This window comes from Carya illinoinensis, chromosome 4 (assembly GCF_018687715.1).
Source record: "Carya illinoinensis cultivar Pawnee chromosome 4, C.illinoinensisPawnee_v1, whole genome shotgun sequence".
Lineage (NCBI taxonomy): Eukaryota > Viridiplantae > Streptophyta > Magnoliopsida > Fagales > Juglandaceae > Carya > Carya illinoinensis.
The window spans coordinates 6,664,020-6,728,014 of record NC_056755.1 but is presented as its reverse complement, the minus strand read 5'-3'; the positions used below and the strand labels follow the sequence as shown (position 1 = coordinate 6,728,014).

The 63,995-nt window shown below is 34.6% G+C and overlaps 6 protein-coding genes across 13 annotated transcripts; 3 read left to right on the top strand and 3 right to left on the bottom strand.

The window, feature by feature from the left end:
* The first annotated feature begins 3,567 nt into the window (after positions 1 to 3,567).
* Positions 3,568 to 25,649, top strand: LOC122307050 (valine--tRNA ligase, mitochondrial 1). 2 transcript variants are annotated; one of them, XM_043119661.1, is made up of 22 exons: positions 3,568 to 3,784; positions 3,903 to 3,956; positions 4,045 to 4,107; positions 5,727 to 5,783; positions 5,898 to 6,067; positions 6,155 to 6,227; positions 14,707 to 14,772; positions 14,868 to 14,951; positions 15,614 to 15,691; positions 15,830 to 15,913; positions 16,137 to 16,216; positions 17,457 to 17,514; positions 17,623 to 17,925; positions 18,024 to 18,194; positions 18,893 to 19,092; positions 19,733 to 20,135; positions 21,455 to 21,706; positions 21,789 to 22,289; positions 23,277 to 23,368; positions 23,861 to 23,960; positions 24,790 to 24,935; positions 25,294 to 25,649. In XM_043119661.1, the coding sequence occupies exons 1-22, from the start codon at positions 3,650 to 3,652 to the stop codon at positions 25,466 to 25,468; spliced, it is 3,345 nt and encodes a 1,114-aa protein (XP_042975595.1). In that variant the 5' UTR covers positions 3,568 to 3,649; the 3' UTR covers positions 25,469 to 25,649. The 2 variants fall into 2 exon arrangements, with proteins under 2 accessions (XP_042975595.1, XP_042975596.1); XM_043119662.1 differs by lacking the exons at positions 3,568 to 3,784; positions 3,903 to 3,956; positions 4,045 to 4,107; ... (1 more) ...; positions 5,898 to 6,067; positions 6,155 to 6,227 and adding an exon at positions 11,099 to 11,181.
* Positions 25,650 to 26,517: 868 nt separating this feature from the next.
* On the bottom strand, positions 26,518 to 27,499 carry LOC122307701 (dehydration-responsive element-binding protein 1E-like). The gene has a single exon (XM_043120745.1). The coding sequence runs from the start codon at positions 27,299 to 27,301 to the stop codon at positions 26,657 to 26,659; it is 645 nt and encodes a 214-aa protein (XP_042976679.1). The 5' UTR covers positions 27,302 to 27,499; the 3' UTR covers positions 26,518 to 26,656.
* A 2,089-nt stretch (positions 27,500 to 29,588) lies between these two features.
* Positions 29,589 to 30,602, bottom strand: LOC122307723 (dehydration-responsive element-binding protein 1E-like). The gene has a single exon (XM_043120786.1). It carries the CDS (start codon positions 30,395 to 30,397, stop codon positions 29,753 to 29,755), a length of 645 nt encoding a protein of 214 aa, XP_042976720.1. The 5' UTR covers positions 30,398 to 30,602; the 3' UTR covers positions 29,589 to 29,752.
* Positions 30,603 to 36,614: 6,012 nt separating this feature from the next.
* On the bottom strand, positions 36,615 to 37,735 carry LOC122306952 (ethylene-responsive transcription factor ERF027-like). Its single transcript, XM_043119538.1, has one exon. The coding sequence runs from the start codon at positions 37,592 to 37,594 to the stop codon at positions 36,899 to 36,901; it is 696 nt and encodes a 231-aa protein (XP_042975472.1). The 5' UTR covers positions 37,595 to 37,735; the 3' UTR covers positions 36,615 to 36,898.
* Positions 37,736 to 46,976: 9,241 nt separating this feature from the next.
* On the top strand, positions 46,977 to 47,857 carry LOC122308447 (LOB domain-containing protein 24-like). Its single transcript, XM_043121774.1, has 2 exons — positions 46,977 to 47,314; positions 47,430 to 47,857. The coding sequence occupies exons 1-2, from the start codon at positions 47,162 to 47,164 to the stop codon at positions 47,763 to 47,765; spliced, it is 489 nt and encodes a 162-aa protein (XP_042977708.1). The 5' UTR covers positions 46,977 to 47,161; the 3' UTR covers positions 47,766 to 47,857.
* Positions 47,858 to 56,331: 8,474 nt separating this feature from the next.
* LOC122307209 (serine/arginine-rich splicing factor RS40-like) lies at positions 56,332 to 61,111 on the top strand. Of its 7 annotated transcripts, XM_043119930.1 has the most exons (8): positions 56,335 to 56,466; positions 56,661 to 56,719; positions 57,850 to 57,961; positions 58,825 to 59,145; positions 59,355 to 59,467; positions 59,558 to 59,793; positions 60,004 to 60,636; positions 60,737 to 61,111. In XM_043119930.1, exons 5-8 carry the CDS (start codon positions 59,372 to 59,374, stop codon positions 60,759 to 60,761), a joined length of 990 nt encoding a protein of 329 aa, XP_042975864.1. In that variant the 5' UTR covers positions 56,335 to 56,466; positions 56,661 to 56,719; positions 57,850 to 57,961; positions 58,825 to 59,145; positions 59,355 to 59,371; the 3' UTR covers positions 60,762 to 61,111. The 7 variants fall into 7 exon arrangements, with proteins under 7 accessions (XP_042975862.1, XP_042975864.1, XP_042975860.1 ...); XM_043119926.1 differs by lacking the exon at positions 58,825 to 59,145 and having other exon boundaries at positions 59,561 to 59,793; XM_043119927.1 differs by lacking the exon at positions 58,825 to 59,145 and having other exon boundaries at positions 56,336 to 56,466; positions 60,004 to 60,627.
* Positions 61,112 to 63,995: the final 2,884 nt, after the last annotated feature.

The following is a 63,995-nucleotide window of genomic DNA, read 5'->3' as shown; positions in this document are numbered from 1 at the left end:
CTGGAAATGTATGTACTTAGGCCACATCCGTGAACCAACTATTATTTTACAAGTAATTACTTTATATGATATTTGGATATAACATACATTTTTTGGTATGCCCGGTTTATATAACGATATTAATGTGCTAGAAATTTTTTTTATTTTCATGGAACTTGTCCAAGGGCGTGCTCCTCCAATCAATTACACAATAAACAACAATGAGTACACTATGAGGTACTACCTTACAAATGATATTTATCCCAAGTGGACAATATTTGTAAAGACGATATCATAATCCCAAGAAAATAAGAAGAAAAATTTTCAGTATTAGAATTTGTAAGAAAAGATGTCAAGTGTGCATTCAAAGTACTTAAAAAACGATTTGTAATCATTCGTGGACCTTTTTGGATTTTTAAAGTCAATGAGTTTACAAATATAATGAAAGTATGTGTTGTTCTATATAACATGATCATTGAGAATGAGCGTGATAGTGGGGGTCTGAACATTGAGTACAATCAAGTTGATGATCAAATTCCAAAACTGTCACACAATCCAACCTCAAAATTTATGAACTTCATTCAATGCAATTATTAAATTAGAGACAGCTCGGCGTATTATCATTTGCAAGCATATTTAATTGAACATCAATGAGAGATTTATTCCCAATATTAGAAGGGAATTTCCTATTGTTAGATTCTCTATCTTTTCATTAATAGCGGCTATGTATTCTTGTTTCAACATCTATTTAGTTTAACGTGCCTGCACTATCTGTAATATTTCCATTATATGTTTTGTTAAGTCTAAAGGGTCATATAATATCGAAATTAATGATAAGCAACATCTATCCATTTATGCAGTCTCCATTGCATACTTGCTAAACATATAAATTATAAAACAGAACAAGTGCCAAATGTCCCAATGTTAATCATCAACATGGAGTCTCAATATATATCTATTCAACCAGTTATAGAAATAATAAAATTACAAGTTCTACAAATGTCCCTTGTGAAATAGAATAAATTACAAAAAACCCGATAATCATACATCCAAACCAGCTTGTCTCGCCAATATCTCTATATGAAGTTGCTCGAAATATATCCACTGAACGCCAGACAACTTACTCAAATCAAGCAACATTATTCGCTCCTCCCACTCCGATCGGGCGATTTCCACCTTATCTTTTTTCAACTGCAGTCTCTCGTCCTCTTGTCTACTTTTATTTCTCTCTCTCTCTCTCTCTCTCTCTCTCTCTCTCTCTCTCTCTCTCTCTCGATCTCTCTCGATCATATGCCATCTTCTCGGTCTTGAGTCGGAGAAACTCTTTCTCATAATCACGCGACTCCTCCAGGAGAGTAAACTTACGCTTGCTCAGCTCTAAAATTTCATCTAATGACCCTCATTGGGCCTTACGCTTTCATTTCTCATATTCTTGTTCCAATTGGCTTATCCAATTTGATGACATCATTCTCAACAACATTCTCGACCTCTGTGCCACTGGGTAAATTAGTTGCAACTGCTGATGTACGCGAATATGTCGGGGATATCTTCGACCTTCGCTTGATCTCATCCTTTGTGCCATGCTGCATCCATTTCGGTTGGTATTCAACAGCTCCCAACAATGCTCGAACTAAAAGGAAGTTTTCTCAAGCGATTAGTATATAATTTTTGCTTTATCGAACTTCCAATTGAAGCATAAAATAAATTAATTAAGATCAATCAAAGTTAAAGAAAATATAACACATAAATATCATAATAAGAGTAAACAATAATATAAAAGTAGAAGCTTATACTTTGTCTTGCCCAGTCATGCCACTTTGATTCAATTATTCAACTTGGACAAGTCTAACATAAATTTTGTTTGTTGCCTTCTGAATGGCAAGCCATTGATGGGTTAAGAACCCAACAGTCCGCTCATTTATACTTTCTTTGTACTCATTGAAGTATTGAATAATTTTTTTCTCAAAGTTGGAAATCTTTTTGATCAGTTCTCACAATGGCATCAACGCTACTATTTAACCATGCGAAGACGAGTAACTTGTATTCTTCACATGTAAAGTTTATCCCTTAGCTGATTTTCTTTAGGAGGGAGGCGCTACTTGGGTTGGGAGGATAGGTGGAGAGTCATCCAAAGTGATGGGGTGTTGTTCACTTTGACCATCATAAATGTGGTCAAATTCAGGCTCCTGAGTCAAGAGGTTTGTGAAGAACATATTTCAATGGTTGGGTGAATTTATCTGTAAAAAATTGTAGATACAGAAGAATTGGTACACATGTTAGACAATTAAGATCAATAGGTTAACAGGGCACGATCCGACCAATTTCAATCCGTTTATGTAAATGAGTTAAACAAATCTGAAATTAACTTGTTTGACTTGATTAAGTTTAACATAATTTTAATTTAAATGTTAAAATCACAATATCTATAAATATATATATATATACATATAAAACTAACTATAAGTCTAAAATTACAATCCAAATGATAAAAATATCGAAATTAAAATTCAAACAAATTTACTTTTATGTATAAGGGTATAATTATAATTTTAACTTTTCTTAACGGGTTGACTCATTATCAATCCGTTAAGAAATCGAGTCTTAATGGATCAACCAGTTTTAACCCAAACACATTAAGACTAAATACAAAATTGCTAATATCATGTTGTGTTCGTATTAGGTTAACGGGTCATGTCACATATTATCACTCTTAGGTTCTACTTATTAATTGTATAAATTCAATATTAGATTTTTTATTTATCTAATTTATTAATTATTAAATATTATTAAAAAAATAATAAAAAATAAACAATTCAAGCCGAGTTCGAGCTTAATTAGCTCATTTGTGGGACGAGCTTGTACTCAAGTTGGGAGTGTAACTTATTGAGTCGAGCTCAAATAAAGAATAAACAAAAATTTCGAACTCATTTTGAGTTCAGGTGAACTCGACAAGCCAAATACTAGTTCAACTCGATTCGATTATAGCCCTAATATAAGACATCTAAAGCAAACAACTTAACGAAACACTCTTATAATGATAAAAACAAAAACTTAATAAAAATGCTTTTTATTTATTTTATTTTTTTAATGTTAGCATTGGGACACGATTTGAAATTAACATATTACCATAAATTTTCATTTTAAATTTTTTTAAAATTTTTTGTAAATCGATTTGTTATGATAATGGTTACAATTATAAAAATAAAATCAAAAAAGTAATTTTTATAACTTTTAAGTAGATTTTTCTAAAGAGTGGTGCTAAGTGTGCTGCCAGCTTTGACCATCCATTGAGCGTGTCTATTAGTATAAATTATTATTTTTATTTTTTTTACATTTTTTAACATATTTAAATAATTTAAAACAATAAAAAATATATTAATATACTAAAAGTCATTTTATTAATTATTAAATAAAAATGTTTAAAAAATTTAAAATACGTAAATGATAAAAATGAAAGAGATAAATTTAAATACATACTAGCATTTTTCATTTCTAAATTGTTCCTACTTTTTTTTTTTTTGGATAGTAAGAAAAACAAAATGAAAGGAAGCATCCGAAAAACATCATGTTTGTTTGTTCTTTTTAATGGACTGAGCTAAAAAAAAAAGTCGACGTATAAAAAGTCTCGGTGCGAAAGCCGGCGGAAATATAACGCTAGGGTTGGGTTTTTATGCTGGGATTCCATGCCAGGGTTTTGCAAAAGCCGCTACTCTTGTTGAACCTTGCAAACCATATCCGCAGCCTACATAGGTCACCATTTTCACAAGTTTATTCTCTCCGATCTTTCTCAACAACAAACGTAATGGTAAGTTTACTGATTTGCCACTGAGATATTCCTTTTCATTTCTTATTATAGAATCTCTTTTGTTATTTTTCTGCTGGGACCCCATTTTGGTTAATCTGGAAATTCCCTGATTTTTCAGGCGGATTCAGAGAGAAAGCCGGAAATAGATGGTGCTGAGAAGAACGAACGACTGGTGTTTTTGTTTTTTGTCAATTGGTTTACGTTCAGTTTGTTTTCCTTTTAATGCGTGTCTCTGAACGTAATGCGTTCGAATTTCGTAGGGCGATTCGGAGAAAACGCTCAGTATAGAAGACCTCGAGAAGAAAAAGAAAAAAGAAGAGAAGGTTCTTTGTTTTGTACCTTTGTAAAGTCTTTTTTTTTTTTTTTTAAATATAGTCGTAATTTATGGAGGAAAATTTCCGTTTATGTAGTTCTGTGCATGCATGCATGTATTGCGGTATACATATATATCACATTTTTGTATATGTAATACATTTTTTTTTTTTTTTTTTTTTTTTTTTTTTTTTTTTCTCTCGGCGTGAGTTTCTGATTTTGAGGTATTTGATTATTTGCACTTGTATTTTTGGTGCCATTGGTTCAATAAAAAAAATAAACGTTGGTCTTTTTTCCTCCCTTCATGCTTCAGATGTTTAATTTGATTGGTCAGAAAGCGAATTCGATTTGCATTGAGATCCCCTTCAAATCTAATCCAAATTCAAGGGGCTAGATTTTTGGAGAGATATACAGTGTGTGTGGCCCTACAATATTCATCGTTGTCCACGAATTGTGCTCCCCCCCCCCCCCCCCCCCCCTCCCCGCCCAAAAAAAAAGGCCCTAGAAATTCATATAAGGGATCTTGGCCTGTTGTATAGGTGCATGGTGCATTTTCATCCTGATGCTATGCCTATTAATGAAATTGATGCTTGTAACCATTTTCTATCAAAGCCCATTTGAGGAATTGTATATATCGATCCATGATTTAGCATGATTTTTTAAGGAAAATATAGGATGGGTGCTCACTTATACTTTGTTTTCTCCAACTTCTTTTATGAGTATGTTTTTTTCCAAAATTTTCTTTGTTACAAGTAAAAATTGTACCGATATCAATAGAAGATTAGGTGAAGCTTAAGTACACAAGATGTATACAAGTGTCAACACCTAGTTAGAGGTGTTTCTTCAACTTTAAAGAGGAAAAAAGAGTAGGGAGCATTTATGCTTCTATTTCGTGGCATTTGGCTTGTTAATGTGAAGAGAAGAGAAGGAGAAAGTGTGAGGAAAATATGATAGATTTTCCACTTAAGCCCAACATAATTTTCCCCCCAAAGGATAAAAATGCCGACAGTTCGTTTTTGTTTATTTAAAATTTATCTCTGCTCTCTTCATATCTACACTATGGCAACCACCCATTAGGGTGCTGCCTAATAGTCAAAGAATGGACTTGGGATGAGCTGCAGACTCGGATATTTTGGATTTGATTCCACTCAAAGCGTTCCCTTGGATTACCTAATACATGCATGGTTCTGGTGGTCAGGTCATGTATCCAAGGTTAGGGGTGGGTCCAAAGGGCACTGCCTTAGTGACGTTCCTCATCATAAAAGGGAAATAAAATGGAACCATGTAATATCGTTGATTTTTACATTTATGGTATATTGTAGATCTGGGGTGTTCTTTTTGCAGTCTGATATATCTGGCTAATGAAACTATCGTATTTCAGTAATTTATGTTATTCTCATTGCGCTAAATGCTAATTCTTTTTTGGGTTCTCTTCTGGTTGACAGTGATGACTCTCTCTTTATTTATTTGCTTATTTATTATTTTGATTTATTACTTCATATCCTTGTTATATTTCTGTAATTAGTATATTTCTCTTATTTTCTCTTGTGATTCTTCAGGAAGCAGTTACATTTTGTTCCTGGAATTTCTTTGCTTGGTGTGATTCTGATTGAGTATTTGATTTTGGCAGGCGAGGGAGAAAGAATTGAAAAGGCAAAAGGCTTTAGAGAAAGCTGCTAAACTTCAGGTGACTAGAAGAAACTAATTTGGGTATTCAGGATTATATAACTTTATGCCTTGCATTAATCATTTATTGATACTTATGAAAAGTGGTAAAATGTTTAGTTTGTTCCATTTTCAGGCACAACAAGCATCAATTCCTCTGAAAAGAAATGACAAGAAAACAGTAAAGCGTGGTGGGAATGAAGAGAACCCTGAGGAGTTTGTTGATCCAGAAACACCTTTTGGTGAGAAGAAACAAATGTCTCATCAAATGGCAAAGCAGTACAGTCCTAGTGCAGTAGAGAAATCGTGAGTGTGACTTTTTGGTCTTTTCCTGCCCCATATTAGTCATAATTGAAAACTTTTACAATATGTCTTCTATGCTTGCTGATATAGGTGGTATGCATGGTGGGAGAAATCGGGTTTCTTTGTTGCAGATGCAAAAAGCTCCAAGCCCCCGTTTGTTATTGTGAGTTTCTTTTTGGGCATCTTTCTTTTCCTTTTTAGTTGTTTTTTGTTGTAACATCCCCTTCCCTAGGGTTAGAAATATCACGTACATGCATAATTAAAGCCAGGCAAGAGACTTGCATAATTTAATAAAAAACATTGTTCATCCCAAAAGAAAACTTAAGTTAAACCAATGTCTAGAACATAGTCATATCAAAGTTCCCAAACCAACTAAATGAAAAAGAAATCATAAATATAGTCTAAAATTCATTAGTCCACTCCTTCTAAACTTGGCCTAGCTGCTCGTAGTCCTCATTCTCCTCACCTGGATAGTAAAAAAAAATGAAATAAAACTAAAATGAGTCGGAAGACTTAGTAAGAACTCATCACAATGTAAACATAATAAATAAAAGGCTTTCATAAAATTTTCATGTTGAAAGAATAAAATTCTTGTCATAACATGCTGATGCTCATGCTATGCATGACTATCTTAATTTATCTGAATTAACTGATTGATTTGACTGGCCCATACACTTAACCCTGTGTGCAAGGTTGTGCACCGGCCCTACATCCTATTGCAGCAGGGGGAGCCGTTGAGTAGTATTCTGGCATATTACGGTGGACTACGCTTGAGTTTGTGGCTTACACATCCACCTTGAAATTGAATTGAATGACCATCTGATTGACTGATTAAATTAATTGATCTAATCTTATCTCGCACTTGAACTTAAGGTGGCTTATGTATCTTATGCGATGTGAGATGCATGACATACATACTAATATAAATAACATTAAAATGCTGAATCTGAACATGATGCGGAATGACATGGTCATATGTTATACTGATTGACATGCTTGCATATGACATGTGTGGTACATAAAAATGTCTATCAAAGAACTGGCTCTAATAATAATTTATATAAGCTGAACAGTGATGATCCTAATTTATGATCAAATTACTTATCTCTTAGCTCTGCTTCCACAATCTCACTTTGTAGTTCGTTACCTATATGAAGCACTAATCGTCACTAATTTTCTAGAAAAACATGTCATCGCATTCCACTAAATTAACCACATTCTAGGGAAAGCAGTTTAAAATATTTGGTTATGTACTACTAATATCATCAAATTATTGAAACACTAATATCATATTTAATCATCCAATTATACTTAGTAGCATTTTTTTGATAAGCAATTATACTTAGTAGCATAATTTAAACTTAGTACAAATTTCTTAGACAAGTCAGAGAAAACTCACTTAATAACATAGGTTTAATTGCATTCAAAATGATTACGAAATAAAATCAGAGCTCTCATAAAATACTGCTATAATCTGGTTTATAAAAAAATTAATACTAAATGACATAATATAACTCCTAAGTTAAATAGATTAACCCAACTTAAAAATAGTTTTGTGTTTTAACAACTAAATCAACCCAACATCAGAGTGCAGCCCATAAAAAGAAAAAACTACTAAACTTAAGAATAGAATTATCATAGAAGTAGAGCTCACATAATAGAACAACTTAAGCCCATTTTACAAAAACTCTCAAGAAACCTTTACGTGAAACATAACAACATGTGTTTAGGGGCTGAATTGGAATTACACAAAATAAGACTTCTAGAGACTTTCTATGGAAGGTTAAATTGAATTGTCTGAAGGGCAATTTCGTGATAAGCAAAGCATGCAGGGGCTTTATTGTACCAAGCTGAAAAGGTCTGATGCACAATGTACAAAAGAATAAACTTAAGAAACAGAACACTTAAGTGGAGAAGAAAATGTTGTGCGACAGTGAGGAAATCCAACTCTCCGTGAGAGGAAACAGATGTGATAGATCTGATGAAGATCAACAATGGTGCAGCTGAAAGTGGGCTTTGATCATAGTGGAGTTTAGAAAGAGAAAAGGACTTAGTTTTGGTAGTGCTCACTGAAAAAGAACATAGAGAGAGAGAGAGAGAGAGAGAGAGAGAGAGAGAGAGAGAGAGAGAGAGAGAGAGAGAGAGAGAGAGAGAGAGAGAGACGCCCCAATAGAAGGCCCAAACCACATCCTATACTCCAAAAGGACTAATTAATGATATAATTGGAGCTCCATTGGAACCTTGTAAAGAGCAAGAATTTTTCATTCCCAAGTAATCATACACCACCTACCCTCAATCTTATCATATGAGGGTATCACAATCTACCCCTCTAAAATTCCCAACATCCTCGTCGGGCTTGTCCATTGTAGGTGGCACGACTCAAGTCCCACATTTTTTGTTGGGATAGGCTCTGATACAATTTGTAACACCCTAACGGAAGGTCCAAACCATATGGCCTATACTCCAAAAGGACCAGTTAATGATAGAACTGGAGCCCCATTAGAACCTTATAAAAAGCAAGAATTTCTCATTCCCAAACAATGTGGGATCCCATACACTACCTACTCTTCAATCTTATCATATGTGGTATCACAGAGAGAGAGAGAGAGAGAGAGAGAGAGAGAGAGAGAGAGAGAGAGAGAGGCTTATTGCCGGAGAAAAAGGACGCCGAGCATGGACAGACTACAACGATGACAGAGTAAGCAAGACATTTTCTATGGCGCGGTGGAGGAGATCTAAGGGGTTAGAAATTGATTTGTGTTGTTTAAACTAACGGAAACAGAGAAGAGGGAGGAAGTAAGGCCGACATGCTCACCGGTGTAAAAAATATTAATGATAGAAGATGACCCATCAGCAAACTCAGTGGTTGCCCTAGAGTCCCCAACCCCTTGTGGTTGTCGACAATGGTAGAAATAAAATTTACAAAGTATTTGGTTAATTACAAAAGGGAAAGAAAGCAACGAAGATCACTTAAAAAGATATAAGTGCAACAAAAACTCACCGAGAGAAATTACAGAGCTCGGATGATAGATTGAGGGTTACAATGGCAAAATGAAAACTCAACGTATTTTCTTTCTCTATTCCCTCTGCCTACAGGGGTGGCAAATAGAATGGAAAAGATCTTCCGTGATTTCCTTTGGGGAGGTCTAGAAGACACAAAGAAATTCCACTTGGTAAAATGGAACCAAGTATGTACTCCTTTGGCTTGCGGAGGATTGGGCTTAAGAAAACTAAGAACCTTCAACAAGGCACTTCTTGGGAAATGGTTATGGCGCTATATGCATGAGGAAAATGCTCTTTGGAGGAATATTTTGGATGTCAAATATGGAAGCATCTGGGGTGGGTGGTGTACAAAGGAAGTAAGAGGTGCGTATGGAGTGGGAGTTTGGAAATTTATTCGGAATGGTTGGAATGACTTCCTCGGCAACTGCAAATATGAGATGGGAAGGGGCACGCGAATCAGTTTTTGGCATGACATTTGGTGTGGGGATGTAACTCTGAAAAGCGCTTTTCCTTCTCTCTATAGGATTGCGCTTGATCCGGACTCCTCAGTGGCTGAGAATATGTGTAGTACTGCTGAGCCTATTCATTGGTCTGTGAGTTTCACTCGCACTGCTCAGGATTGAGAGGTGGGAGACATCACAGATTTCTACAGCATGCTATATGCACTGAAACACAGGGCAAGAAGGGAGGACAGATTAGTATGGACATGCACCGGGAACAAGAAATTCTCAATTCGCTCATATTACAAGGCCTTGACAACCCACTCCCCTAATACCTTCCCTTGGAAGAGCATCTGGAGGAGCAATGCCCCTCTCAAGGTCGCTTTCTTCGTTTGGTTGGCTTCTCATGGCAAAATACTGACAATAGACAAGTTAAGAAAGCGCGGTCTAATTATAGTGGATTGGTGTTTCATGTGTAAACATGACAGTGAATCAGTGGACCACCTTCTCCTTCATTGTGAAATAGTCAAGGCCTTATGGGATGAAATTCTCTCAAGACTTGGTATCGCATGGGTTATGCCAAAGAGGGTAATAGATTTATTGTACTCCTGGCAAATGATTGGAGGAAATCGACAGATTGCCGCTGTTTGGAAAATGGTGCCGTTATGTCTAATGTGGTGCACTTGGAACGAAAGAAACAACCGCTGTTTTGAGGATAAGGAACACTCCCTGGCTGGTTTTAGGGATTTTTTCTTTCATACTTTGTTATTGTGGGCCTCCTCTATTGTACTAAATGGAAGGAGTTTTAGTGACTTTTATGCTACTATCCGTAGCACGTAGTTTGTAATTAGGCTTTTTCTTGTATACTTCCTGTGTACTCGGGCTTTGCCTTTTTACGTGGATCAATAAAATCTCTTTTATCTATAAAAAAAAAAAGTTGTCAGGGGCAATCATCTGGGAAAACTTGGGTGCTTTCGTATAGCAAATTGTTGATGATATTTACACATTGGCTTTAGGTTATGTGGTTTGATGGTCCCCGTGTACTTGGCTTTGCCTATTATCTATAAAATTTCTTATTTACTGATAAAAAAAAAGGTTATGCGGTGATGAAATCAACATTTATGGTGCATGGGGTATGTAAATTAGGTTGAGATTGTAGTTGGGTGGGTTTCGATGCAGGAGGTTAGACTAGTAGCTAATGTGGAGGGGACAAAGAATAAGTTGGGGTTTACAATCGGGTGTGCAAAATGGTTTATGATAATTTGCTTTCTGCCTATGTAAAATAATTTTAATTGGCAGACAAGCATATCTTTGTAATATTTATGCAATTCAATATCAATTAGATTATTAGGATTTAATTGAATAAATGGTGGCCTTTATAGTTTTTGGTCACAACTGCTTGCTTAACTACTATGCATTGGTAGTACTAGTAAATTATCAACACATGGATAGTAACGGTATGCATGTATTTATCATTTTCATGGTAAAGCACTTGATCTTCCATAGAAAGAATATTGAAGAACTTTAAGCGATTAAAGAATGTGTTATAATATTGACAGTTTTAGGTAATGTGATTAAAGAATATTTGCTGCCACTTGTGAGTTGCCTCGGAGGCCTCTCCAACTTGCAAGGAATTTACCTTTCTTAGAGGGGCTCCAGCTCATCTTATCTATGGTATGAATACAATGCCTCATAGATCTTTGTCATGCTTACGGAATACAATGCGTTATAAAACTCTGTGATAGTCTCCAACTCCCAATCTTGAGCAGACCTAATTAAATCTACATTTCATTGAGGTGAGCCACTACAAAAGACCAAGAGATCGGCTATTGTTGTATCATTTTCTCTTGCGAGCTCAAAAATGGCAGGGAATGTGTCTTGGAGGCCTTGTTCACCCCATCATTTGTCATACCAAAATCTGACTCGAGAGTCGTCGCCCACTACAATATTTTCATGTCTTCGAAATATCTCCCATTGTCTCCTAATGTATTTCCACAAACCCACCCCATATGGGCCATGTACCTCATTCAAGCACCATCCTCCTCAAGCCTTTGCAACCTGTGAATCTATAACGGACTTCCGTAAGGCCCACTTTTTGTTTTGGTACCTCCACAACCATTTACCCAATTGGGCTTGGTTGAAATTTATCAAGTTATGGATCCCCAATCCACCCTTAGAAATTGGATTACATACAAGTGACCCTAATAAAGGTGGCACATACAGGAAAGTAAATTTTCAATAGTTTACTTTGTTTGTAGCACTAAAAAACTCATTTTATGCTCATCAAATTCTATTAAGGAGATAAATCTTAACTGTTAATTGACCACAAAATGTTGCATGCTTACTTAAAAACAAAAAGTAAAACTGCTGCATGAGTCGAGGGCCTACAAGAATGTGATGACTAGGAACAAGGAAAAGATAAACAAATCCTTTCAAGGTCTTATTGTCCAACCTATATATATAGGTGTCTTGTTGCATATAGCAGCCAATTTATAAAATGGCTAGTTGTTAGTAGTGACTATTATGATAGACAGAAAGATAAATGTCAATACGAGTGAGATTGCATATTGAGGATGAATTGATATGGTAAATGAAAATAAATTGTAGTCTTTGTTGGTTGCATGATTATGTTGCAGTTCCTTTTAATTTAATGAAGAATAATCTAGTCTCTTTGGAAACATGTGCTTGCTTAGGACAAAACTTAAGCTAAACCAGAGGAGCATTAGGAAAATAACCCTGCCACATGGCATTACTACCCTTGAACTCTACCTTCAAGCCAATACACGACAAGTCTAGTTGTAGCTTCTCAATAGGGTTGACAACCTTTGTGGGGAGTGGGAGCAAGGACAGAAAATGGGTGGGTAAGTAAGAAAGAATACTTTTAATCGAAGTGAGCCTACCAACTTTAGACAAACACAACCTCTTCCAGGAAGCCAATTTGTGCTCCACCTTTTCAACAATGCCATTTGAAATCCTCTCTGATTTAAAGGGAGCACCCAATAGTAAGCCAAGATACTTCAGGGGTAGAGATGATACCTTACATCCCAAGAAAGAGGCCAAATTCTCCGTGTCTGGGACAACCTCCACCGACACCTATTTAGACTTTGAGAGATTAATTCTCAAACTCGAGACAGCTTTAAAACTAAGAATTAGAGTCTTCAAAGATTGGATATGCCCAAGATTTGCTCCAGAAAAGATGAGAGTATCGTTAGTAAAAAGCAGGCGAGAAATATAAATGGAGGCATAACCACCATTGTCCACCAAAAAACCATAGAGAAAACCACCTTCCACAAGGTCCACAATCATCTTACTGAGAACTTCCATGACGAATAAAGAAAGTAAAAGAGAGAGAGGGTTCCCCTGTCTCAAACCATGGGAGAAGTTGAAGAAATCCACCAATGAGCCATTTACGAAGATAGAGAATCGAATTGTAGAGATGCAAAACATTACCCATATATGCCATTTCTCCCCAAAGCCACATCTTGCAAGTAAATAAAGTAGGAACTTCCAGTTGACGTGATTGTAGGATTTCTTCATGTCTAATTCGCAAAGTAACCCGGGTTCTCTAGATTTGAGTCGTCTGTCCAAAACTTCATTTGCAATTAAGACCGAATCTGGGATTTGTCTGCTTTTGAAAAATGTCTTTTGTGGCTTCAAAATTAACTTTTCCATCACCGTACTCGATCAATTCACTAACATTTTAGAAAGGATCTTGTAAACCCCATTTACAAGGCTACTGGGGCGATAGTCTCTAACATTCACGGACTCCATCTTTTTGGGAATGAGTGTTAGGAAAGTAGCATTAAGACTTTTTTCAAATCTGGCATCAGTATGAAAATCTTGAAAGATCCGCATAAGGTTGCCCTTGATCACTTCCCAACAAGCTTGGAAGAAACCTATGGTAAAACCGCCAGGGCCTAGATCCTTGTCACTAGCCATGCCACGGATCGCTTTACACACTTCATCATCTTCAAATGGCCTCTCTAGCCACCCTTCACATTGTTGATCTAATGCTGAAAACGTTAAACTATCCACTTTTGGTTGCCACGTGTGATGTTCATATTGGAGGTGGTGATAATACTGCGCGATGTGGTTCTTGATGACCAATTGATCCGATGACACTACACCATCTAACCTCAACATATCAATAGTGTTATTCCTCCTACGAGAATTAGCCTCCCTATAGAAGAATTCCGTGCACTTGTCTCCCACCTTGAGCCATAGCGCTTTTTATTTTTGTTGCCAAGAGATCTCCTCCATCAATGTTACTCTTTTAAGTTTTGTGACTACCTGGCTCTTGTAGGTTCTCTCGGATTCAGAGAGAGTTCTTGTCTTCTCACCCTCCAAACCCTGTAGCTCCTCCAAGAGAGAGTGCCTTTGTTGGATTGTCTTGGGTCGTGCCTCTTAGACTAGTGGATTTCATTGCAAGCTGGAGAGGTCTCCGAGGCAACTCATAAGTGGCATCAATCTAGAGAGTTGTTCCTATATGTATACATTAGTGTATTTGGTGGGAGAGAAATGATAGAAGCTTCAAAGACCGCAAAAGAGTAATGGATAAGCTTAAAGTTTTTTTTTTTTAAACATTCTAAGGGTCGAGGCCATTGTTTGTAATGGGCTAAATGTCCACGATTTTCTCCTTTCAATTGTGAAATTTAATTAGGTTATTCTCATATATACTCCCTGTGCACTTGGGTTTTGCCTACTTCTATGAATAAAACTTCTCGATTACCTATAAAAAAACAGTTCTAGGTAAAAGTGCGTAATAAATATATGAAGAATGAAAAGAAATATATAAGGTGAATTGTCACTTTGCATGCCAGTCAAGTGTAAATAGAACCATGTTTAATGGAAACGAAAATCATAATAAATATCATCCTAATTTAATTACATTATCAGGTTATTTACTTGAAATCAGTTTTAAAAAAGAAACCCCTAGGGGTTGGCTTAAGTGGTAAAGGACTTAGTCTTGGTGGTATGCTCCCTCTAAGTCTAAGGTTCAAATTCCTTTGGGTGCAAACAGTTTCTAGGGGCCATCGGACTGGGGTAACTTCCCCTTGAATTATCCAATGTGTACTTGCGGGAAACTCCTTGCTGAGGGCCTGTGCATCCCCAAAATTAGTTTGGACTTTGTTTTTGGACACCCAGTGCTAATAAAAAAAAGGTTTTAAAAAAGAATTAAATTATTCCTTTATTTTGCAGGTCTTGCCACCACCAAATGTAACTGGTGCCCTCCATATAGGTCATGCACTTACTGCTGCTGTAGAGGTACTGTGGTTGCCCAAAATTATGTTTATGCTGTGCATACTCCATCTTCCATATTGTTTGTCCTTTTTTTGTGTGAACCAATATACTGCATGCAGGATACCATTATTCGCTGGCGGAGAATGTCTGGATACAATACCTTGTGGGTCCCTGGGGTGGACCATGCTGGGATTGCCACGCAGGTTCTTCCTCCTTTACCAAGTATTTTGGTTATCTTTTGATTCAATCTGATCTTTTATCTTATTATGCACATCTGTATTACTGAGTGAGATGTAGCTTTGAGAATGCCAGTCGCAATTTTTTTGGGTTTCATTTCTGTTTTTGGTGTTTTTTTTGGGGGGGGGGGGTGGGGCGGCGTGGAGCTCACATTACTCTGGCATGATGCCTTGAAAAGGCTCTCTTTATCAGATGTTTGTCGATCATGTCCCTCATGCATGTGATCATGTTTTAATCGAACGATTTTTCCTCAGTGTGCATCCAAAGACATTGGTGATACTAATTTTTTGCCCGAGCTTTGTAGCCTGTCCAGTGAAAGCTATATGGGGCCTCTGCAATCTGACCCATTATATGGCATAGATCAATCTGATGTGGCCTTGGACTTTGGTCAAGGAGAAGATCAGTTAATGGCTCAATACTGTCAGGCGTCAATTCAATCTGTCATATGCCTTTGCCTAGAAACAACTGTGACTAATGTAGCCCGTGTTTAATGCTTTAATTACCCTTGCAATAAATCCATATTTGTGCTCAAGTTTGGTGGATGAATTTGAATATTCTTTATATTTTTATCCATTTTATTGATTTAATATGTTAGATGCTTTTCTTCTCCTCCTTTTTTTCTCCTCAGGTTGTTGTGGAAAAGAAGATAATGCGTGAAAGCAAATTGACTAGGCATGATATCGGTCGCGAGAAATTTGTATCTGAAGTGAGTTCAACTATCACTAGCCAATATTAGCTCCCTCTGAGCACAAAATAGACCCCTTCATAAATATCATGTTCATATATTACTCGACCTATTCTAACCTTTATATGTTCTGCTGGTTGGACCCTATTGAAATAAAAGGTCTGGAATTGGAAAAATAAGTATGGTGGAACCATTTTGCAACAGTTGCGCCGTTTGGGTGCCTCTTTAGATTGGTCTCGTGAGGTATGCATTTAATTTGTGTAACTAAATTTTACTTGTTCTGGATAAAACATAGCATTCTTGATGAAGTACTTCAGTGTTTTTTTTTTTTTTTTTTTTTCCTTTCCAAATAGATTGACTCATAACTCATAAGTCTCATATTCTCCCTTCCCACCCCCCCCCCCCCCCCCCCCCCCCCCCCCAAACAAACTCAGTATGTGATCTGCTACTTTTTCCTACTTTTCAGTGCTTTACAATGGATGAGAAAAGATCAAAGGCTGTGACTGAGGCTTTTGTTAGGCTTTACAAGGAAGGCCTTATTTATAGGTGAGATTAACATCTGGATAACATTAACATTTTCTTTAGCATGGCGGTCATGCATGAATTTATAAAAATGGCTTTGTCCATAATTTGTGACATATGATCTGCTTCTGAATTTTGTTTTGTTTCATCGCTTCCTTCACATTTCTTCTTCAAACTTTTGACCTCTGTTTTGGTCCCATATAACCTAGTAGAAATTTAAGCATTTGTTGGTCAATGTGATTTAAAAAGCTTCCTACTTGATAAGTAGCCTTTTATTGTATGTGATGTGTTAGCCAAGTTAGACGTATCAAATTTAGTTGAAGGTTTTATTATGCATGTCATTCTTCATACTATTGTTAGCGTCCCTACATATAATTGTAATGAACAGTGGATATAATTTTTTTGATAAGTAATAGAGATTTTATTAATAAACGCAAAGGATGCATCCATTGTACACAGAAACTATGAAATAGGAAAACCCAAAATAAAAGATGGAATCAGTTCTCTAAGGTGATAAAGCATCAATGAAAGATCTCAGATGCAATTTAAGTGTTTTAAAGCAGAACTGAATCTTAAAATACCAGTATAAGAAAAATTATTGAATCAAAATTTCGGACAATGGTCAACTTACAACGTTTTTATAAGTCTATATTAATTGTACTTATAAAAAAAAAAATGGAGGGTCCTTTTGTAAAATTAAAATTCATTTTTAATGAAGTGGCATGCTTGCATTGTTTGATTGTAAAATATGTTGGAAATTAGTTGTAAAAGAGTTGTACTTGTATCACTTTCCAAAAACTTATCCACTTCATTATACATATTCTCCATTAGTCTTCGATATTTTCTAACAAACCACATCCCTACTACATAGGACCATAGACCAAAATACATCTGACAACCCCAACTAGCTAAGCGTTCCTCTTACAAAAGAACTAGCTAAGCGTTCCTCTTATATACTTCTTGTGTACTTGGGCTGTGTCCTTTGTGTTTATTAATAATCTTCAATTATTTACTTATCAAAAAAATAATAATCTTCGATTACTTATATATAAAAAATATGTGGTTCTGAAATTTACCTCATTTGAATGGGGACTGGCTTAATGTTTCTTGTCTGCTCAGTATTTTTTTCTTTTTATCAAATTGGACCTCAATATTCCTGCTGTAATTGCCCTTTTCTTTCACTTGTTTAATCTCATTTCTGATTTATTTGTGCTTCTATTTTTCTGCTGTTTGGAGTTTTAATGTTATATCTTCTTTTCTGCAGAGATCTTCGCCTAGTGAATTGGGATTGCGTGTTGCGGACTGCAATATCTGACATTGAGGTAATTCATTTCCTGTAAGAGGCACGTTTATAGTGGATTCTTTTGTATTTGTTTATTAAAACTGTCTGTTAAATGGATTCTAAATTATTGTAGTTTTTGGTTCTGTAGGTAGACTATGTTGAGATCAAAGAAAGGACTCCACTAAAGGTTCCAGGATATGAGAAACCTGTGGAATTCGGTGTTTTAACTTCATTTGCCTACCCTTTGGAAGGTGAGCTGGGTGAGATTGTTGTGGCCACCACTAGGGTGGAGACTATGCTTGGAGATACTGCTATTGCTATACATCCGGATGACCCACGGTACAGTCATCTTCATGGAAAATTTGCCATTCATCCATTTAATGGACGAAAGCTTCCCATAGTTTGTGATGCAATTCTTGTTGATCCGAAGTTTGGGACTGGTGCTGTCAAGGTAAATATTTTTTAGGCTAGTATGCTTACTTTAAAAGTTCTCTTTTGATTTTTTTTGTTTCCAGGATGAAAAAACTCATTTCATTCATGATACTGCAGATTACCCCTGCTCATGACCCGAATGATTTTGAGGTTGGCAAGCGCCACAATCTTGAGTTCATCAACATTTTTACTGATGATGGAAAAATAAACAGCAATGGCGGGTCAGAGTTTGTAGGGTTGCCGCGTTTTAAAGCTCGAGAGGCAGTTACTGAAGCATTACAAAAGAAGGTATTAGTACTATAGTAGTCTGTACATGAGTTAATTCTCAAGTAACTGAGGCAATATAAAATTTTTATTGTAGATGTAAAAATCTTATTGATGAATCCCCGACCCCAAATATTTTTTAAAAATAATTTGAGTATCAACATTATGTTACTTATGACCATCCAAATTAAAATTTTATCAAGAGGACATCAACCAAGTTAGGTTACATTCTTTGGTTCATGACTTTTGCAATTTTTTTGAAGAACTCTCTAGGTTTCAAACAACAATAAATTTGGTTCTTGGATTTTTCAATTTGAACCAAAATGGTTGTTTCATCTATCTGCTGCCAATAACCCTAGCAATGTTCCACTTCAGCCCAATGAACTCCTCAGACCCACCAGCTAACTTCTGTGTTAATAATCTCTGTATTTCTTGCTATTTACATATTCACGTCTTTCGTGCATGTTAATGTTGTCAATCAAGCTGCCTTAAACATGTAAAATTATTTTTGTAATTCATGCTACTTGTATATGTCTTTTGTGTCTGTCAAATTTTTTTCACACTTTATGTTGCAGTGTGATTTTAATTTACATATATTCTTCATGTTTTACTACTTGTAAAGGCTGCCCAAGTTTAGTTTCTGGTCTTCATTCATGTACTCTTATTAACTATGAAATGTTGTTTATATTTTTATCAATGACATAGGTCTTCTTTGCATTTAGGGCTTTTATAGAGGTGCTAAAAATAATGAGATGCGGCTGGGCGTTTGTTCAAGAACCAATGATGTTGTGGAGCCACTTATAAAACCTCAATGGTATGTTAGTTGCAATAGTTTGGGGAGGCAAGCTCTTGATGCTGTAATGGATGAAGAAAACAGGAGGATAGAGATCATCCCAAAACAGTATTCTGCTGACTGGAGAAGGTCAGATATTGTTTTACTTTGCTTTGTAAATTTCAGATGGTCACATCATGAAGGAATAAATAAGCAAAATCCAAAGGGGCATGAAAAATTTTCAGAACGTCACTCTGAAAGACACTGCAGAATGTGTCCCTAGGCTATCAGGCCTAGGTGCTGCTCTTTTATGTGTCCCATGTACTTGGGCTATGCCTCATTAATAAAATTTTTATTTACTGATAAAAAAAAAAAGACTGCAGAATGTAATTTTGGTAATATTTTTAAAGACACTCCAGAACATTGCTCTGAAATAATATCCACCGATGTATCTTAGTTTCTTCTGGTTGATCTTATAATATGATACAAACTATTTGAAGAATGTGATTTTGGTAACAGTCCATAAAATATCTAGATTTTATTCAGGGAGACATTTTTTTTTGGGGGGGGGGGGGACTTGATGGTCTCTCTGAAGTTGGATTCTAAATTTCTAATACGCCAGGCAATTTATGTTGATTTGTAGCATATTAATTTTTTAAGTATCTTTTATAATTAATTTTTGAAGTAATTATTACTTATAAGTAGCTTTTTAAATAATTATTTTTTATAAGTAATTTTAAATAATTCTTTATAATTACAATTGAGTACTTGGGCCTTAAAAACATCACAGGTGGCTTGAAAACATTCGTGATTGGTGCATCTCAAGGCAACTTTGGTGGGGTCATCGTATTCCTGCATGGTATGTCTCACTGGAGGATGATGAGCTAAAGGAAGTTGGTGCTTACAATGACCACTGGGTGGTTGCAAGAAATGAGGAAGAGGCTCAGGAGGAGGCTAGCCGATTGTATAACGGGAGGAAGTTTCATTTAAGTCAAGATCCCGATGTGCTTGATACATGGTTTTCTTCTGGTCTTTTTCCATTGTCTGTTTTGGGCTGGCCTGATGATACTGAAGATCTGAAGACATTTTATCCAACTTCAGTTTTGGAAACTGGCCATGATATTCTCTTTTTCTGGGTTGCTCGCATGGTGATTCAAGGAATGAAATTGGGAGGTGATGTACCTTTTCGAAAGGTAAGTTAACATTATCCTATTATTTAGACCACAACATGACCTTTGACTAACATTCATATATTAAATTAGGACTGAATTATTTGTTAAATAAAAAATTTACGTAGACCTAGTAGAGACTGTCTTAAGGTTAGGGATTTATTTGGATGGTTGTTACTTTATCTGTATTATCATTTCAAGTTTCTAAATCATAAGTTCCACTGTTCCAATGAGCTCTAGCTCAAACCGTATCCCTCTTCCCTTAATTTTGACAAGACCTCTTCCATTAATCATAACAGGATTGAGGAGGTATGAGTTAAGATTCATCGGGTACATGTGAAATAATAATAATAATAATAATAATAAAAGATCATATCCGCAAAGTGTGAGCGGGTGCATTATTTTGTCTTTTGAAATGATGGTACTGAAACTGGAAAGATCCTTATGGTGTGTCATACAACTCATTAACCTGGTGTTCATTATATGCTGTAAACTAGTATTTGAATTTGCCCGAGGCTCTTACTGCAGCCACTGGGAAACATCTGACATACATCCTGTTGTGTATACTGTCCTTGATGCCAGAAAGATTAGTCTTTAGTATGGTTGAGGGGTATGCCAGGGAATATGAGTAGTTTCCCAATTTCAATCCGAAGCTAAAGCTTCTTCAAGGGTATGGAAGCCTTGACATGTTTAGTTGGATTCATTATATGCCATAAACTACATGTCTGAATTTGCCTGAGGCTCATTCTGGTTCGCTTGCTATCCTTGATGCCAGAAAGATTTGGGGCCTACATACTTATCAAATATAAAATAAAATAAATTGGGGGTTACTTCAAGTGTAAGATTATTGTAAAATGAACAAAACAGTTCTCCCCCTCAGTTTTCACTTTATAGCCCAAAAAATAATGGATAACAATGTCTTCTCTTTTTATATGGAATCATTAGTATGGTTGAGGGGTATGTATGCTAAAGGTAAAGGCAATTGGTGGTTATGGAGGCCTTAACATATTTATGTAATATATAGCATGCATCCAGTGTACTTGGCTACACCGAGTTATGCAGCAGGCATAAGCTAAAGCTAGTTTCACTACATAGGCATTTATGCATATATGATAATTGTCTTTGGATTATATGACATCTTCTCCCTCCGTCAACAAGAGGTGGAGGTTTAGGTCATGGATTCAATCCTGTATGAATGCATGAACTGTGTTTACCCAAAAAGAGTACGAATGCATATATCCTAGGAACCTTTTATTATTTCCTATTCAGTGTGCATTTTCACGTGCAAATCTACTGCATAACTGAGGCGATATAGTCTGCTAGAACCACTTTGAACTATGCAGGTTTATTTGCACCCAATGATTCGTGATGCGCATGGGCGCAAGATGTCTAAGTCATTGGGAAATGTCATTGATCCACTTGAAGTAATAAATGGGATATCCCTGGATGGTCTTCATAAGAGGCTAGAGGAGGGTAACTTGGATCAGAAAGAACTGGTTGTTGCCAAAGAGGGGCAGACAAAAGACTTTCCTAACGGTATTTCCGAGTGTGGTGCTGATGCTCTTCGCTTTGCCCTTATAGCTTACACTGCCCAGGTTCATTCTTGTACCCATCTCTCTTTGAACCATTTGGCTATTTCTTAATCATTTAGTGATGTGTGACTATTTTGTCATGCAGTCAGATAGAATAAACTTGGATATCCTAAGAGTGGTTGGGTATCGTCAATGGTGTAATAAATTGTGGAATGCTGTACGATTTGCCATGAGCAGGCTGGGAGATGATTATGTTCCACCCACAAATGTAAAACCGAATGTCTTGCCATTTAGCTGTCAGTGGATACTCTCTGTATTAAACAAAGCCATATCCAAAACTGTAGCTTCTCTGGAATCGTATGAGTTCTCAGATGCATCAAGTACAGTGTATTCCTGGTGGCAGTACCAACTGTGTGATGTTTTTATTGAAGCAATTAAGCCTTTCGTTGCTGGGAATGATCCAAAATTCGACTCTGCAAGGAGTTTGGCTCGAGATACACTTTGGTTATGTCTTGACAATGGGTTGCGATTGCTTCATCCTTTTATGCCGTTTGTTACAGAAGAATTGTGGCAGCGCCTTCCTTCATCAAAGGACAGTGCAAGGATAGAATCTATTATGATATGCGAGTACCCATCAGCTGTTGAGGTTAGTTTAGCTTTTTAATTTGTAAGAGAAAATATAAGGCTCGGTGAAGCTACAATTATTATATCCGACTACTGATTTAGAGGTCATGTTGCCTTTTAATTTGAAAGAGAAAATGAAGGCACATATAAGGTGGACCATTATATGGTTAACTAGAAGTGGGGTGGACCATTTATTACCTTGCAGGAAGGCTGTTACTTGGACCAGAAGAACTTTGCTTGGTGTATATATATACGCTTTCTAAGCATAGTAGTGCTACAGTTAACACTTTGGTAACTTTTCCTGATGATGAAGGGCTCTTCCCTCTATGCGTCATATTTTTTTTATTGCCGATAGAACGTAAAGACAATTCAAATAAAGGTCTATTCTTCCTCATCTACAAATATCCAAATTTTGATGCTTAATACCCCATTGATAGTGCCAACTGTATAGGAACAATAATCAATTTTAGCTTGAATAGTTTGTAGAGGAAGTCTCCTTTTTCCGAAGGCAACAAAAATTCTTTGCCGCATGTGGGTGGTTTTTCACGGGCTTTTTTGGTCATTAGGAGCTCTCTAGTATGGGCTAGGTGTTTTCTTGTATACGTCTAGTGTACTTGGTTACTCCTATTGATATATATAGTATTTTTACTTATAAAAAAAAAGTATAGTTATGATTTTTTTCAGCCAATCTGTCTATTCCGCAAATAAAGAACAGTTATATCCATCAATATGTATGATCTTGTCATCATTGACTTTTCTTTGGAGTTCAGCTACTTGATCGATCCACTTACTTCTATTATGTTAATCTTAATTAAACCCATGTTTGAATTGAAATGAGATACTGCTGCAAGTTCTTCCCCTCTGAATCAGATAGATTTATATCTGAAAGAGGTTTACAGTAATTTTTCTTATTATAGTATGCTGTGTAGGCTGTCTAAAAGTTTATGGAGGTAACGGTAATATTTTGTAGTTGGTATAATAAATGCTGACAATATTCTTCATGATCCAGTGCTGGACAAATGAAAGGGTGGAGTATGAGATGGATCTTATAGATTCTGTTGTGAAATCTCTCAGGTCTCTTGCAAATGAAAGACGTGAGAGGTATATGGAATTGATACTTTTTTAGTTCTTTTTCATTGTGTTCCTAGCCTTTTGTTTGTTCTTTTGATCTTTATTTTCACCAGTGTTTATTGTTTCACTAAACCATGTTGCATAAAACGATTAATAGTGTTGCACAAGAAGAAATCAAGACTCTCACTGATAATTTTTTGAAGGAAGAAAAGTGGATAGTCTAGGGTGGAACCTAGGTTTTAGTATAAGCACTCCTACTGAGTGCTTTAATCTTCTATGCGCCTTAAAATAATTTCCTCTCGAATGAACTTTTGTGGACAAATTTCAGAAAACAGATCAAGAAAAAAAGAATTCCAAAATAATCAAACAGAATGCCAAGGAAATTCAAATTTTCTGTTTCATCTTCTTCTTTTTAAATTGTAAATCCAAGTAGTTTTCTATTAAATATATAGCTTAATTTGCCCGATTGAAAATTGCACATTTCAGTAACTCTAATTCTTGCTATGGTGTTTCTGCCCTTAGGCGTCCAGCTTTTGTGCTCTGCCGAAGTGATGCAGTTGCGGAAATTATTAGCAGCCATCAACTGGAGATTACTACTCTTGCCAATTTATCGTCTTTGAAGGTACATCGCTTACAATGCTTTTTAAAACGTGGTATGAAGTTTGGCAGACTTCTTGGTTGTTCATTGGGTAAACTATACATTTTTCGTGAAGTGAAATAAAAAAAGTCGGAGGCTTTACCACTGAGAGAGACCTTTGGCTCAACAGGATTAGGGTTTTAGTGCTGCATTGATGCTTTGGATAGGTCCCTTTTTATTCCCGGCTGATTAGAGACCATTTTAGTTAGCTTATTTTTTATAATTCTCATTATAAGGAGTAGTGATGCTCATTTTGCACTACATGCATTAAGCAGCAGTATTTTAGACCTCTTCCCCAGACCTGTTGTTTCATTGACTGTGAACTAAAGCCATTACCCCTCCGCTCCCCCCCCCCCCCCCCCCCCCCAAAAAAAAAAAAACAACGGGACAGTACATTATTGCTGTAATGCCGTGGTTCTTTCACTGATAACCATTTTTTAGATATTTTTTTTCATTCTTTCCCATTTGAATCATGCACGTGGTGCCTGGCCCATGGACGCTAATATTTTTTTTTTTTGCCCCCACTTTGTATTGCATATTTCCCCCTGTTGAAGCTTTTTGTGATCATATGTTCACATGTGCATCGATGTGTTAAATGCGCATGATATTTTGTTCAACAATGGTATCTGTCCACGTATAGGCTATGAAAATTTTTTCATCGTCTCATTCTCTAAGATATACGTACATTTACCTGGCCTACTTGCTGTTTGGCGGCCTATCAATTTTTCATGTTCAATGGAGATTAACGTTGAATTTTGTTATTTAAAACCATTTGGTTTAAACGCTTCTCATTTGCAAAATTATCATTATACAGGTAATAAGTGAGAATGATGCTGCTCCAGTTGGATGTGCAGTATCGGTTGTAAATGAAAACGTTTCTGTTTATCTTGAGCTTCAGGGAACCCTTTCTCCTGAAGCAGAACTTGAAAAGATCAGGAAAAAGACAGATGAGATTCGGAAGTAAGATTCTAGCTGCAATTCTTTATCTCATTTTTTTTTTTCAATAAATTGGTGATGGATTTGAATTGGCTGTTTCAATTGATTGGTTGCTTTTCTGGTTTACCTTACGGGGTTTTCTGGATGAGTTTCAGTTATGTAAAAAGTAGAAAAATGATAAGAAATGATGTTCTATTTGGGATTGACACAAAAAGTTATTTTGATTTGAGGTTCAAAAGGGTTGAATACAGTTAAAAAAAGTAATAAAATAAGTTACATTTTGGATCCTTGCATATTTTTTGGTTGCAAGCCAAGCAAGAACAGAAGAATGCCCTTCCAGTTTCAGCTCGCTGATGGTGGTTAAATCTTGTTAATTTTGCAGGCAACACGAGAAGCTAACAAAGATGATGAATGCTTCTGGATACAAAGAAAAGGTGCCTTCGCACATTCATCAAGAGAATGTTGCAAAGCTAGCGGCCCTCATGCAGGAGGTTTTGTCTCTCGAAGAAGCAGGCCAACATATTGAAGCTCAAGCAGCAAGCAATCAACAGGATTAGCTGTTTTATTTTTTTGTTGGCATATGGGTCTTTTCCAACCTCATCATGGTAAAAAACCATTTTTGCTTCAATGAAGGGAAACGAGGGCCATATTTATCACATCTGCTGCCAGTCATTGTATTGTTGAAGAAATTTTATATTGGCCGGTTTTATTTAAGTCGCAGATTATGATTATAGTTAATATTGTCCATAAAAGTTTTTATTTATGGTTTATTAATCGCCAGGAAGAATAATGTGGAATGAAATAACTACACGCTTAAAATGTTTTCTTTCAATGAAATTGGTTTTCCGCTTGTTTTTCCCTTTCCTTCAAAATTGTCTACCAATGTTTTCTTTACGAGGGATGTTACACATCATCCTACACCACACATTTTATATATTAAAATATTATTTTTTATTTTTTATTTCATTTTATTTTTATTAAATTAATTGAATTATTTTATTTATCATCCAGACAATACATATTTATCATAGAAAAAAAAATTAAAATAAATGGTGAAGTGTGAGGATGACAAGAAAAATTTTTCTTATATATCTATTCTCTCTCTCTCACTAGCTTTACGAATATTATTGTCAAAACTCTTAAAATTTAAGAGGAGAGAGAGAGAGAGAGAGAGAGTTTATACACGTATTCTAATGCATTACATGATTGTGCATTTTTGCCCATCACCAATACTGTCTCCCTTGCACCAATTTCCGCTCTGGAACACAACTATTATCCGCACTCTATAAAAAATATATATATATAAAAAGTGCAGATTAATGGTCTCATCTTAAGTATCTATTTTATTTTATTAGATGTTTGTCTCTACTTAAATCTCTTTTTTCTATAAAATGTGAGGTTGAATTTTTATTTAAATAGAGAGTTTTTTTTAGACAATTGTTTGTAAAGAGTATCAACAATAATGAAGATTAGACCAGTCACAAAAAGAAATAGTATGTTGGTAAAGTTATAAATGAATTATATTGATTTATGAAGTCATGTTTGATATATGATCATTTAAGAGTGTATCTGACCAGAAATGTAAATTTTTCTAAAAAATAAATGATAAAAATTTCTCTTAAAAAAATTCCATTCTATTTTCGAACATTATACACTCAAATGCTCACCGCATAATATTAAAAAGAAAAATCTATTAAAAATGTTCAACTCTGTTAAAAATTATGCTACTGTAAAAACAGAAACAATTAAATGGAGTAACTCCATAATGACACGTCAGCTGAAGCTCCCACGTCATCATTATAAAAATCATTTCCGGCACAGTAAGGCGGAGGCAAAAGCATCCCCTCTGCCATATCTGCCACCAACCTCCACAATGTCATCCCGCACTCCGCCTCTTCATCCCCAAAGAAAATACTCTTCGGCCACTCCCTCTCGTCTTCATCCGCCGGCGATGTTGATCTGTCCAACGACTCTGCCGGTCGAAACAACTCCGCCGCTTTTGCAGCAGTCCTCTGAATGTCCTTCGCATCCCCGGACGCGGGCACCGGCAGCCTCCACACCGAGTCGGCGAAATTAAGGCAAGCAGACCGACCACGCATCGCTATTGCTGCGACATCGTGAGCGCGCGCCGCCATGTCGACTGTGGGGAACGTCCCCAGCCATATCCTGGACTTCTTGTTGGGCTGGCGCACCTCGCACACCCACTTGCCGGAGTTCCTACTCCTGACACCCCGGTACACTGGGTGCCTGGTTTCCTTGAACTTCTTCCTGCCGGCACGTTTCTTCGGATTCCTGGAAGCCAACAGAACCTCCTCGTCGGAAAAGTTCGGCCCGCGACCATAGCTACTACTCTCGGAGTCTGGGGAATTATAAGGAGAGAAAACATCCATGTATATATGCAGGTGAGATATGATTTTGAAGTAGAACTCTTTCTAAGTTTCTCTCTTTCTCTCTCTCACACAGTGTTTGTTGGAGTAATGAAAAAGAGGCAGCTTACTGAAAAACACTCAGCAGTGATCGATCAGTAAGTATTTATAGCGAGCTTGTGTAATGGAAGTAGAAAGCTGTGCTGTTTTGTGTTTGGATAGAGGTGAGAACCTGTATATATATATATGTTACTAAAGCAGAAGGAGACCGTACACTCACACGGACTGAGGACAGGCTGTGGGAAAAAGCCACGGCTTTTACATACATATCTTCATCTAAACGAAAGCGGCGTGTGAATAATAAAACATAAAACAAGCCAGGTGGAGTGGATTGGGTCAAGAAGTAGCTGTGTTTACCCAGACTGTTGGGTGGATGGTGGGACCTTTTTCGTACGGATGACACGTGGAGAATTTAACTCCTGAAGAGAGATGCAGAGAAAGAGAGGCGGGTGTGGAGCTGGATTTGGATATTTGATATTCCTATTCAAGGGGGGGCAAAGGCTGCCAGATTGGCGAGTCAAAGTTCTCTCTTTCTCTCTCTCGCTGCTTATTATTACTAAAGTTACTTTATTTTATTGTGTATTTGACTCGTTGACTCTCCCTCCTTATCCATTTCCGTAGCCATTGCGTGGATTCCAATTTCTCGCCTATTTTTATATTATTATATATTCCTTTTTTTATATGGCAATTAGCATGCCTTTTGTTTTTTATTATGTGATTTATAATATGTGATATTAGGATGTCCTCTAAATATGCTCTCAAAAAGTGCTTTCTAATGTATTTTGATTTTTTTTTTTTGTTTTTCTGATGTTAAAAAATCACACATAAATTTATTAGTGGTAACTTTTTAAAAAATTTAATAACGAAAACAAAAACTAAAAAAAAAACAGTATGGACACTTTTGGGGGCACGTTTAGAGGACACCCAAGTATTTTTCTTATAATATGATTTTATTACTTATTCATTTTGTCATTAATAAATAAACAAATAAATTCTGTGTTATATATTTGGTAGTTACAAAGTTAAGTTTAAGGTCTGGTTTGGTGACTAAGATGAAATAATATAATTTATTAAAAGTATTGAAACAGTTTGTGAAAAATAGTAAAATTGTTTGAGTTAATATGTTTTTTGAATTTTAGGAAATGAGAGAAAATATTGAATAAAAATATTATAAATTTAAAATATTATTATAATATAATTTTTTAAAATTATTTTTGTTTTGGAATTAAAAAAAATGAACTATTTTTGGTGTTTTGTTTGAAAATTTATGAAAGGTATAATAATTAGATGAAAAAGTTGAAGATTTAAAATTAAAAATATTTGTATTTGTAGTGTTTAAATATTGAGATCTAATGGATTGGGGGGATTTTACTATCTAAACCAGGCCTAAAGTTCAAGACTCAAAAAAAAAAAAGTATTATTTTTTCCTTTTTATTGAAAAAATATTTTTTTAGTGACAAAAAATATCACAAAACCAGTAAGGCGCAGTTTGGATATAAGAAGTATTTTATCTCATCTTATTTCATCATTATAATTTTCTCAAATACCTTATACAAAATAAAATAAAGAATTCATTATTTTCAAATTTTAAACTAATAATAATATTAAAAAATAATATTTTAACGACATTTTATTCAATTTTATCTTAACTTATCTCATCCCAACACATTTTATAAACAGCACCTAAGAGATTTTTTATATGATAGATTATGAGACAAAATATTTATTTATTTTATTATATAATACTAGATATAATTTTAAAGTGTCACTTTATGTGTATTTAAAAAAAGAAAAAAAGGTAAAGTCCACTCTTATATATATATGCCTACTCTCTCTCTCTCTCTCACGCGCACACGCGCGCACACACACTAGCCTAGCTTTACGAATATGCATTTCATGATTGTGCATTTTTGCGTCTCCCTCGCACCAATTTTCCATCTTGGACACAAATATTATCCGCACTCTATAAAAACAAATATAAAAAGTGAAGATTAATGGTCTCATCTTAAATATCCATTCTATTTTTTTGGATGTTTATATTTGGAGTTAAGTTTGTTCTTTTTATGAAACGTAAGGTTGAATTTTTATTTAGATAGAAAATATTATTTTTTGAACGTTTGTCTATAAAAAATATTAGTAATAATGAAGACTAAATCAGTCACAAAAATAAATAATGTATTGATAAAATTTTAAATACATTATTTTAATTTATGATGTCATATTTGATATATGAATATTTCAGAATATATAATGTAAATTTTTTAAAATAATAAATAATGAAAATTTCTCTTAAAAAAATCCATTCTATTTTCGAACATTATACACTCAAATGCTCACCACACGGTATTAAAAAGAAAACTCTATTAAAAATGTTCAACTCTATTAAAAATTGTGTTACTGTAAAAACAGAAACAACTAAATGGAGTAACTCCATAATGACACGTCAGCTGAAGCTTCCACGTCATCATTATAAAAATCATTTCCGGCACAGTAAGGCGGAGGCAAAAGCATCCCCTCTGCCATATCTGCCACCAGCCTCCACACTGTCATCCCGCACTCCGCCTCTTCATCCCCAAAGAAAATACTCTTCGGCCACTCCCTCTCGTCTTCATCCGCCGGCGATGTTGATTCGTCCAACGACTCTGCCGGCCGAAACAACTCCGCCGCTTTTGCAGCAGTCCTCTGAATATCCTTCGCATCCCCGGACGCTGGCACCGGCAGCCTCCACACCGAGTCGGCGAAATTAAGGCAAGCAGACCGACCACGCATCGCTATTGCTGCGACATCGTGAGCGCGCGCCGCCATGTCGGCAGTGGGGAACGTCCCCAGCCATATCCTGGACTTCTTGTTGGGCTGGCGCACCTCGCACACCCACTTGCCGGAGTTCTTCCTCCTGACACCCCGATACACTGGGTGCCTGGTTTCCTTGAACTTCTTCCTGCCGGCACGTTTCTTCGGATTCCTGGAAGCCAACAGAACCTCCTCGTCGGAAAAGTTCGGCCCGCGACCATAGCTACTACTCTCGGAGTCTGGGGAATTATAAGGAGAGAAAACATCCATGTATATATGCAGGTGAGATATGATTTTGAAGTAGAACTCTTTCTAAGTTTCTCTCTCTCTCACATACACAGTGTTTGTTGGAGTAATGAAAAAGAGGCAGCTTACTGAAAAACACTCAGCAGTGATCGATCAGTAAGTATTTATAGCGAGCTTGTGTAATAGCTAGAAGTAGAAAGTGCTGTTTTGTGTTTGGATAGAGGTGAGAACCTGTATATATTATATATGTTACTAAAGCAGTAAAGCAGAAGGAGACCGTACACTCACACGGACTGAGGACAGGCTGTGGGAAAAAGCCACGGCTTTATCTAAACGAAAGCGGCGTGTGAATACAGAAACATAAAACAAGCCAGGTGGAGTGGATTGGGTTAAGAAGTAGCTGTGTTTACCCAGACTGTTGGGTGGATGGTGGGACCTTTTTTTCGTACGGATGACACGTGGAGAATTTAACTACTGAAGAGAGATGCAGAGAAAGAGAAAGAGAGGCGGGTGTGGAGTTGGATTTGGATATTTGGATATTTCTATTCGAGGGGGGCAAAGGGTGCCAGATTGGCGAGTCAAAGTTCTCTCTCTCTCGCTGCTTATTATTACTAAAGTTACTTTATTTTATTGTGTATTCGACTCGTTGACTCTCTCTCCTTATCTATTTCCGTAGTCATTGCGTGGATTCCAATTTCTCGCCTATTTTTATATTATTATATATTCCTCTAAATATGCTCTCAAAAAGTGCTTTCTAATATATTTTGATTTTTTTTTTGTTTTTCTAATGTTAAAAAATCACACATAAATTTATTAGTGGTAAGTTTTTAAAAAATTTAATAACAAAAAATAATAAAAAAAAACACTATAGACACTTTTGGGGGTACGTTTATAGGACACCCAAGTATTTTTCTTATAATATGATTTTATTACTTATTCATTTTGTCATTAATAAATAAAACAATAAATTCTGTTATATATTTGGTAGTTACAAAGTGAAGTTTAAGGTTGGTTTGACGAGTAAGATAAAATAAGATAATTTGTTAAAAGTAATAAAATATTTTGTGAAAAGTAGTAAAATTGTTTGAGTTAATATGTTTTTTAAATTTTAGGAAATGAGAGAAAATATTGAATAAAAATATTATAAAGTTAAAATATTATTATAATATAATTTTAAAATTATTTTTGTTTTGGTATTTAATAAAAATTGAACTATTTTTGGTGTTTTGTTTGAAAATTTATGAAAGTTATAATAATTAGATGAAAATGTTGAATATTTAAAATTAAAAATGTTTGTATTTGTAGTGTTTGAATATTGAGATTTAATGAGTTAAGAAGATTTACTATATAAACCAGGCCTAAAGTTCAAGATTAAAAAAAAAAAAGGATTTTTTTTCTTTTTATTGAAAAAATATTTTTTTAGTGACAAAAAAATCACAAAACTAGTAAGGCGCGGGTTGGATATAAGAAGTGTTTTATCTCATCTTATTTTATCATTACAATTTTCTCAAATACCTATACAAAATAAAATAAATAATTCAATATTATCAAATTTTAGAATAATAATAATATTAAAAAATAATATTATAACGATATTTTATTCAATTTTTATTTTAACTTATCTCATCTCAACACACTATATAAACGGCACCTAAGAGATTTTTTATATGATAGAATATGAGGCAAAATATTTATTTATTTTATTATATAATACTAGATATAATTTTAAAGTATCACTTTATGTGTATTTAAAAAAGAAAAAAAAGGTAAAATACACTCTTAAACAATAATTTTTTTTATATGTAAATCTCAAACATAATCATTTTCTTTTTAAAAAAATTGCACAAAATACAAATCTTGCCAATAGGTCATTTTCAAAAGAAAAATGCTAGATCTCCTATTGGGGGATTCTGTTGGAAGCTACCGGCTTTATTTTTTTTCTTAATGTTTAAGTAAAAATTATTTAATATTATTGTGAATTTTTTATATTTTTTTAAATATTTAAAAATATAAAAAAATAATGTGAAAAAAAATTATAAAAAAAAAATTTAACCTAACGAAAACTTCCAGCAGTGACCGTAGCATTATCCTCAAAATCGTTTACTCGGTCAAATAGTTAAAAAATAGGAAGGATCGTTAGAAACGGTGCAGCCTTCGAACTTTCTAGGAAGCTTAGCGAAACAAGGCAGTCTGTGTCCGAAACAGCGGAGCAAGAAGACACGTGGCACGTTTGAATCAAACAAAACAAACGCACACCTTTTCGACATGACGTCACACTGTTCTCTCAACCACACAACACGGTTTACACTTTACAGTACAGCCGTTTTTAAGAAAACACAAGATCAATGAGCCGGCAGTTTCCCCACGGAAACGCGTTGCCGAACAACCCTCTCTCGACAGCTCCCAAAATATCTGTTTTTTTTTTTTTGAATTTCAAATTTCATTCTCAAAACTTTAATTTTATTTTAAATATTATTTATTGTCCTTCTATTTATTATTATCTCATTATTTTGTTATAAAATAATTTCATATTAAAAAATAACGAGAAGATAGTAATAGAAATCATTATAAATAATAAAATTTTTATATACAATTATTTTTACATATATTTTACATACTCTTGTACAGTAAAAATTTAATATAATCAATCACATCATTATAATACATAAAGAATACATAAAAATAATTATGTATAATAAAATTATATAAATAATAATTTTCTATTTTAATATTATCTATAGTTAAAGGTGTAATTGATCAACCTCTAGTGGATATATATCTAATTTAATTATTATTTATTTGATTGAATAAACATAAGAGTTTGAATAACTCTTGATTTTGTAACTTACATTGGAAATAAACATTTTTATCGCATGTGAACAGAAGGTTTCTTAACCCAACAGAAACCTGTCATTATGAAAGGAAAAGAAAAGGTTGGAATGCTTTGTCTTTGGATTAGATAGGTAGATTGTCTTGCAATCGGCCGCATTTGGAACAGTATTCCGGATCATGTTAATTGAACCTATCTACATCAATCCTCATCCATCTGTATTTAACTTTAGGCACGTCGGCGACATGACACGTGGTATGCATATTTTTTAAAATTATTTATTTAATTATTAAAAATAATATTACAGTTTTAAAATATATCAATTTTGCGTACATCTTTAAAAAATTATATAAATATGAAATTTATATAAAAAAAATATTTTCTTAATGATGAATCTCACTTTTTTTTTAAATGAATATACGAGATTTGTATGCCTTAAAATTGTATCTAATATTATTATTTAATTACTGAATTTTGTTATATACAGTTATTTTTACATATTTTTTTTATTTCGCTTATATAATTGATCAAATTTATTATTTTATATTAAAAAAATGTCGTAGTCAATTACATATAGTAACTACTTTAGTTAATTATATTAATAGAATGTTCAAGAAATATACAAAAATGATAACTTATAAAATTTTTATTAATTATTATTAGCATCCCAATCCTAACCATACATTAATCAGAGAAATCCCAAAAGATCATAAATATTAAATATCCATTGATTTGCTTCTGTTAATAAACATATCGTCATCTTTGAAATCAACCGAATCTGGAAAAAGATCACAATATTCTATATACTTTATAGAGTTATATCAATTATTATTGTCTTTCTTCGATCGATATGATCTTCATCATTGGTGCTATGTCTCTTTCTGTCTCATAAAACATGCAAAAAAGACATAAGACACACGCACAAAACAAAAGATCAATCAGTGCATGAATAGATCAACCATGTGTGTATATATATATATATCTTCTATATTGAGAATAACTCACCGTATAATACAGTAAAAATACCGGACTGCTTGTAAAATCTTCACGTGATATATTTCTTTCTTGTGGGTAGGTTGTGATCAAAAGATACTTTCCTTGAAAGTTCTTGAAATTAAAACATCAACAAATTTCTTTTCTCTTTATTATTATTATTATTATTTATGTACGATAAGTGTTATAATTATGAAAATTTTTCATAAAAATAAATTTATAAATTGACATAAATTAATGTGATACGTTAGATTTATATGATAATAAAAATAAATTTACAATTATGTTAAATTGCATTAATTTATAGGTTTATTTATATAAAAAAATTTTATAACCAAAGTAATTCTATATATGTTCATAGGTAGGCTTATTGAATAAATGTGTGGTTGCGATTAAATGGATCTGAAATATGAAGTTGAAGGGAATAAAACCCACATTTAAAAAAAATTAAAACAATGTATAAATCGATAAACTTGAAGTATCTCATAAATTAATTAGGTCATTCACCTATTTATGCCAAGATATTGATTAGGGTTTATTTCATTAATCAACCATCATAAAGCCGGTAGGTAGCGCTAGCAAATGTCTCCACTTTCCGTAATGGTCCCTTCGCACAAAATAATTAACCGTTTGTCCCAAATCTCAACTAGGGGTGTGGTCCTGGAGGTCAGAAAATTTTGGTCCATTATTTTGTTAAATTGGACCGTTAGTTATCAATTTGGTCAGTTCCTAAATATTTTTTTCCTTTTTTTTTTAAAAAAATTAATATAAAAATTAATTAAATTAATAAAATTAAAAGCAGAGATCTCTTTAACATTTTATGTCCGTTTAATGAATATTAAATAATTTTATTATTTATATGATTAGTGATGATCCTTTAAATGAAAATTACATAATTAATTTATATAACTACTATATAAAATAAAATTATATATAATATTTAAATATATATATATATATACATTCAGTTCAAACTTTTGCATATTTTAGGAAGAGAAATTATATATATAAGCCTCAAATGCATAAATTTTATGCGAATCCTTTGTATAAAAAGAGAGAAAAAAGAAGAAGAAGGAAACTCTATTATAATCTTTATAGGACCTACCTACATTTTTATAAAAAAATTTATACAAAACTTAAAAAAATTTGATATCTATACCTACCATTACTCTTCCGCGAAATGCTGTCCTCCATCTTTGGCACAAATCTTGCCTCGTCTCTAAAGTTTGACCACCCTAGCCTTGACGGCTGGTAAGTTTAGGTATTCGTGGACAAGAAATTCACAATGATATGAAGATGTTTTTTCTTCGTCCGGTGGCCCGGGAACAGTTCTGTACTGTTTGTCTTCTTCCGCCTTTGACGGTTAATTTCTTTTTCAACTGTTTTATTTTTCGATGATTAACTTATTTATATGGAGTACGAGAAGCGTAACTCATAATTTTGTTGTCATCCTCCTCCTATTTATTCAGTAGGCCAGTATGAAGATTATTTGTCATTAAACATAGCATACGTGATTAAATTAAGAAAAATAATATTTATAGTCATGCATGAATTTGTAAACATCACATAATTCTATATAATCTATTGATTCTCTTACTATAATTGAAAACAATTTGCATGAACAGTTAGGTCCTACATTCGCCAGTAATCACTTACATGTGCATGAATAGTAGGTCCACAAAATAGTATATTAAAATGTTATGTTGATGTTTCACATTTCAAAACTATATTATAATAAGGCACAAACAAAGAACATGGGTGAGATTTCATTAATGAGTTTAATTTTTCCATCTTTCCCATTGCAAATTAGAGTAGACCCTGCATAGTTGCTAAATTATCATGAATTATAACGTCAATTAAGGTGTCGTTTGGATAGTGAGTTGAGATAAAAATTGAAAGTTGAGTAAAATATTAATAGAATGTTATTATTATTTTGAAATTTGAAAAAATTGAATTATTTATTATATTTTATATGAAAATTTGAAAAAATTGTAATAATGAGATAAAATGAAATGAAACACTCATTATATTCAAACCAGGCCTAAGAGCACTTTCAATGAATTTTTCATTCTATCATTTAAAATATATCTCCAAAACTCATTTTTTTTATTTTACATACTGATTTTTACAATATATCATATATCAATTTATCTATTTTTTCTTCATATCATTTTAATATTATATTTTTTAATATTTTTCCTTCAATGAAGAATTAATAACAGGAGAGAGAAACTAATTTAAAATGCTTATAATGATGAATAGTTTTCTCCCCATCTAGTGAGTTTCTATAGTAAAATATAAAATGAAAGATGAAATACAAGATCTATTGGATGATACTTTTGATATAATTTCTTTTTATTTTAAAGAAAATTGTATTATAGAGCATCAATTGAGAGTGATTGGTGTAAAAGAGATTTGCTCTTATATTTATAAAAGTAATACTATATATAAGTAGATTGTGTAATTTTTTTATTTGTAGATCTTGAAACAAAGTAAGAACTCTACAAAAACCATGTAACCCTTCTGGTTAAGTTACAAACTGCTGCAGTAACACAAAACCCAGCAAGAAGGAATTGAAGGAAAAAAAAAAAACCCACACATACTGTGCAATGGAGAACATGACTGCTCAAACTGTTCGATGAATACAGACCAGTACCTGACAAAATAACATGTATGTTTCATCTTCAGATTTAAGGTACCCTTTATGCATAACTCCATAAATTATCTACATCCGAGTCCTCCGAGCACTTCGATTCTATCCTCGGCGGGCTCACGAGCATCCCCTCTGCCATGTCCACCAGCAACTTCGGCATGTTCAAAAGCTCTTCCTCGTCGATGAACTCCTCGCCCATCAGACCGCTACTACCTGTCGTTATCTCCTTCTCCGATGGTCTCGTTTCCGGATATTCTTCCGTACTCTCCGTGTCCGGCTTCCTCGCCATGGCCTCCGCCGCACTCGCCGCCGCTGCTTGTATGTCGCTCGCCGACGTCGAAGCCGGTGTCGGGTACCAAACGATGGAATTCGGAAAGTTCAGGAAGGTATCGGGACCCTTCAAGGCCAGCACCGCCACGTCGTACGCGGCAGCCGCCATCTCCGGTGTCGGGTACGTACCGAGCCAAATGCGCGTAGTTTTACGTGGCTCCCGTATTTCGGACACCCATTTCCCACTCCGGCTCCGTACTCCCCGATACTTTGGGCTCCCACCGGAGGCGGCCTGTTGACCCGATGATACGCGAGGAGATTGATCGGGTCTCGGTGATGGGTCTTCAAATGCTGTGGCGGTGGCCGTAGCAGAAGGACGTGGCGTAGTCTCCTCCTGGCGCACGTTAGTAGTGAATGTGAGAGCAACTTGTGGCTGTGGATGATCGGGGCGCACGTTAACAGGATTATTGGCCATGTGAGAGCACCTATCTACATCTATACGTATACACACACTTGTGTGCACGTTAGCTAAAATATGGTCTATAAATATACAAAGATTTATGGTATTGGGAATTTGGTTCTTTTTTGTTTCGGTTTTCTGAGCATTTTGGGATATTGGGTTTATTTAAGAGGAAGGGAAGAATGCGTGGGAAATTCGTGGCTAACAGTAATTTTGGGGACATATGGGACTGACCAAAAGTGGGCACACGTCAATATTAAGCGCAAACTAGCAATTAGCTGTAACCGAGTCCTGTCATGAACATCTCCTTTTCATTTGGAACGTAACCAAATATTTATATAAATATGAATATATATATATATATATAAATTTTATGTGTAGTAATTTTTATATATTTTATTAATGTGATTGATTGTATTATTTTTTTAATATAAAATAATTATTTTAATCAATCATATCAACAGAGTGTATAATAAATATGTAAAAATAATTATATATAATAAAACTCATAAATATTTATATATATATCGATATAAATGTATTAATATGTGTGTCTGTGTGTTGAATTTTGAACTGAGATTTGGTTGTCAATATTGTTGGCTATGATTAAGTCACCCCACTCTTTAATTATCAGTTGCCTATACAGATTCGTATTAAGTACGACTTTTTATGGAGTATTAATATTGTATTTTTGTAGATACGTTATATTATTGTTAGAAAATATAACTACCAAATATATTTCATCATAAATTTATATATTTGTGTTTATACATAATACATTGGTGTTTATACATTAGTTATTATTATATAGTGTTACATGGTAGTAATAGTTAATAGTAGTGTTTACATATATTAAACTATTATTAGTCAATTTATATTATAGTATAAGTATATTATTTTATAATAATTTGCTCATACTAATATGTTATTGAATTTAACTAACCATATAAGTTATAGTTATATAAAAGATATATGATCAACATATAAAAAAATATGTACAATATCAGAGTTGGAGTCAGTACATCGCTAGCTACCTTCTACTTTAATTCCGACTTTTTTGATGATAAAAACTCCGAGTTATCAGGTTGGAGTAGAATCGGAATTGTATTTTCGGATTTTTACTCAGTCGTAGCCTCATATTGCTCTTAACAGTCATCTAAAAAGGCATAAATAAATCAAATATATTTTATTTTATTAAAATAATCTATTTACAAATTCATTTATTGATCCATCTATATTTTGTGTCTTTCTGAATTATAATTAATCTATAAATAATATGTATATAGTCATTAAAGCTCAAGAAGAATATAATTAGGCTTATTCATTCTCAATAGATTTATTGCAAATTCAGTATTTGAAGGCTTGGATTTTAATTTTTACAAAATTGATACATGAATTTTAAAAGATTTACAATTAATTATCAATCTTCCTTAAATACTAACAAAAAAAATAAATATCGTGTGACCTTATTTAAACATCTAAATATCTAATATATATATATATAAACCGTGAAAATACATATGCTGCCATTCCTTTTCTTGTTCAACCTCCCCGAACACGGATTTGAAACACGGGGCAACGTTGATAAAAAACTTCCACATGATTCTGTTAAATCTTAAATGTAGTTCACATGATTATCTTTTTTCCTTATAGGTGGTCGTTGCCCGTAAAGATTGCAGCCATGCATGTGACGTGCGGCTGTGCCTTTCATATCTCGTCTTATCATTCTCCATCTTCAAACCTTGTTTGCAGCTCTGCTTACCCACCCACCTAGCTAGCTCTCTCATTCTCATCCAAGGAGACCCTCGAATATTTGAGTTCATCACCAACCCATTTTCTCTTGCAACAAAAGTTAAAACACTTCGATTTCAGAGTATAAATCATGGATGACTGGTACATTACGTACCCTAGATTCATATCATATGTTAGAGCCCAAAATCAGTACTCTGAACTAGTACTGCTTGATTTGGCTGATAATGGGAGCTTTGATGGCAACTTGTATGATTGTATCCTCCAGATCGAGAACCCTGATCAACTCCACAACCAGCAGGTTAGCTTTTCCTTCGAGAACCCTATCGAAGGCTTTAGTAGTGAATTGCTTGATAAGAGTGCCAGCTAAAGCCTTGTCAGAGCGAACAAACTGTTCCTCAATTGCCTGCATTAATTCCTTAATTGTAGCGCAATCACCAATAGAACATCTAATGTTCTTACTCATGCGAGACTTTATGAGCATTAGACTTAGGCGATTAGATCGCTCCCACCACTGGCTATTTTCAATAACTTCCTGTGCATCCGCATCCGTGGCAGCAGGTGGTTGCTCCACACGGAGTGCATAGTCAAGGTCCATATACCCCAAGGTAAATTGAACTAATCTTTCCAGTCAGAAAAAATTAGTGTCATCAAGCATTGGAATAAAATAAACATCATCAGCTAAAGATTGTGGTACAACAGCTGCAAAATCAAGAAAAACTTTAATGTTATGAATTCAAGTAAATTTTAACCTTCCTGTGAGAAAAGGTTGCATAACAGCATAAATTTACTCATCTTTATTTATAAGACAAATTATTCCAAATATTAACAAATAAAACTATCTACACCTATAGGCAGAAGATAAATTTAACTGGTAATACCGAAAATCATTTTTTTATACTAATTAAATTACAAAAATTAAAAATTTTCCTGTAGGAATAAATCCTTAAAACCTATGATTTAATTACAATGAGATTCTATTTTTTTTTTATATGTATTCTTTTAAATAATAAGGATGCTGTGGCATTACCTTCATTATTAAAAGAAATACAACTGGACATCTCCTTAAAAAAAAAAAAAACTGTAAATTAGCCCAAAGGCCCAACAATATGAATTGAAGAACCAGAGTCAATCCACCATGAATTTTTAGGAGCATCAATGAAAAAAGATTCATGACACACAAGAGATATAGAGCTACATTTCTTTTCAAGCCACTCTTTATACCTGATGCAACTCTTCTTTACACGTCCCTCTTTCTTATGCCATAGTAGAGAAGATTTTTCATTCAAAAGGTTTCTCTTAATGCCGACTGAATGCAGAGAGAGATAATTCTCTTCAAAATCGGGATGAATATATAATTTAAAAAGGTTATCAACTAAAGTTCCAGAACCAACAGGAATTTTATTCTTAAAAACAGTCATAACATTTTCAAAAAGGAAACTATATCCTTTGATAACAAGTTTGGAAACAGAAATTAAATTTTTACAAAATTTTGGAATATAAAAAATATTATTTAAATCCAAAACATGTCCCGATTTGAGAATCACTCTAAAAACTCCAACTGCAACAACTTGTGAACGCCCTTTATTTCCGGTGAAAACTCAAAGTTCACTTGTTGTTGGTTTCCTTCTGGTGAGAAAACCCTGCAATGTATTCACAATATGAATTGAACTTGAAATTGAGCCCACAAAAAGTTGAAATCATGACCCGGCTTTTCTCTCACGACATAGATTATGACAAAAAAACATTGATCATGAAAAGAACAAAACTAGATTTCAAAAGCTCATTATATGAACAAAAAGAAATACTAATAATTCAAACACAAAAAGGCAACCGCTCTCATACCAAATGTAAGAAAAAGCTGTAATGAATAAAAAAAAAGATCTATAGGATCTTTTACCTCCAGCCATTGTGCTTGATAACGGGAAATTTTCAAATCTACAAAAGAGATTAGAGATTTTGTAGGGAAGAGACTTCTAGTCTTTTGCCTTAGAACTTTTTTGGGTGAGTCTAATGGAAAACACAAGCCCCTTTATATAGGCAAGACTAGGGACCCTCATTTATTACTCCTACAACCTTTAGGCTACCCTCATTATTCCATCCATCACAAAATAGCAAGGGTCACCACTTTATTTATGAAGGGCAATTACCTATGCTTGATAGATGAAGTGTATCATCTTAGATGAAGTGAACCACTTTAGGGAAGACAAAGGTTTTCTAGGAAAACCAAAAGTCTAACATTCTCCCACTTGGTTCACTTAAGAGGTAAAACTGAAATGGCCAAAATAATGCCCTTAATTCTGTTAAGGTATCCTATATACGGACTATGGTGGTATTGCTCTTTATAGTGAACATTTCCCCTCCATGTGTCACAATACATAGTATCCCTTAAAAATACTTTATGAACAACTATTAAAAGTCATTTGGGTCCAACTTAATCACCCAATGGATATGACGAATTCTTTACTTTATGCGCAAAACTAAAACTGAATTCAACTTTATTCTATATAGTAACATGAGAGATTACACTTTAGTTAGGCCCATACGATCCACATGACCTTGAAACTGTTTTACCGGTAAACCTTTAGTCATTGGATCAGCTAACATCAAATCTATACTGGTGTGCTCAATATACACCACATTATATTTGATGCTCTCTCCCACACTTAAATACTTTATGTCGATATGCTTGCTTCCGCTTCCGCTCTTATTGTTCTTTGAGAAGAACACTGCAGTGGTATTATCACAAAGAATCTTTATTGGTCTTTGAATGGAATCGACAATTTTAAGACCAGAAATAAAATTTTTTCAACCATATGGCTTGTGTCGTTGCTTCATAGCACGCAATAAATTCTGCCTCCATAGTAGACGTAGCAACTATAGATTGCTTCGTACTCTTCCAAGATATAGCTCCTTCAGCAAGAAGAAAGATATATCCAGAAGTAGACTTTCTGGTGTCTACACAACCGGCAAAATCTGAATTTGAATAGCCAACCACTTGTAAATTTTCTGTATGCCTATAGGTTAGCATGTAATTCTTGGTTCCTTGCAAATACCGCATCACCTTCTTTGCAGCTATCCAATGTTGAAGTCCTGGGTTACTTTGATAGCGACCCAATAATCCAACTGCTAGACATATGTCTGGACGGGTACAAACTTGAGCATACATCAAGCTACCCACTGCAGATGCATAAGGTACACTTTTCATCTGCTCTTGTTCCAATGCATTTTCAGGTGATTGTCTTTTATGAAATTTATCACCTTTGATTATGGGAGCTACAGAGGCTTTACAATCTTTCATACCGAATCTTTGTAAAACTTTTTCAATGTAGGCCTTTTGAGACAGTCTTAAGACTCTTTGTTTCCTGTCTCTGTGAATCTCAATGCCAATGACATAAGAGGCTTCACCCATATCCTTCATTTCAAAGTTTTGGGAGAGAAATTGTTTAGTCTCATGTAACAATCCCAAATCACTGCTTGCAAGAAGAATATCGTCTACATATAGGACTAAGAAAATGTATTTGCTCCCACTAACTTTAAAGTATATACATTGATAAACAAGATTCTCGATAAAACCGTATGAGATAATAATCTTGTGAAACTTTAAATACCATTGACGGGAAGCTTGTTTTAGTCCATAAAGAGACTTCTTCAATTTACATACTTTCTGACTGTCGTTACTGAAACCCTCAGGTTGTTTCATGTATACCACTTCATCAAGATTCCCATTAAGAAAAGCCGTTTTCACATCCATTTGATGTAACTCTAAATCAAAATGAGCTACTAAAGCCATGATTATCCTCAACGAATCCTTCTTAGAGACCGGAGAGAAGGTTTCATGATAATCAATGCCTTACTTCTGAGTGAATCCTTTAGCGACAAGTCTAGCCTTATATCGTTCGACATTACCAGAAGAATCTTGTTTGGTTTTAAAAACCTATTTGCAGCCAACTGTTGCCGCCCCTTCTGGTAATTCGACGAGATCCCAGACTTGGTTCTTATAAATGAATTCTAACTCATTTTTCATGGCATCCAACCAAAATGTAGATTTATCTCCACTCATGGCTTGTGAAAATGTAATTGGGTCTTCCGGAAGTCCAATGTCAAAATCAGACTCAGTTAGATATACAATGTAATCATCTGGAATAGCAGGCCTACGTATTCTTGAGGATCTTCTTAGTGCCATTACTTCATCATTTGGAGATGACTCAATTGGTTCAGACTGTAAATGCGGAATAACTTCAGATTGAACCTCATTTACGGGAACATGTTGTACTTGAATTGGTGTCATTACATGATCTTGCGATCTATTTTGCCTTGAGACAACTATTCTTTCTCCAAAAGAAGGCAAAGTAGCATGTTCAGGTGTTTCCTCAAAAGTGACCTCTTGAGGATTCACACTCCCATTAGGTTCAACATCCTCAAGAAATTTTACATTTTTAGATTCAACAATTCGAGGGCTATTATTGGGACAATAAAATCTATATCCTTTGGAGTTATTTGAATACCCAATAAAGAAACCACTAGTTGTCCTTGGATCTAACTTCTTTATGTTAGGATTATAAATCCTAACTTCAGCAGGACAACCCCATATGTGTATATGATTTAAACTAGATTTCCACCCATTCCACAACTCGAAAGGTGTCTTAGAGATAGATTTGGATGGAACCCTATTCAATATATACACTGCAGTTTTAAGAGCTTCACTCCACAAGGAAAGTTGCATATTAGATTTACTAATCATGCTCCTTACCATATCCATTAGCGTACGATTCCTTCTTTCTGTAAAAGAAGCAGGTCACCTTTTTGCCATTAGATCCATTAGATTTTGATGGCACATTATGCTTCATTTTCTTTTGAGGTCCACTTTGGCCCTTCTCGGTCTTAACTTTATCATTCACGACCATATTTGCACTTTCAGGTCGATCATGCTTCATCATTTCCTCTTCTTGCACACACATGGTCAGAAGATCCGTAACTGACCAGTTTTCCTTATGTGTGTTATAAGAGATCTTGAAAGGTCCATACACAGATGGCAGTGAGTCAAGGATGAAATGGACCAAGAATGGTTTAGATATCTCTATCTTTAAGCCCTTAAGTTGAGAAATAATGTCTCTCATTTCTGTAATGTATGCACGCATACCCTTAGAACTGTCGAAGGCTTTAGTAGTGAATTGCCTGATAAGAGTGTTACCTAAAACCTTGTCAGAGCGAACAAACTGTTCCTCAATTGCCTGCATTAATTCTTTAATTGTAGCGCAATCACCAATAGAACCTCTAATGCTCTTACTCCGAGACTTTATGAGCATTAGACTTAGGCGATTAGATCGCTCCCACCATTGGTTATTTTCAATAACTTCCTGTGCATCCGTATCCGTGGCAGCAGGTGGTTGCTCCACACAGAGTGCATAATCAAGGTCCATATACCCCAAGGTAAATTGAACCGAATCTTTCTAGTCAGAAAAAATTAGTGCCATCAAGCATTGGAATAAAATAAACATCATCAGCTAAAGATTGTGGTACAACAGCTGCAAAACCAAGAAAAACTTTAATGCTATGAATTCAAGTAAATTTTAACCTTCCTGTGGGAAAAGGTTGCATAACAGCACAAATTTACTCATCTTTATTTATAAGACAAATTATTTCAAATATTAACAAATAAAACTATCTACACCTGTAGGCAGAAGATAAATTTAACTGTTAATACCGAAAATCATTTTCTTATACTAATTAAATCACAAAAATTAAAGATTTCCCTGTAGGGATAAATCCTTAAAACCTATGATTTAATTACAATGAGATTCCATTTTTTTTTATATGTATTCTTTTAAATAATAAGGATGCTGTGGCATTATCTTCATTATTAAAAGAAATACAACTGGACATCTCCTTAAAAAAAAACTGTAAATTAGCCCAAAGGCCCAACAATATGAATTGAAGAACCAGAGTCAATCCACCATGAATTTTTAGGAGCATCAATGAAAAAAGATTCCTGGCACACAAGAGATATAGAGCTACCTTTCTTTTTAAGCCACTCTTTATACTTGATGCAACTCTTCTTTACATGTCCCTCTTTCTTATGCCATAGTAGAGAAGATTTTTAACTCAAAAGGTTTCTCTTAATGCCGACTGAATGCAGAGAGAAATAATTCTCTTCAAAATCGGGATGAATATATAATTTAAAAAGGTTATCAACTAAAGTTCCAGAACCAACAGAAATTTTATTCTTAAAAAAGTCATAACATTTTCAAAAAGGAAACTGTATCATTTGATAACAAGTTTGGAAACAGAAATTAAATTTCTACAAAATTTTGGAATATAAAAAACATTATTTAAATCCAAAACATGTCCCGATTTGAGAATCACTCTAAAAACTCCAACTGCAACAACTTGTGAACGCCCTTTATTTCCGGTGAAAACTCAAAGTTCACTTGTTGTTGGTTTCCTTCTGGTGAGAAAACCCTGCAATGTATTCACAATATGAATTGAACTTGAAATTGAGCCCACAAAAGGTTGAAATCATGACCCGGCTTTTCTCTCACGACATAGATTATGACAAAAAAACATTGATCATGTAAAGAACAAAACTAGATTTCAAAAGCCCATTATATGAACAAAAAGAAATACTAATAATTCAAACACAAAGCTGAAAGACAACCGCTCTGATACCAAATGTAAGAAAAAGCTGTAATGAATAAAAAAAAGATTTATAGGATCTTTTACTTCCGGCCATTTGTGCTTGATAACTGGAAAGCTTCAAATCTACAAAAGAGACTAGAGATTTTGTATGGAAGGGACTTCTAGTCTTTTGCCTTAGAACTTTTTTGGGTGAGTCTAATGGAAAACACAAGCCCCTTTATATAGACAAGATTAGGGACCCTCATTTATTACTCCTACAACCTTTAGGCTACCCTCATTATTCAATCCATCACAAAATAGCAAGGGTCACTACTTTATTTATGAAGGGCAATTACCTATACTTGATAGATGAAGTGTATCATCTTAGATGAAGTGAATCACTTTAGGGAAGACAAAGGTTTTCTAGGAAAACCAAAAGTCTAACAGTAATTACAAGCTGGTGAATATATATCATGTAAATCCAGTTTGAAGTTCTTCTAATCTTAGTTGATTGGATTTAAGATTATTCAATTGTTACAAGGTTTAAATTACAACGTGGTCATGGTCCTATATGGTCATCAGTGTATATATATTTCATGAATTCCACGTAGTACGTCTACTATATATGAAGGATAAAATAATTATTAGAAATCTTATTTGCAGTCTCTACTTGGAGTTTGTATGTGTAGACCTTTTATTAAAAGAGAAAAAATATCATTTTAGGAGGGATGCTTTAGTAATTTTACAAAGTTTTAAAAATAAAATTGTTTATACCTGCATTGCAGTCCCCATTTAAGGACTCTGTGTAATATTGCTCAAATTATATCGTATGCGCAATATAACATAAATCAAGAATATTCATCCCAAGAATTTTGTTTTTCTTACTTTTTCTTGGACTAAAGAAATGCTAATGTATATTTGGACGAAAAATGGATATATGGTAAGCCAATAAGAGACAATTCTTACCATCTCAGAAGCTTTATTTCCTTAATTTCTGATCTCCAATTTGAAAGAAAATACTAGCCGTTGGAAAATCTCTCCGTAGTCATTACATGGCTTACAATACAAATACTCTCTTTTATTCTCTGATCTTGACAAATCCATGTCCAAAATCTCTGTAGATTTTCTTCTTATACACTAGCAAAACATCGAAAGAAAGAATCTTTGTGGGTGATCTTTCCTTTAGATTTTATAAATTTTCCAGGATTCTGAACCATGATCTCTGGTCGCTGTGCAGCTTGCAAGTATTTGAGAAGAAGATGCCCTTCAGATTGCATTTTCTCTCCCTATTTTCCTCCCAACGATCATCAAAGATTTGCTTGTGTTCACCGAATCTACGGTGCCAGCAATGTCGGAAAGATGCTTCAGGTACGTATCACTAATCTTTTTATTTCTTCTTTATTACTATATATATACATATATATAAACTATAAAAATGATATATTTCTTGAACTTTTTCCTTTGCTCTTGGAATAAAATTCAGCAAATCCCATCCCATGATCTCCGAGCTAAAGCAGCAGATACTTTGTATTTCGAGGCCAAGTACCGAATTCAAGACCCAGTCTATGGCTGTGTTGGTATGATCACTCAGTTACATCAACAAATACACAGTGCAGAAAGTGAGCTTGCCAAAATCCGGGCTCAGATTGCCTTCCTCAATTCCAATGATCATGCACAAGAATCCCAAGTTCAGAACATCGAAACCAAATTACATCCCGACTCGAACATTTTAATATTGCCGGAGCAAATCAATGCTGCCGGCCTGTGGTCGACCTATGTTCCTACCTCGGCCAGTAGTACTCAAACTTCTTGGTTTTAATTAGTAATGTTTTCAAATACCAAATAACATTATGTTTGAAGCAATGGCTTAATTCAATGCATATTAACAATAAAAGCTTCCTCTTTGATGTATGATTCATTTCATATTGGTTGTGCAAAATAGTTTGCAAGAAGCCCTTGTACGTTGTATTGTTAATACATATTTATTATGGAAAAAACTATATATTTTCTAAGAGTTTTGCTATATACAAGCACAGCGCGTAATAATCTGTGTACCAATATTGATTTATTCATACTTAAAATTTAAATTAACATTGTTTTTAATAAAATTTACTTTTTGACCAATCACATCACATTAGTGTATAGATTAGTGTACAATTATACTTGCAACTATATTTTTCCATTTTCTAACGCAAACGATAAATATACGTGAATATATACTAAAAGAAAATGGTTTTTTTTTTTTAAATTTTAATTATTATTATTATTATTTTTTGCGTCTTAAAATGCTCTCTGTGATTGTAGCATCACTGATCATTTTCAAATACAACTCTCGACTAAAATACATATACAATTAAAAATCAGGCTCGGAAAAGAATAATTTTTTTTCATCTATTCATTTGTTACCTTAAATATATAATGAGTGATTTTTAACCAAATTGTTTAAAGATTATTTCTCGAGATGAACTTGTCTTTTACAAATTAAGAATTTATGATTTATTTCACAAAACTACGGTATAAGAGCTGAAAAAGAAAAGAAAAATTAAAAGATAATAAAAGAAGGATTGATTTCCTAATTAATGTATTAAGGTTGATATAATCATAAATATTTTATTTATAGTATTATAAACAGGCACACAATTCTATAAATTAGACAGCCATGAGTTGGAGTCCTCTCATTTTATTGAAGGATGAGGTTTTTTCTCTTTCCACGTAGGTATCTCTTAAACTATTTTTAATGAGGTGGTGAATGGAGGACGAGTTGACAAAAAGATGGGCAGGACTTAGCCTAACAGATCAGGAAAGAAAGGAGGTGGTTTTGCTCTTCTTCTTCTTCTTCCTTCTTCTTCTTCTTCTTTCTCTCTTTTTTTTTTACAAAAAAAAAAAAAAACCTTGGAAGAGGACGTGACACAAGGGAGAGGCCGTCTATTTGCTATGATCATAGCAAATAAGATAGTAAAAAGAGAAGCCTTCAAATCGAAAATGTCTAGAGTCTAGCTAGGAGAAGGATAGATTCAATACCATGAGGTGGGAGAAAACATGAATTTGGTGGAGTTTCAATATGAAGATGATAGGAAAAGAGTGATCAAAGGGAGGCTATGGTCATTTGATCGATGGTTAGTTTGCTTGCAGGATTTCGAGGCTCATATACCTCCTAGTGAGTTGCCTTTTAATAAAGAAGTTTTCTAGTTATAGGTTCATAACATGCCTCTGGCATGTATGAATCAAGCAGTGAGAAACTAGATTGGTAGCAGTGTGGGGAAAGTGCTAGAAGTTGCTGTAGATCATAGAGGGTTAGGTCGTGGCAAATTCTTAAGACTGAGAGTCAAGATGGACTTTACAACAACCATTAATGAGAGGGACATTTTTAACCATAAAAAAGATGGAAAGCAAACTTGGGTTCAGTTCAAGTATGAAAGACTTCCAAACTATGTCTTCAGTGTGGGGTGATTAAGCATTTCAAGAAAGGTTGTCCAATTGTGAAAGTAGGAAGAAGTGCAGATGCTAGCTAGCCTCAATATGGTGCTTGTTTACATGCTCCTTCTACAAAAAACAATGGAAGCATTCATAAAAGGTATGGTGGAGATGCATGCCAACTATCACAGGAAAAGCATCAGACATGGCAGATAGGAGTGAGAGACATTGATGAAGCTTAAATTGGACAATCCACTTAGCAAGCGCCAATCAATGTAGTTAAGAAGGAATATGTGATATCCCGTTTTTACGTGTATTTTCACTGAATGAGCTTTTTAATTTAATTAATATATTAGTCTTTTATTTTAAATTATTGTATTTTAAATTGGTTTTATGTTAGTTTGATGTGGTGTTTAATTTATTTTAGTCGTTTTATGGTTTTTAAAATCGTTTTGGTCGGTTCAATTTTTGGATTTCGGAGGTGAGGATTGGATCTCATTTCTTTTCTCCATCTTTTTTTTTTCTCTTTTTCTCTTTTTCTTTTTCCCTTTTTCCTTTTTTCTTTCTATTTTTCTTCTTTTCTTCTTTCTTTCTTTCTTTTCTTTCTTCTTCTTTTTCCTCTTCTTCCCCCTGTGTGCGCGACCCAGCCCCCCCATTTCTGTCCGTTTCTTCCACCGCCCAGTTCGCCGCCGTCCTGCCGCCGTGCAGTGCACCGCCCCCACCGATCGACTCCCCTCCGGCTTGATCACCTCCCTTAATTTTCAGGCCAACCCGTGCAGCTGTTAGCTCCACGTACGGCTGGAAGTCACGGCACCAGCTCTCCCTTCTCTCTTTGTCGCCGGTTGTTTCCTCAGCCCAGAACCGCCGCTCACCGGCGACGTGGCCGACACCACCCACCTAGTTTTCTTCTCCTCCGACCGATGAACATCCCCACCAAGTTTCACCTCCATCCGAGCCACCGTTATCCACCACGAGCTCCTCCAAGCCGCACTGTTTTTGTGCTTTTCCACCGCCGTCGTTCCACCTCTGGCCACCATCTCTTTACCACTTCATTACCTACCTTTTGCCGTCCTAAACCACCCATTTCCGGCCCCGATCCGTTGCCGGAGCAGCTCCTACAAGCTCAACTCCGATCTACCCCTTTTTGCACTTCCACAGCCACCCACGGCTAAAACTCACTTCCTTTAGCTTCATAAACATCTCTAGACCATTCCCTATCAATTTCGTGTCTTGGTTTGTCCCCGTTCGAAAGTAGGTAATTTACTACCCACAGCCACAGTGTAAAATACACTGTTACGTTACTTTTTCTCCGCCGTTTGCAACGTCGTAAGCTTTCGAAAAATACCTTATAGCGCTGTAAGTATTTTTCAAACTCTATTTTAGATTTAAATATATTTTTTCTCTTACAATAAATTATTGGACTGGTTGGTTGATTCTAGACTGAGTTCGAGGAGTTTGAGGGTCGGATGGATTGAGGACGGAGTTGTTTGGTTGATGTTGATATTTGTTTGAGATATTTGTGTCTTGATGTTTGCATTGTATAGTGCACGCATGTTCATGTTTAAAAAGGGAAAACTGGATTTTCGTGTAGTTGCATGCATGTACACGTGTTTGTAAAATGAAAACTGGGCTTGTAAGCGGGAAATGATTTATGGTATATGTGAACAGTTGGATTGACTAGTTTGAATTAGAGGCACGTGTAAGGATGGTGGTAAACAGGGACGGTGGTAGAATCCCGCTTGTAATTCCCGCCTACAATGCACGCGTATGGATGGTGATAAACAGGGACAGTGGTAGAATCTCGCATGTGATTCCCGCCTACGTTGCACGCATAGAGACGGTGGTGAGCAGGGATGGTGGTAGAGTCCCGCCTGTGATTCTCGTCTACAGTGCTCTGATGATTTGGTTTTGGGCTATTATCGGGGATAATGGCGAGGTTATGTTTAAAGGTTACGTTTTGGGCCAAAATGAGATTTTGGCGTGCATGGAAAAATGTGGTTTTTGTGGGACATGTAAATTTGCATTCGCATTCGTTCATGCATATTGTTCGAGTTTAATATGTTATTATTTAATAGCGTTTGGATCTTACTTACCTGCGGCACCATTTTTGGGTACCGTAGATTTTGATGCAGAGATCGAGGAGGAGGAGGAGGCTGAGCCTGAGGAGGCGGCTCCGCCGAAATTTTGAGTTGGAGTTTATGCTTTGCAGTTTGATGTTGAAACTATATTCGTGGTTTGTAATATTTTATTATGTATGTTTTGAACAGTTTTGTATTAAACAAAGAAAAATTCTGATACTTAGTTATATGATTATGTTTATCCACTCCGTATTTTCTTTTGTACACTTGTTGCTTATACACACACTTGGCACTTGACGTTAGGGTGGTGACCCGTGTTGTCATTATCCGGACGTCTCAATTTTCCCGTATCCGTACGTGGGATTTGGGGGCGTCACCGAATGTATTGTTCATATGGAAGATGATGTTAATATGAAAAGCATGCCTGAAGTCAGGGAGAGAGAGGAATCAATGGAATTTTCAAATCAGAGAATGGAGGGAATTGACAGGGAATTGCCAGCTGTGGTGGGAAGAGCTTAAGAATAGTCCTTTAGAAGTATATTGGATAGAGTGAGAATGAAACTTAGTAATAACAAGGAAAACACTATCCCAGACTGGAAGGGAGATATTCATTAAAGTAGTGGTGCAGACCCTTCTTACATATAGGGGTGTAAAAAAAATCAGTGAACCAGTAAACCGGACTGGACCGACCAAATCGGCAGGATCGGTCCAGTCCCGAGTTTGGTTTAATCTGGTACCGATTTTATTTTTCTTAAAATCGGTCAAAATCGGTCCAATTTCGATTTTTCCTTTTCTAGAACCAGACTAGACCGGTTTACATATATTTTTTAATTTTTCCTATTGTATATAATTTTTATATATAATATATAATTATATATAAAATAGTTTTGTATTATATGATAAATTACTAATTAATATAATTTTAAAATTTAAAATCATATATCATTTTGTTTATTGTATTAATAGTTATACTAATATTATATAGTACATATTAATAGTTATACTAATGCTATATCACTATATATTATAATATACTATAATATATCACTATATTATATTATATACCAAAAAATCGGATTGAACCGGACCAGAGACTGGTAAAACTGGAGTACCGATTTAGGAGAATAACTGGTACGTAATCAGTTTGAGAAATACAAAACTGATGCATACTGGTGTGGTCCTAAATTTTATCCAAAATTGGACTGGTTACTACTTACATATAGCACGAGTGTTTTTAAGCTGCCAAGTAGATTGCTCAGAAATATAAATAGTGTGATATAGAATCTCTGGTGGGGTCATGTAACACCCCACTCTGCATAGTTAATAATGTCACTTTTAAAAATTCTCTAGAATCGGAGTGCTACGACTGAACTTGACTTAAAAATATTTATTCTTAAAGAAGCGCTAAGTAAAAAGATTCTTTATAATAAATAGAGTTATTTTGTATTAAAATACTGAAATCATAAATGAGAGTGCGCGGAAGCTTTTATTAAAATTTCTCAAAATTTGTGCCATAAAAATCATAACTCAAAATATATGTACATGCTACTGTCACGCCTTCCTGAGCTAAGTCCCGTCCTGCAGCTTTACCTTTATAAATATTATGATCTGAGGTGGTTTAAAAATATAAAAATAAACTAAAATGAGTCGATGATTCAGTAAGAAACTTATCATAATGTAAACATATTTAAAATAAGATTTTTTTTTATAAAATATTTTATGCTGAAAACTTAAAATCATGATAATTTATACGTTTGCTTATGTCATGTACGATTTGTTTTAAATTATCTGACTTATCATATTTATCTTACTAGCCCACACATTTAACTATGTGTGTAATGTTGTGCACCGGCCCCATATTCCGCAGCTGTAAGGGGAGTCACTAATAGTATTCTAGTATGGTAAACCACACTTAGGTCTATAGCTTGCACACCCACTCATAAATTCGCACTGGTACTATGCATCTGAATAACCCTCTGATTAATTGTTATGAGTTTATCTTATACTTGATCTTATGAAATGTTATGTGTTTTATACAACGTGATATGCATGAGATGTATAAAACATACATAACTATAATATGCAGAATAAAATATGATGAATGACATGTGGTACATAGACACTGGTTTTGAAAGAATTGGTCTTAATAATATATATATATATATATATATATATATATAGATATAAAAGTAGCTAATGTATGCTAATCCTAATTTATTATAAAAATACTTCCCTTGTAATGTTGCTTTATAAAATTTTTGACCCAAAATTGATCACCGTGCTGAATTGGGAGGCTTATGATTTTTTTTTTTCCCAAATAACACAAGGGAATGAGATGTTTGTAGAGAGATTTGGAAAAGGGTGACGACCAGTTTAAGTTGGACTCGATTAAAGAGTTTTAACGTGAAGATAACTTGTAAAATTGTATACCTATTGGAATAGGATGCCAACAAGTTCGAGTTGAGTTGGACTCAGTCACAATCATTCAATAAGAGAGTTTGAATTTAATAACATAATCTAATAGTTCATTTAATATATGATTAGCAGTAACTGAGACTACGTAGGGGATTTTAATCAATGATCATTTTAAATTGAAATATATTTCTAATGGCTGATCTTTAAATATAAAAGGAGTCTAACTTTTTCAATAACTAATATGCCCCATTAACATAGTTATTGCTCGTGGGATCATCCAATATGTTTCATTAATATAATTTATGCCCAATAAAGATTAATAATATCTTGACCTTATAATTATTGGGCCGGGTCGTTAAAGGTCAATATTAGAATGAGAAGAAGATTAATTGGGTATCTTGGAGCTTAATGGGAAAGGCTAAATCATAAGGAGGTATGGGATTTAGAGACTTGGAAAACTTTAATCTTGCTATGCTTGCCAAATAAGGGTGGAGACTGCTTCAAAACCCTCACTCTCTAGCATCTCAATTACTAAAATCAAAGTATTATAAATGGTCTTCTTTCTTGCAAGCTAAATAAGGAAAGAAGCCTTCTTATATATGGAGGAGTATACCTGCAGCCAAGTATTTAATTGAATTAGGTTCATATTGGAGGATAGGCAATGGTGATAAGGTTAATATATGGGAAGACAAATGGATTCCCAAGCTAGCATCAACTAAGACTCAAAGTCCTATTAAGATACTATATAGTAAGGCCAAAGTTTAGGAGTTGATTGATGTAGGGGCAAAGACTTGGAGAACTGATCTGGTGGAGGAAATTTTTATGAAGGAAGAAGTTGAGGTGATAGTACAAATTCTTATTAGTTCTTCAAATAGTTCAAATAAACTAATTTAGAAGGACACATCTAATGGCTATTTCATTATTAAAAGTGATTATCACATGCATAAGGAAACTCAGTTGGCAGCAAAGGGTTAGGCCTCGAGCAGCAGTAGCTTTCAGAAAGTGTGGAAGCTTATTTGGAAATCGCAAATAACCCCAAGTGATAAGTTATTCCTCTAGAGAGCTTAGCTTGATGTCTTACCTACTCAAGCTAATGTTTTTAAAATAAAGATAGGGAAGCATCCAAAGTGTCCCATTTGCTCCAATGTAGTTGAGACAATTGTTCATGCACTTTGGGAGTGTGAGTCAGCAAAGGATGTATGGGGTCAGTGTTCAAAGAGGATCCACAAGAGTCACTTTTACAACAAGAATGTGTTAAGAGTTGATTGAGGCTATGTCAACCACTTTTAAAATTAAATTGTAGTAGGAATTTGCAGTGATGGCTTGGAAAATATGGCGGAGAAGGAATGAACTCATTTTCAACATAGAGTTTGAACATCCTAATAGAGTGGTGAGAGATGCACAACAAGATCTACAGCAATTACTTGAGATGGAAAAACAGCAGGTCATGCTTCTTGGTATAGAAAGCAGTTTAGCAGCTAAATGGGAACCTCCACCATTGAATACTTATAAACTAAATGGAGATGCAGCAGTAAATAAGATTTATTCTAGAATTGGGATATGTGTTATTGCTCGAGACTATGCAGGGAAGGCAATTACTACTTTGAGAATAAAAAGGAGCCTATTCCCCGAGCCCTTATTGGCTAAATCATATGGAGCACTTCAAGCTACAATCTTTGGATTAGAGTTGGAACTTAGAAAAGAGACTCTTTACATATTCTAAAGGATTAGAAGAATGAAGAAAATGCTTGGATAAGTGCAGAGATGTTTGTGATGGAAGCTAAGGATAACTCGAGAAACTATGAAAAGTGGGAGGTTCACCGTGTTAGAAGGAATTTCAATGTTATTGCCCATGTCTTAACAAAAGATTCTTTAGCTATTTCTGCTGTTATTAACAATAGAGGAAAATCCTCCATGCATTTCATCCTTATTGTAGAGGAAGTAATCAATAAAGTTTTCTTAAAAAAAAAAAAAAAAAACCAGCCAGCCATGAGATTTGTGCGCCTTCTACAACAAATTTAAGCAAAAGGGATATATTCGAATGGACTTTCCTAAAATTGGTCTTAACTTACCAATACGAGAATGAGTTTTGTTATATACAAGTACAGTCGCGTATTAATCTGTATATCAATATTGATTTATTCATATTTAAAATTTAAATTAATATTATTTTCAATAAAATCTACTTTTTGACCAATACATTAGTGCACAGATTAGTGCATAATTATGTTTGCAATTATATTTTTCCTACGAAAATATATGGTGTCAATGTTGCGATATTTTGATCTCGTTATATAATTTATAGAAGATGTGATATTTTGTTGAAAGTTAAATAAAATATTATTATATAATAATTTATTAATATTATTTTTATTTTAAATTTTAAAAAATTTGAATTATTTATTATATTTTATGTAAAAATTTAAAAAAATTATATAAAATTTGATTAAATAATTTAATTTTGCGTAACGCCATTCACGTGGTTTTCGTCTATATAGTTTCACACTCTCACTTTAGGTCAATCCAAAAGAAATTATCGAAACTCTTTCCTTAGGGTTTCGAAGGCGACGTCTCGATTTCTTTTCACTTCCTTTCAGTTACTGCCTGCGGAAGGTAAGGGACGAGTCTCAAACCCTTTTACATGCTCTCTCTAAACTGGAAAATTCAACTTCTCATTCTGTTTGTTACGTTTGGTTCTCGAGAAGTAAGAGGAAATAGGGGAAATTCTTGGATCTGGTAGTTGGTTGCTTAGTGGAGTGGATATTTGTAGGCGCGTGACGATTTTACATTTTTTTTTTCCCTTACAGTTTCGTGGAAAGCAAACGGAGCTTCTACGGTCTGATCTGAGCTTGTGGTTTGTTATATGGTAGATCTGATTGTTTTCTACTCGATCTCTTTTAGAATTTGGTTGCTCTAAATCTAATTTCTTTTTTCGGTTGGTATCGTAGTTTTTATAATTTTGCCGTTTATCATTTGGAATGATTGTAATCTGAAAATTTTGGCTGATATTTTCTTTTGGGTTTTGTTTGAATTTGGTCTTGGTCATGAGTGTAGTGGAATATGTAGGTGAAGTTATTAGCAAATAGTTATGCTGTTTCTTTATTTGGGAGTTTCTTGGATTTGGTGAGTCTTGTGAGTTTTTCGGATTTTGTGAGTCTTGGTTTCCTGATTTATTTGAGGTTTTTGTTTAGCGGCACTATTGTTGTAATGGTTTATGAATTTCGTGTAAATTATTATTCTGGAAGTGGTTGTTGGAGATTGGTGGTGTTGTTATTAATTTAACTTTATAATTAGAGATTAATGGTGTTATCGTTGTGTTGGTTTATAGTTTCATCATCTGTTTCCAAATAACCTGTAATCTACCCATTTTCCTTGGCTATTAATGGAAGCATTGCTTATGTTATCATGAAAATCGGGTTTCATTGCCTCAAGTTAATTTCTTTGAAAATAATCCCCAGAAAGATGCCGTAATATTTCACACCCCAGCTGCACACTAGTAGTAGTGTGAGGACCTCATTCAACTGATGGTGTATAATGACTCCTTGAATGTGTTTACTTTCTTAATTTAATATTGGTCATATATTTCAGTTTCATCAGATAAAGAGTAAACAAAATTGAGGTAGTTGTGTATTGGTTGGTTGGTTCTGTGGTTTTCGGTTTTGGGTTACCTAAAGCTTGAAGTGTAATCTTGGGTAAAATTTTCCTGAAAAATATACAATTGTCGATTTTAGCTTGTTGGAAAACATTTTTGAGCTGAACAGTACCAGAGTGTCCACCCACAAGTTTCAATCTGATGTAGTTATAGATTTTATCCAGTTATAAAGATATCATATATAAATTGCATCGAATTTTGCAAGCCATGTGCATTTTTTTTTGCTGTGACTGTACTTACTCAGTAGGCTGCACTAATTGCAGTTGTTTTGACCAAGTTTATTTGTTCCTGTGTCCAAGATGCATTCTTGTATATATATGAAAGTTCTCTCATAATATGTTCAGGAGGAAATGAGGCCAATCTTCTGTGGAAATTTTGAGTATGATGCACGGCCGTCTGATCTGGAACGGCTTTTCAGTAGATATGGGAAGGTTGAGAGAGTGGATATGAAGTCTGGTAAGATCTATGGCTCATAGTGCACTTGCTCTTTTATGAATTCAATACATTCATTCAAGCTAAGACTGGACTTTTAAAAAGTATCAGGATATTAGTTTGGAAATGTTGATTTGGCTTTGAGAATAACCCCTCATTAAATATTTCTTTACATTTGTTGGAATCAAACTTTGAGAGAATTCTCTCAGGCAGCGATTGAAGGATTGGAAGTTTTATGAGCTAGCAAGCTTCATACTTGAATTGTAATTGATCACACAAATGGAAAATACTGTGGACATAACCTGGCATTTGATCAGTGTAGTTCCACTATGTAAGAGAGAGGAACTATGGTACAAATTGGTTTAAGTATGGAGATTGAAGTGCTGCTGTTAATAGTAAATATAGCGAGTAATTGCTAGAATTCAATGCCCTTGGGCACTGCATAAGTTGACTCATAATAAGGTGACCACTTGAGCTCCTTTCTTACAGGATTTGATTTGTTCAAAAATAAATGCCTGATTATCTGTTTGATATAGACTCAAAGTAGACGGAAATAAAAAAGAAAAAAACTTTTATACGTGTGTAACCTGCATTGGTATTTGATGTACAAGAATAAAGTACCCAATCATATAAGAAATGCCTACACTCTTCTCAATAAGGCATGGGATACTCCACCAGCAAAGTAACTCAGCAGAAGCAAACCTATCCGTCAAGGTGGCAGGTTCCTAGCGCTCTCGTACCTTGGCAGTTTGGCCGCAAGATCAGTCAGAGTTCATGACTCCGCGATTGCTTTCTTCCTTTGTTGAGTTTAAGTGGGGGTTCAGGATATGTGAAAAACATGTTTTTTGAGACAACAACCCCCATATTCAACATTTTCTTTGGCGCAGGATTATCTTGGCATGTCCCTATTCTTCCTGGCTAATGGATGGGCTCTTCAGAATTCTGTGACGAGCTTCTTCTTGTATTCAAGAAGATTCACTCATTTCCTCAATGGACTACCTTCCCACGTTTCCCTCAGTCACAATTGCCTTTCACCCACATGAATTTTGCCCAGCCTTCAATTTCAGACATGTTTCAAGGTAGAAACATTACCGACCTCACAGCAGAGGCAGCAGAATAGATGGAGAAGGCACTCTTTTCATTGACCTACCATGAGACATCCACTTTTGGAATGTTGTTCCTTGACACCACTTAGTTCATCACACAAGGTCTGTTACTAATTTTGTTGGTCACTCAGTTTATAGAATTCACGGAGGTTGCCAACATCTTTATTTTAGGTTAGATTTTCAGGGAGTTTATATTAAGGGGAGGAATGCCGTCACGTTGAAGAATCCTTTAACGGGAGGATTCTTGCTTTAGATATGTTATCCGCCTAAATTTTATTTTTAGTGTGATTCTTCTTTTTCATGGGTTTCAGGATTTGCTTTTATCTACATGGAAGAGGAGAGAGATGCTGAGGATGCTATTCGGAGACTGGATCGAACAGAATTTGGTCGAAAGGGACGCAGGCTTCGTGTTGAATGGACAAAAGTGACATATCTATGTCTTTGCTTATGATAATAATAATTGTTCCAACTCTGTTTTATCATATACTTAAGCTCTTTGACATGTGTGTTGCAGCAGGAACGTGGCATTAGAAGGCCTGGAGGTTCTAGAAGATCTTCCTCTAATACGAAGCCTTCAAAGACTCTGTTTGTTATTAATTTTGATACACATCATACGAGGACTAGGGACTTGGAGAGGCACTTTGAGCCATATGGGAAAATATCAAGTGTGAGGATTAGAAGGAACTTTGCATTTGTGCAGTACGAGTCACAGGATGATGCTACGAGAGCATTGGATGCGACAAACATGAGGTAAGTTTTGGTTTTGACACAAAAGACCAACAACCCCCCCCCCCCCCCCCCCCCCCCCAAAAAAAAATCCTTTTGTTTCCTCCTCTTTCTCCCCTATTTTGTGAAGTAATATTCAGAATAGCCCTCAATGGAAAGCCTTTAGGCAACGTTTAGGGTGGTGAAACGGTGGGTTGAAATTGATGATGATTGTGTTCCAATGCTGACATGCAGCAAGTTGTTGGATCGAGTTATTTCAGTGGAGTATGCAGTCAGGGATGATGATGATGAAAGGAGAAATGGATATAGCCCGGATAGAGTTGGTGATAGATCATTGGAGAGAAGCCGTGATAGAAGGCGATCCCCAAGCCCATATCGACGAGAGAGGGGGAGCCCTGATTATGGACGTGGTTCTAGTCCATACAGAAGAGAGAGAGGCAGCCCTGACTATGGCCGTGGACACAATCCAAGTCCCCATCGAAGAGAGAGGGGTAGCCCCGAGTATGGACGTGTACGTAGTCGTAGTCCTAAACAAAGAGAGAGGGTTGGTCCTGATCATCGCCGTGGTTCAAGCCATAGTCCTTACCAAACAGAAAGGGCTAGTGCTGATCTTGGTCGTGGCCCCAGTCACAGTCCTTACAGAAGAGAGAGGGCAAGTGCTGACCATGGTCGTGGCCCCAACCACAGTCCTTATGGGAGAGAAAGGGCTAGTCCTGAAAATGGTCGTATCCCCAGCCGTAGTCCTTATGGAAGAGAGAAGGCTAGCCCTGACAATGCTCATGAACTCAGCCCAATACCTGAACCTAGAGAGGACAGCCCCAATTTTGGTGGTGGTCCTGAGACCCCCGTGCGTGACAGGTATCGCAGGTCTGCATTACATATATTTTTCTTTATCCTGCTCTTTTTGCCTTAAATACGAGCTTTGTGTGTATTGTTTTAATTATTTATGTATTATTTGATAATGCAGTCAATCGCCCCAGGCAGAGGACTGATATGGAGCCTAGTTCTTGGAAAAGCTATGGTTTGTTGTGCTGATTTGTGGTGGTGGCACAAGTCATTTAAAGTGTGTTCAGCTTGGCTTCATTCAGTAACAACTAATTGTAGAGTTGGCGAGCAATATGCTTCTGTGTTTGTGATGTAGGACCTAGTCGTTGTCAGTCTTAGTTTATAAATTCTCATTTGCTTAGGTTTCTGCTCAAATTTAATGGATATTGTAAACAAGACATGTCTACAAAACATCCGATCCATGTTGGACTTGAGAGCCTCTACTTTCTGTTTTTGTTTTGTACTTGAATTATAATAATAGTTGTCTGTCTCTAGTAGAACCTGATGGTTGTCTCTATTTTGTGGGTCTCCTATAACGGTAAGTGTCTAATCTCTCCTTGTGCTTTTTGCTGTAATATCTAATAGAAGTGTTATAGAACTGTCCTTTGTAGAATGCAAAGATTGGATTGATCTTGTCACGAGTCCAAAGAGTGCGTTTTGATTGTCTTCCTCTTCGAACCTGTCAGAATCGTTTTGAAAACATGGCATGCTTAAACCTTTAGACGAGTCGAGGGGGTGTACTGGGTGATTCAAGTTTTCTGAGCATCAAATTCTATCTGTGGATTCAATTTTTATGTGCACCTGGCCTTTTTCCTTTTTTTTTTTTTTTATTCTTTTTCGTTTCTACCAAGACTTCACATGGATGTTTTGGATGTTGAGATGAGATAAGAAATATGTAAATGGTTTGTAAAAAGTATGGAAATGGTTTGAGCACACCCTCTCACAAGATGCATCAAGACCATTTTATCACCGATATCATAAGTTTCTAGAAAAGTTCATTTAGGGCTAAAGTTGTCCACTTACCAAAGGACTTTGAATGATAATAGGCAAATTGCCGCTTACCCCAGTTTAAAAATAAATAAATATTCAATTTTTTATGTATAAATTAATATGATAGAATAAGTTCTTCTATTCTCAAGTCATTTAGATTATACCATTAAATTCAGTTTGTGTGATTGTTTTTGTGTAAGATCTCTTTGTAAATAGAGTATTTCTTTTTTATATGTGATTTATACATTAGTTTGAGAATATAATTTTTTATTTTTATTTTTGGTATATATATAATATGTTCTTTCTGATTCGCAATGAAAGAATATGAGATAGGAGTAAAATGGATCACATTCTTTAGAGATTTTATCTAAACTTTAAGACGGGAGTTAAAACTCCTGTTAGCTATATAAATACTATAAGATCTATTTTTATGTATTTATCATTCTCATTTTTTTTTTTTTTTGGGTCTAGAGTTCAAGCCCTTGCAAAGAAGAGAAGATTTTAAGCTTAAGGTGAGTTCTTCAAAAAAAAAAAAAAAACTTTAACGAGGCCCTCTTAAAAAACTTTCAACTCTTCAATGATTTCTAAAATAATAATAATAATAACAGTCCTTTCACAAATCAAAATCAAAATCAAAAATAAAAAAATTGCGAAGTTTGTGTATGAGATTTCAATTTGTATCCCTTTGGTGGAGAAACTCTTCTTAATTTATCAGTAGGGGCAGGTGTTTAGATCCAAAATTACAATTCATGAAAGAGATAAATATGAGTACGTAAAATCAAGATAAATGATGAGGTGAATAAATACGTTTCCATTTGTGTTGAAGTAGGTATAATGACGGATGCTAAAATATATAAGACGACAACGTTTTAAATGGGAGTGATTTTAACACCTAAAATGGAGTTTCAATCCGTTTGGATGTTGAACTGATTTGAGATGAAATAAATTCTTTATAAATAGTAGTGAGTTGACATGATAGAAGAAATTTTATGGAGCTCACTTAAGATAAATTTAAATGTGTTTGGATGTTTAGATGTATTTATGAGAAGTTGAAAAAGATTATGGGTCTCACGTATAAAGAGATTTTAAATTGAGTGATTTAAAAATTATATATTTAAATATTGAGATAAGTCTAAAATAGAACTCAATGATATGATTCAAAGATCCAAACGAAACCTTCTTAGTAACCTTCCTATTTTAAATAATCAATAAATATTGTAAACTCTTTTAAGTTATACATCTAATTATCTTCTATTTAAAATTTTGGATTTTTTTTTAAGAAAATAAAATTCAATATATAATCGCCAAAGTACAATTACTCAATATTATTTTAAAATAATATTAAATATAATTTTAAAGTGTATAAATCATGTGTATTTTCTTTGAGAAAGATAGAACTCATCATTCAAAGAATAATTTTTTCATATAAATTATTGATTTATTCACTATTTCAAAAAGCATAAAAATTTATATATTTTAAAATTATAAATATTATTTCTCATTATTTTAATACCGAAAGAAATGTCGCATAACTCGATGATGAGTATGATGATGATCAAGGAAGTTGCTTTATCTAATGAACTTCTTGTTAAAAAAAACAGAGGGGGAAGGCAAAAGTTGCCTACAATTTACCGACCGTTGAAAAGCAAACCAAAAGTGGATCCCACTTATTCGATTGAATCAGCTTTTTAAGACAACTTTTTGTTTTCCCTCAAAGTTTATCCAAAAATTAATATATATATATATATATATTTCACCTTTTACAGCCTACCATTTTGATTTCGTAGAGAAATAATATCTATAATTTTAAAATATATAAATTATATATATATTTTTTAATTATAAATTTTAATTCTTTTTAAAGAGTGTAAAAGATATATAAATTTTAATATTGAATTTAGCATTGCTGTTTTCTCTAAAGAATATTGCTCTTTGTTTATGCAGATATGGACGACGACGACGACGATGATGATATAATCAGAAAAATAATCATGAAAACGTAAAATCAATAGTAATCTCTTTTTTCTGTTCTTTTAGTGCAAATCACGATATGGATAATATGCTGATCTCCAATCAAAGCTGTCTCCTGAAATAAGACAACTGCTTGAGCTTACTGTATTTTACCTCATCCTTTCTTTTATAACATACCAAAATGAAAAGAATCAATTCCTCTTCCGATCCAGCAGTATGCATGGTTACATGCCTTCACATATACATGATGAACACATACACATAGATCACCATGTGATTTTCAACACTTAGGATCATTACATCCCGTACGTTTTTGCTTTTTATACACCTTTAATAATTAAGGATCATTTCAGGTAATATATTCTGATTAATTACTGCATATATATATATATATATATATATATATAATTTCATGCGAAACGTCAGATTACATATTATAT

Bases quoted from the DNA above. Each gene is read 5' to 3' on its own strand.
- LOC122307723 (XM_043120786.1), bottom strand. From the start codon at position 30,397: ATGGATGTTTTCTCTCCTTATAATTCCCCAGACTCCGAGAGTAGTAGC.
- LOC122308447 (XM_043121774.1), top strand. From the start codon at position 47,162: ATGATCTCTGGTCGCTGTGCAGCTTGCAAGTATTTGAGAAGAAGATGC. The intron at 47,315-47,429 runs GTACGTATCACT...AATAAAATTCAG, and splicing joins ATGTCGGAAAGATGCTTCAG to CAAATCCCATCCCATGATCT.
- LOC122307050 (XM_043119661.1), top strand. From the start codon at position 3,650: ATGCTGGGATTCCATGCCAGGGTTTTGCAAAAGCCGCTACTCTTGTTG. The intron at 15,692-15,829 runs GTGAGTTCAACT...TTGAAATAAAAG, and splicing joins GCGAGAAATTTGTATCTGAA to GTCTGGAATTGGAAAAATAA. The intron at 17,515-17,622 runs GTAATTCATTTC...TTGGTTCTGTAG, and splicing joins CTGCAATATCTGACATTGAG to GTAGACTATGTTGAGATCAA.
- LOC122307701 (XM_043120745.1), bottom strand. From the start codon at position 27,301: ATGGATGTTTTCTCTCCTTATAATTCCCCAGACTCCGAGAGTAGTAGC.
- LOC122307209 (XM_043119925.1), top strand. The intron at 57,962-59,354 runs GTAAGATCTATG...CATGGGTTTCAG, and splicing joins GAGAGTGGATATGAAGTCTG to GATTTGCTTTTATCTACATG. The intron at 59,794-60,003 runs GTAAGTTTTGGT...GCTGACATGCAG, and splicing joins TTGGATGCGACAAACATGAG to CAAGTTGTTGGATCGAGTTA.
- LOC122306952 (XM_043119538.1), bottom strand. From the start codon at position 37,594: ATGGCCAATAATCCTGTTAACGTGCGCCCCGATCATCCACAGCCACAA.